This window comes from Camellia sinensis, chromosome 14 (genome assembly GCF_055761805.1).
Source record: "Camellia sinensis isolate YWXY chromosome 14, ASM5576180v1, whole genome shotgun sequence".
In the NCBI taxonomy this organism is placed as follows: domain Eukaryota; kingdom Viridiplantae; phylum Streptophyta; class Magnoliopsida; order Ericales; family Theaceae; genus Camellia; species Camellia sinensis.
The window spans coordinates 90,020,460-90,092,548 of record NC_138974.1 but is presented as its reverse complement, the minus strand read 5'-3'; positions in this window follow the sequence as shown (position 1 = coordinate 90,092,548).

The following is a 72,089-nucleotide window of genomic DNA, read 5'->3' as shown; positions in this document are numbered from 1 at the left end:
GTTGAGGGCTGTGCGACCAAGGATAATGTTGTAGGCAGAGGGGCAGTCGACCACAAGAAAGGTGAGCAACTTAGTGGTCTGCCGCGGGTGCTCGCCAATGGTGATGGGCAGATCGATGGAGCCGATGGAGGTCACACGGTCGCCGGTGAAGCCGACCAGAGGGGTTTGGAGGGGAGACAAGCTTTCTTCCCCAATCTGGAGCTGGCGGAAGCAATTGAGGAAGATAATGTCTGAAGAGCTGCCGTTGTCTACGAGGACTCGTCTGACTTTGTAGTTGGAGAGGATGGCGGAAATGACAAGGGGGTCATCATGTGGGTAACGGACCCCCGTACAGTCAATGTCGGTGAAGTTGATAGGCTCGATCCATTGTTTGGACTGTTTGGGAGGTCGATCCACCGTCGCCACTGCTTTGTCTGAGCCCTGCCTAATTTTTCTGAGTTCTGCCTTCTGAGCCGAGCGGGATGGTCCCCCGCAAGCAAAACCGCCTAAAATAACTCGGATTTCTCCAACTGGTGGAGGGGGATTACCAGGAGGCCGAGGCTGTGGTGGTGGGCGATCGTGGCCTTGGTTAGGTGGGCCTTGGTTGCGGGGTGGTGTTTGTCGGTGATTGTTCCTGGTGAGGTCGGTTCTTTGTCTCTGTGGAGGGCGGTTATCTGTGAATCAGCTGAGGCGGCCCTGGCGTATGAAGGTCTCAATCTGATCTTTGAGGTTAACACACTCGTCGGTGGTATGACCATGGTCTTGGTGGAAGCGGCAGTATTTGGACTGATCTTTTCGAGTGGAAGGGTTTCGTGAAGGTAGGGGCCACTTGAGGGGATAGTCCCGTTGGATCTGATTGAGGCCGTGCTCCATAGGGGAGTTGAGAGGTGTGTATCGCTCAAACCGACCGGGCGGTCTGGTCGGAGTCGTCCGATCGGCACGGGGGGGTCGGTCATTATAGTGGGGTGTTTGGTTATTATACTGGGCGGTTCTTGGTTCGGAGTCTTTCCTCTTGTCTCTAGGGGTCGGATTTTTAGGGGTCGGCTCTTGCCGAGCGGCCAGGGAGTCTTCAGCATTCATGTATCTCTGGGCTTTGGATAGTAGGGCTGCCATGGTGGTTGGAGGGTTTTTGGAGAGGGAAAAAAGAAAATCAGACGACCGCAGGCCGGCCATGAAAGGCGTGAGAATGACCTTGTCGTCATTCTCAGCTACTTGAAGGGCTTCGGTGTTGAAGCGGGTGATGAAGCTGCGGAGCGACTCCCCCTCAGTCTGACGAATGTTAAGAAGTTGGGTGGCTGGGCGTCTCTGACGCTGGGCTCCGATAAAATGGCTCAGGAAAGAGTCACTGAGGTGTTGAAAGATGGAGATGGAGTCCGCCGGTAACTGGCTAAACCACAACCGAGCTGATCCCTTCAGTGTCACTGGAAAAGCTCGGCACATGATCTCGTCAGGAAAAGCGTGGAGGATCATGAGGGTGCGGTAGGTTTCCAGATGGTCGACTGGGTCCGTCGTGCCATCAAAGGAGTCAATGGTGGGCATTTTGAACTTTGCAGGCAATGGTTTGTCGCGGATGGAGGCAACAAAAGGAGAGTTGGCGGTGACTGAGGGCTTGTGTTGAATGTTCTGCATGACCCCTTGTAGTTGGAGCTTCATAGCTCGGAGTTCAGCGTCCCAGAGGGGAATGTTGTCGCCATGGTCGGTCAATGGAGGCTGGACACTGCTGGCTTCCCCTTCAGGGGCGAGTGCCACGACTGACGGTCGTGGAGGTGGAGGTGGTAGGCTCATATATGGAGGGGCAGGGGGTTGTAAACCTTCTGGGTTGGGCACAGGGGGTTGTGGAGCAGTGTGGCCCGGGGTTCTTTCTTGGTTGGGTGGAATGTCTGGAGGTGGGGCGGAGAGGTTTCTTTGGAGTAAGGCGCTGATCAGGGCCTGGTTTTGCTCGGCGATGCGGTTAATGCTGTTAGTAAGTTCGATGATGTATTGTGGTGGGTTGTTTGGATGGGAAGGGTCTGTTTGGTGATCGGTGGTATTATGGTGAGAAGCCATGGACCTAGTCATGACCATACACCTGGACGGGTGAGAGGAAAAGGTAACGGTGAGAAGAGAGGGCTCTGGCGATAGTGAACACAACTAGCGCACGAATAAACCACAAAGTTTCCCACAGACGGCGCCAACTGATGATACAGTCCGTCCCGGGTGGATGGGTCAGGCTAGCCCAGGTTCTTCAGGTTCCGGTTTCGGGTGGTGATTCCGTCAAATGACCTGCAAGCAAGTCCAAAGGGGAACGGGGCAGTCCCCCAGTGAACCCTCCGGCGAGAGAATTAGTAGAGGAAAACAGGAAAATGTAGGGGAGAAGATGGAGAGATAAAAGCTTAACCTTATTCTTGTGCTTCTCTTGTTGCTTATATCCTTTGGTAATCATTTCACTGTCCTTTGTGACGTGCCCCCTTTCCGCCGAAAGCCTGTGCCATAGCTTACCTTGTTCAAGGTGAGGGGGCTCTGTTCCGACGGGGAGGTGTTGTCGTAATAAATGCTGTGATGGGCTGCATTAATGGTGATGTGTTGTGGCAATAACTCTGTAGATCTTTGTCTGCTAATGTGGCCTGTGTCTCATCTATCATGTGTCTGAATGCCCTTAGCCTTCCACGTCCAGGTGGACTCCAGCTGTCCTGGGCTTTGCCAATCAAGTTATGCTATGGGTCCAAAGCGATGGGTTCGGGGCGGTTTGCCGTGGGTTGTATGCCTCGTGGGCCTGTCCATGTCAGTTAGTGATTCGGTAATTGATGTTGCATAAATCACCTTCCCAATTGCTTCATCGCTGTAGAGTTTTCTAAATTTGTACATTAGCTCATGTTTCTCAGAGTTTCTTCGAGAGATTCGAACACTTCCAGCAAAGATACGTGAAAGTGCTAAAGTGATAGAATTTCAATATTTACAAACTTTGCCCATTATTTTTTATATTCTAATTTAGACCCCCAAAATTTTTGGGGGGCCTTTTTGTCTTGGACTGTTTGTGGACTTGAAGAATCTTGGGCTGGCCTCCATTTTGGACGACTAGTAATATATGAACAAATTAGATTTTGGGGCCCTTAAATTTTGATAAATTTTGAGGGTCCAAGGCCACTCGCCTTGAGGCAAGGCCGAGCTTATCAAAATGCCGGTAAAATGGCGGCAAAGGGTTCAAGACCATGTGTGACAATCCTATTCCATATTATACTATTAAGTCTTAATTAAACTTGTGATTATATGCTTTATGTGATCTTGGATGCTAATCATGTATGTTTTTTAATTCATATATGTTCATCATAGAAAAATTTTGTTCTGCATTCTGTAATAAACTGAAATTGAGGGCTGTAGAGGCGACAGAAACCAAAATTGATTGTACCATGGTGATTAACATAATTTTTAGAGCCTAAAGTGAAATTTTATTAAAAACTAATTTGGATCAAATTAATTAAATCAAATTAAATAATGACCCTTAATTAATTAGACTAATGCTTAGTTAATTAGCTAATCACTCACTATATATATGTGTTAAATTAGTGCTTAGGCTCATAACTTGAGCTCATCTTCAATATTTGGCTCAAAATATACACTATAGAGGGAAAGAAGTGAGAATTCAAAGGAGAAAAGAGGGAAACTTGGAGAATTGCTCAAGAAATTAAATGATAGTGAAGCTAGGAACAAGAATTTTCTACACTTAGGCTCATTGAAGTTCAAAGGTAAGAGATTAAGCCTCAATTCATGAGTTTAAGTTCATAATTAAATGGATTCAACAAGATATGAAATGAATTGCATGAATTGAGCTTAGAATGAAGAGTTGAAGATTAATTCATCCATGCATGAAAGAAATTATTGTGAAATCTCATTTTAGAGTATAATCTGTGTTGTCGAAGTCAAAGAAAAATCATTTTGATCATGCATGCATAATTCATGAGACTATGAACTTGAATTTCATGTATATAAAGCTTTACAAAAGAAATTGGACCAAATTGAGACATACATGGTGAATTCCATAAGTTTGGGCTTTGATTTTTGTAGTTTGAGCTAATATTTATGTTTATTAATGAGTATATAAAGTCAAGGGTATGTCATGTTTGAATTTGGAACTTTGGATATGAGTTTGAACTCAAAACAGAATTCTGGAAATTCCAAAAATTTGATAGACTACTCGAGCGACCAAAAGGTGGCTCAAGCGCACATTTCGAGCATCTAGTATTTTTGCAGACATTGGAGGTTGGCTCGAGCGACCAAAAGACCACTCAAGTGACCACCATTTTATTTTCAGTCTTGGTTCGAGCAACTAAGAAGTTGGCTCGAGCGTAAAATGAGAGCATCCAGTACTTTTGCAGACTGAAGGGTTCGCTCGAGCAACCAATGTTGCGCTCAAGCGAAGTGCCTCGTTTCAGGAAACTTTGAAAATTTGTTTTATGTTCCAAATTCCGTTCTTTTTCAATTCCAAGCATTCTTAGGCATACATTGAGCATTCTAAATGAACTAAAGAGTTAATAAGAAGCCTAAGAAAGATAAATGAATTGAAGAATGGATTGAATAGTATTGTGACCCAATTTCTGTATGTGTTATGAATTGTGTAGGGTCAACTCTGAGGAAGAATCAACCAACTGAACACGATGAGTAATATCTTAGTAAAGAAATTTTACCAATACTCTATTTTTCTGATTGTTCACATGTGGTAAGCTTTTCTGAAGCTATGATTTGATAAGTGTGAATGAGTTACCATCTTCTGTCTAAACGATATGATAAACTATGTAATATTAATGAGAGTATTATCTGTACAAATGAATGACATGACATAAACATGAACAGTGGACCTAAGGTCATTTTGTATATATTTGAACTATGGAAGTCACTCGATATATCTGAATTGGGCCTAAGACCATTTTATGTATCTGATAAAATGAACCTAAGGTCATTCTGGATCTCTGATAAGACTAATTGACTGATATGATATGATTGAATCTCTGACTAGTTTGAATGACTGATATGCAATTGCAATAATTGAATGACCATTATACTACTCCAAATGTTTAGACCCGAGGTCGTTCTAATAACAGATGACTAAATCTAATCAGTGACTCTGTTCACTGTTGGACCTGAAGTCATTTTGTACACTGTTGGGCCCAAGCTGTTCTATTGAGGAATGATTGAACTTGTACTGTATATTCTACTATCTCTTGGACCTAAAGTCGTTCTGTCGCATGTTGGACCTAAGGTCATTCTGATGAAAAATACTTACTGATTAGATATGCTTATTTGTTAAAAGGGGCTCATTTACTAAACCCCTTTACTTTGGTATTATTCACTGGGCGTTAGCTCACTTTTTATTTAAATGTATGTAGGTGAGCAGCCGGATGTCTAGCCTTAGCCCTAGTGAACCTGTTAAGGATATCAGATATCATGGAATCTACTTTGGACACCTCACGTATGAGACTTTGTTTATAATTTTCCTTTTGTTTATTTTTGTGGTCCCGTAGGACCAAGTTTGTATCTAAGCATATAACTTAGTTTCTATTAATATTGTTTTTGAATGATCTTGGATATGTATATCTATATTGACTGTATGGTGTGAGTTATTAATATAATATGAAAAGTTTTTGTAATGCCATATATGCACAACTCATTGGACAAAATTTCTAATTCTACTTTCACATCTGGCCTCCTATTAATATTAAATATGACTGATTTCTATCTGAGGCCATAAGTAATCTCATGATTACTGGCCGGTTATGATCCTAACCTCCAAGGACGGGTTCGGGTCATGAGACCAAGGTATGCAATATCAAATCATTAGAACTAATAGAAACAATCTATCCTACTTGACTAATCCAGTCGTCAGAGTGTTTAATAGATGACACCACCTCACCAAGCTCTGTATTCTTCTTGTTACGTAAGAAGGAGATATCAACTCTCAACTCCAAGGGAAGCAGGAGCATAATTTTTGTCCCACTACACTAGCATTTGGTTGTATTTTTGCAACAATTTGGAGACAATTATAATAAGAATATCGTGATATTGGCATTACGAAAATACCCCACCCAAAAGTTTTCCTTTATTATTGTTCTTTTTCTTTTTTTTCAATTGATAGGAGAGAAATTACAAGTATAAGAAATATTACATTATCAATGATCAAATTGACTACTAACTCACAATAGATACAAAGGTAACAAAGCCTATCTAACAAGCAATTACTAAGCCTACTAAGCCTAAACCTAACAACAACTCTACTGTTACTTACATACAACTGTCATAATGGGGGAGCAATAAATACTGATATCAAACTTTGAATTCGAGATCTTGCACCACAAAGAATGTTAAATGTCCTTTATCATTGTTCATGCAATATTGGTTCTAAAAGCTTCAATTAGTTATGTTTGAAGCCTTGAAATATTATTGAAGCTCTAATTGATGTAGTAGATTCATCAATGACAGATCTAGGAATTTTGCCATGAGAGAGTTAATATAAAATTATTTACATTTGGGAGGGCAAGATAAAATTTTTAGATTTTGAAGGGGCCAAAATGATAATATATTGCATAAATACTTTAAATAGTATAGGGCTATAGATATTAAAAAAAAAAAATCAGAGGCTAAAATGCTAATTTTTTGTGTAAATGCTTAAACAAGTTATTATGCAGAATTTTCTTGAAGTTTGGAAGAATCGCGGCCCCTTGTCAACCACCCCTTACATCTGTCATTGTTTAACTGGGATTTTTTTGTCTAAATCTTTCTTGCCTCTGCTTCAAAATCTCTATATGATTAAACTAAAAAATTTCACTTCATGAAAAAAAGAAGTTACTGGCAGAGAAACATGAGAAAATCCAAATATAAAAATTTTGTTCCAAATGCACAATTTAAAAATAAAAAATAAAAATAAGAAAATATATTGAAGCGGAAACTCCACAGGAAATCATTTAGTAGTTTTTCTTTTTCTTTTCTTTTTTTTTTTTTTTTGGGTTGAAAAGAACATATATAGAAGAAATTACAAATACACGAGTCTAGGGTACAATACCCCATTAGCATCATCATACAATTGGTTTACAATAATCGAGGGAGCAAAATGGAAACATTGTAAACCCAACATTGTAGCAAGACCCAACTTAGCTATAATATCCGCACATTGATTAGGTTCTTGATAGATATGATTATTTGCTTGAATCCCCAGAAGTTACATGCGAAATCTGCAATCAAAAATAAGATTGTTTAGGTGGTGCTGCATGTTTGGAGTTTTTTGGAGCAGTGTTTGCATCATCTTGGAATCAGTTTCAATTTCTAGTTTTGTGAAATTTTTTTCCCATGCAATTTTCAGACCATCTCTAAGTGCCCAATGCTCAGCTTCGATTGCATAAGTGGATCCAATAAATCTGTAGTAGCCCATTATCCATTTACCAACAACATCTCTGAAACACCGCCTCCACTGGCTTTACTGTCAAAACCTTGAGTTGCACCATCGGTATTAAGTTTATTGAAACTTGTGCTAGGAGCTTGCCACCCAACCTGTATGGTGTTTCTTCTTTTGGGTGGTTGCTTCTGGTCATTTAGGTGTTGCCATTCTATTGTAGTTGCAAGGACCAGGTCAGACTTGAAGGGATTAGGATTGATAGGTGAAAAACAAAGGGAATTCCTAGTTTTCCAAATGTTCCAACAAACAAGAGAGAAGAGTGTGCTCCAGCTAATGGATGAAGCATGTATAGCAGTGGAGCGACATTTTTTCCCGAGCCAAGTAGGAAGATCAAGATCGAAGGAAGCAAGGCACTCCGAAGGGATACCCATTATGGCATAGCTGTTTTTAGCTATTATGCAGTCCCTAAGAACATGACAGGTAGTTTCAGGAAGCACTTTGCAACCAAGGCTGAGGTTATCAGAGGTAATATTCTGGTGAAAAAGTATGAGTTTGGTGTTGAGTTTCTGGTGTGCAGCCAACTAGATAAAATGAACAATTTTGGAAGAGGCTGGTATGTGCCAGATCCATGACCAGTCGGTAAAAGGAGTGGATGGAGAGCAAATTGCACAAGAGTAAGAGCAGTTTTGCTTGAGAAGATTCCATTGGATGTAGCTTTCTAGATTTTGAGATCAGGGCCAAAATTGAACCAAGGAATGGGTGTGCTAAAAATAGTGTGGAGAATGTCAGTGGGAATTGGGTAGGAGAGAGTAGAGAGATCCCACTCTTTATTGGTCCAACAGTCAGAGACTTTGAGGGTATCTTCACCATTTTGAAGGGTGCCCTTCGGCCAGTTTCTTAGAGGACCCGTGCCTAACCAATCATCAAGCCGAAAGGAGGTACTTTCTCCATTCCGTAAGACAATCTTGGATCCTTTGGAGAGGATGTCGTTGCCCTTTTTTATTCCTCTCCAAGTAGTTGAGGTTCTATTGTTACAAAAAGTGGAGAATGGGTACTTGGCTTTAAGAACACGGGCCCAAAGATCCTCTGTATTATTTTGAAGTCGCCACCCCTACTTAGCCATGGCTACTTTATTTGCCAACATAGATTGACGGATCCCCAATCCCTCCATACATTTTGGTTTTGTGATTGTATCCCAACCAACCGAATGAATTTTTCTATGATTCGAAGAAGAGCCCCAAAGAAAATTGCGATTGATTTTGTCTATGGTTTTAGAGACAAAGGAAGGGAGGAAGTTACACTGCATGATGTAAAAGGGGATGGCTAGGTTTGCAGCTTTGACGAGGATACATCTATCTGTGAATGAGAGTAATTTGGATTTCCAACCCGCAAGCTTTGTTTGAAGTTTATCGATGACAAATTGAAAGTCTGCTGCCTTAGGTCTGTGATGATGGATAGGACAGCCCATGTACTTGCCTAGTGATCTGGTTTCAGGGATCTAGAGAATGGAAGTAATGGTAGCCTTATCTGAATCTGGGGTATTGGCAGAAAAAAACACTTTGGATTTGGATAGACTAACTTTTTGGCCCAACACCTCCCAAAACTCACTAAGGATAGCAGAGATGGTTTCACCATTTCTTATGGAAGCTTCCCCAAAAAGGATGATGTCATTGGAAAAACACAAATGGGATAAAGGAGGGCCATTTCTAGACAATTTCAGAGGTTTCCAGGCCTTGTTGGAGCATGCCTCAGAGATTTTTAGAGAGAGGTACTCCAAGCAGAGAATAAACAAGTAGGGCGAAAGAGGGTCACCTTGCCGGATACCCCATGAGGGTAAAAAATAATCAGTTGTCACTTCATTCACAATGACAGCAAGAGAGGATGTGGTGACACAAGAGAGAATTAAATCGATCCAGCTTGGGGTAAGTTGAAAAAGGTTAGAACTTTTTTTATAAAGCCCTACTCTAGTCTGTCATAGGCCTTCTCTAAGTCTAGTTTTACGAGCATGTTACCCATTCTGCCTTTCTTGTGGGTGAAGCTACTCACCATTTCTTGGACAATAACAATATTGTCCGCACCTCTTTGGCCCGGGATGAAACTAGTTTGAAAAGGGCTGATCAGGTTATCAAGGAAAGGTTTGAGTCGAGCAACAAGAGTTTTAGTGATTAATTTGAAGATGGTGTTGCACAAACCTATAGGACGGAATTGGCTAATTAGTTCAAGCCGGTTGATCTTAGGAATGAGGCAAATAAGAGTCTTGTTTAAAGAAGGATCAATTTTCTCTGATCTGAATGCGTCCTAGACCACACGGATGACTGAACTCCCAATAGTGTCCCAGCAACGTTGGAAGAAGATGGGGTGTAGGCCATCGGGACCAAGGGCTTTCTAGGGCTTAAAGGACCAGAGGACGGATTTAATTTCCTTATCTGAAGGAATGATGGACAGTGCACGATGGTGTGAAGCATCCAATATGGGAAAGGGAGGAGGTGGGGGAAAGAAGATAGGTTCTGAGAGTAGGGATGATGAAAACATGTCAACAAAATAGTTTAACACCAGATTTCTTACGGCAGAGTCTTCAAAGACCCAAGAGTCATTATGCTTAAGGGCCAGAATTCTATTGTTTTGGAGGTGGGAAATGGTAGTGGAATGGAAAAATTTGGTGTTTCGGTCCCCCTCAAGAGTGTAATTGACACGCCTTTTCAACGCCCAAAATTCCTCTTCAAGTTTAAGAATGTTCTTTTATTCAGATAGGAGGGATTTTTCGAGGTTGATGAGGAATAGAGATTGGTCTACATCAAGTTCTTTTTGGACTCCACCGATACGTGCTACCAGATGCTTTTTCTTGTGAAAAATATTGCCAACGCAGTGTATGTTTCAAAAACACACTTTATGAGTGAAGTCCTCAACACAATCCAAAAAGGGGATGGATGGGTCACTCCAGCTATCCCTCACTACTTGGAACAATGAGGGGTCTAAGAACCACATAGTTTCAATTTAGGTAGTCTATTGGTGTTAGATGAGTTTGTGTCTAAAAGTAGTGGGCAATGGTCAGAGAGAATGTGAGGGAGATGAAGAACTTTAGTTCACTAGTATGACTGGGGCCAATCATTATTACAAAAGCACCTATCCAACCTCTCTTTTATCAAACAAGTCCGGATCGTCTGCCATGATTTCCTGCCGCGGCTCTTGCGGTGGTCCAAAACGACGTCGTTTTGGACCTTTTTTTTTCTTTCTTTCTTTCCTTCCTCTTTTCTTTTCTCTCTCAAATGTTTGAGAACGTTGTTCAAAAAAAAACGTTTGAGAACCAAACCTAACAAAACAGAGAGGTGAGAGAGGAAAAGGTCGAATCTGTGAAGCTAACAAAACAAAGAGGAGAAAGAGAGGCTGTGTTGGCTTTGTTGCTTAATGATAGAGATGAACAAGCCAAAGGAGAAACCAAAGAGGGGATTGGGTTTGGGGCCAAACTTTCCCCCACCAAAAAAAAAAAAAAAAAAAAGACCAGATGCAACCGAGAAGAAGGATCAAAGGAGAAGAAGAAGAAGGAACAAGGAACAAATTCATTTACCTTCCATCTTGCTTTTCTCTCTCCTCTTGGATTGTTTCTACAAACCCAAAAAAAACCATCTTTTTTTATATTTTCTATGATCCTCAAGAACCAAAAAATGCTGAAACTAACCAAACCTAGGATCAATTTTTTTCTTTTCTTTTCTATAATTGAAAATTCCATTTTTGTTGTTTACTTTCCACGGAAATTGATTCAATTTTTTTCATATTTTTATATTTGGATTTCAGGTGTCTTCGCCGTCATCGCCGTTGCTGTCGCCATCTCCATCCCCTAGCTATTTGATCGTCAGCGGCGACTTCGTCTCTTTGTTCATCCGTTCGTGAGGTGCTCTACGATTTAAAAGCGATTGAAGAGAGACTCAGATCAGATGTGAAAGATGTGGAAAATGGGAAGGGACTTACATTGGGAGGGAAGCTGAGAAGTGTGGAGAATGATGGAAGAATTTCTAAAGTTTTATGAGTAAAATCCACCTTCTGGATGTGAATTCACATTCAATTTCGTGGCAATTTGTGATCCTGAAAGTGAAACTTAAGATAAATCCAAACATAACCCAACATTTCGAGGATCTTGTAACAGAAAATACTTTTGTTAGGTTTGGTTCTCAAACGTTTGAGAGAGAAGGAAAAAAAAAAAAAAAAAAAAAAAAAAAGAAAACCCAAAACGACATCGTTTTGGACCCTCGCAGGAGCCACGTCAGGAAACCACGGCACGGCAGACGATCCGGACTCTTTATCAAACCTCCTGTGGAGCGGAGATTAGTCCCAGTGAAACAAGAACTCGAAAACCCCAGGTCCATGAGACCACAGTGATCTAAGCAATGTTTGAAATTTGAAGCTCTAGTTCTGTTGATAGTGTTGCCGCCACTTTTATCATGCAGAGATAAAATTTCATTGAATTCATCACATTATACTTGTTCTCTTGTCTTAATATATATATATATATATACTAGGGATGACCCGTGCCTGAAGGCACTGCTAACAATTTTTTTGGTATCACGTGCTACAAAACTCAATGGTAATAAATCAATTCAAAATGGTAATATCACTCCGACTTAAAACTTCACAAATAAGAAACTGAAATTGCTTCTACACATTGAATTAGAGAAAGCATTTATAAATTTCAAATAGCAAATTTCAAAATGAAAGTCCAAAAAATGAATCATATATTTGAATGTAGCATATGCAAAGAATCTTGAAATATTTGCTAAACTTAAAGTCTAAATAGCAAATTTTAGATTTTTATCCACGTCAAAATGGCACATCTATACACTATAGCAAGTTAGAATGGGATAACTTTCAATAAAAGAATGTTATTAAATTAGTATCATAACTGGTAACCCTTTCGCTTTATCAGGTTTAAATTCCTTCAAATAAAGGTCAATGAACATTTTGATACAAAAGAAGCATCCTAGCTAACCCAAAAATAAATAAATAAATAATTTAACATGAGAGAGCCAACCAATGACACACTGGTAGAAGCAATGTAACCCAATGTTTTCAATATGGATCAATGACCTACAACAAAATCACTCGCTTAAATCCGCTTCAAAAAACCAATAGCTATGAAAAATCGCATCAAAATCATATGAGAAATTAGAAGAAATTGTAATGAAGAATAATTGCATCAAAAGAAACTGTAGTATGAAAAATCGCATCAAAATACATATGAGAAATAGGAAAATCAATAGCTATGAACTAAGAAGAATTGAATATAACTATTATGGTCAATTGAATTATGTCATTCAATGGCGAAGTGAGAATAGACATATGTATGCATTACTAAAGTAAACAAATGAATAGAAAAACAAATAATAATATAGATAGATCAATTGAGAATGCCGATAAATCATACAAACCTCCAAATAGAATTAAACTCAAATTTTGTAAGGGGAGCGAATAATTTTCTTTATTAAGACTAAGAGAGTCTTGTTATAGGGAAGGAGAATTTTTGAAGGCTATAAAACCAAACAAAATTAAAATTTTAAACAATTAAATCTTACCTTGTGTGAAGTATCCATTTTTTGATGATCACGGTCCTTTGAGTTTCCATTCCAGTGATAATGCATAACTCATTTTCTAGTTGAAGCATTATGTATAACAATTAGTAAGCAACAAAAAAAGAATCAAACTTGAAATCAATGTTAATGGGCAAATCTAACTAAAATTAAACCCAAGATTCATTAAATAAAATTAAGTGTACTATTTTTTTAAACAAAGATTACAACCAAATACTTATAAAAGATACTTACCACAACTGAAAAACGAAAGAGAGAGAATGAAACTGAATTAAACATAATTAAGTAGAAAAATGGAACAGTTAAAAAGAGAATGAGAAACACATAATTAATACTCCAAATGATATAAACAAAATAGTTACATAGGGGAACCAAATTAAACAAAATAAAGATAAGTTTCCGAAAATCAATACATGAAAATTGATTTTAGAAACCCATTTTAATAATTGTGCTGGTTCATTTATCATTTTAATATTTTTGGAATCAAAACCATTCATAAACACAGAACTAACCCATTTTAAAAAATCATTACATGAAGATGGGTTTCTAAAATCTAAACCATTTCAAAAAAATCATTACATGAAATTCACGGCGACATGTAAAATGAAGCCTATCTAATAAAAATTTAAGATTCTTAATTTTCACATGTAAAATGAAGCCAAGTTGAACAATAGATAAGCAACAAATTATTGACAAATCCATCAATGAAAGACAGACCAATTACCTAATCAACCATTGTGGCAAACAAAGTCACAACAACTTTTTATGAGCTAATCAAACACTCCTTCAAGCCAAGGCATATGTACCTGAAACAAAAGGAAGAATAGAAAATATAAGCAAGCAAGCTCCATTATCCAAAATCAACCCCTTAAAAATTGCCCATTGTTTGTTGTTAAAAATAAGATCCAACTCCCACTGTTTGATTCACCAATTTGAATATACATGTTTTTATAGAGGAGCCAATTTGAGAGAGAATAGACAAATGCATGCTCTTTACAACTATCAATTAGTAACCAAATAAATGTGACATTTCAATCCACAAATGTGAGTGCCAAAAGCATGAAAAATCATTTCTATGAACATATGAAGAAGCAAACCAAGCTGAAGGTAGTAAATAGCAATTAAGCACAATCACTGTTTCAACCGTCCATACTGAGTAACAATTTTTGAACATGAAAGTCCATTCATAAAAAAAGACCTATCTCATCATAGAAACTCATTTTATTGAAAAGACTTATGTCATCTCATAGTAACCTATTTCATATTCATATAAATGAAATCAAAAACATAAAGAAACACAATCAATTATGCCCAACTTCTCTACACTCCTCTTTCAGTTATCCATAAAGAAATTGAAGGAAAAAAAATTTAATCAACACTACATAAACAAACCTGCTATAAGAAATGAGTAAATTTAACAATATTAGAAATGAGTAAAATTATTTCAGTAACTTACAAATAACAATATTAAATTTAAAAAAAAAATCATAAACTAAAAACAGATTGAACAATTTAATTCCCAATGAAAGCCAAGCATCCTATTAAATAATTAGGATACCTTTAATGGAATAACATGGTGCACTAAAATGCTAAGAACAGCAGCTGCAAAATAAATAAAACAATCAAATAGCTCAAACTATTGAAATCCACCCATAAGCAAAATATGAAACCAACCTTTTGAATTCATTTAATTTGCTCAAGGAAAGCAGTCAACCCATTGCCACACACACACACACGCACACACACACACACAAAAATTAGTTTAAAAAAAAAAAAATTTGATTCCCAGTAGAAGCCATTGAAACCATCACATACTGTCAAAGACACACACACTCACACACATCACATAACATAACAGATTCCTAGGCAAAGACACACACACACACACAACATCACATAACACAACATATAATATTGTCAAATTTTAGTTCCAAAACTTAATCTAAATTCATCAGGTGGACTGCAACCTCTTCCCTGAGAAGAGCAGTTGCAAAATAAATAAATAAATAAATAAAACAATCAAATAGCTCAAACTATTCAAATCCACCCATAAGCAGAATGTGAAACCAAATTGCAATGCCTTTAATCGAAAGAAATTTAAATGAAAAAAAAAATATTACAACATGAACCACTGCAATCAAAAGCAACACTATTAAACATGATTATACTATTTAATCAAAAACAAAACTATGTTATGTACTCCCAAAAATGCAAATTCAGAAACACCAGAAGTTTGTTTTCAAACTACCTTAAAAATCCAGAGCCAAAAAATAAAAAAAAAAAATGAAAAGGTATAGTCACGGACTCTCTTCTTCTTCTTCTTCTCTTTTTTTTTTTTTTTTTTTCTTCTTCTATTTCTTTCTTTTACTATTTTTCAACCAAGGTTGATCTGTTGAAGAACAAATTTGGGTTTGATGAAGCTTTTAACTATAAAGAGGAGGACTTGGAAGTAGCTCTAAAAAGGTGAGCATTTCATGTTCTTATATAGAAATACATCACAACACTAAAAGATTTAGAGCCTGAGTATATTGCTGGATAGAATGGATGCTACTATGGATAGAAGGGAAAAAAAAAATCTACCTTCTAAATGACCCAAAGAGAGGATACAACTCTTTAAAACTGGCAAAGGTTTGTGATTGGAAAAATACATAATGTTCTTGTATAGAAATACATCACAACACTAAAGGATTTAGAGCCTGAGTATATTACTGGATAGAATGGATGCTACTATGGATAGAAAGGAAAAAAAATCTACCTTCTAAATGACCCAAAGAGAGGTTGCAACTCTTTAAAACTGGCAAAGGTATATGATTGTCTAGAGGAATCGGAGGCCCCTGTTTGAACCTGTAGCTGCAAAAAATCTCGGCTGCAGGGCAAAGATGAATGCATATAAGCAAAAGATCTTACAATAAATGTATCATTTCAATACCCATATCACATTATTCAACAAATCCACAATTACTTTTCATCTCAGAAATCCCAATTCACATTTAACTAAAACTAAGCAGATACAAAATCTTCAAAAATCAATTCCCTATTTTAAAAAAAAATGGAAGAACATATCTCAACAAAGGTAGCAAAACCCTAATCATGTCAATCAGTAATCGATGTCAAACCAATGTAAGAAACTATAAAGTGAATCAAATTGATAATCAAAACAACAAAATTAAATAAATAAATAAATTCAAGAACGCCACTTTCACCTACAAAATCATAGATTGCAGATGAATTCAAATCCAAATTTCGATCAAATAAAACCTTTACAAACAAAAGATTGAGTCTTGAAGAAAAAATTGCAAATATATAAATTAGGTAAAATTAGTAAAGGATTCAAACAAAAATTAAAATGGAAAGATCATACACAATAAACTAAATCAAAATTAAAATGAAAACAATTTATGATTAAGGAACATTAGGCAAACTGGATACATATGTTACTACTTGATAGGCTTACATATTAGATGAAATAGGATATTAAGACTCGACCTAAGTTCTTCATGGGTGAAGAAGTGATCCTTGCGTAGGAAAATTACCTTCCTCAGAAAATTGATTTACTGTGTAAGTCTAAATTGACTTCTAAATGCGTGAGGGAATATGTCCTTAGCATATAAGTTTATTTTAATTAATGCAATCGCAATATAAATCAAATATAACATATAATTAATTCAAAAGACAATTGTGATTACAAATTCAAAAAATCTGGATTCAATGACATCACCCACTTTTGATGTTGAGCAAACTTTAGATCCAATTTCATAGCTCTCATCTAATTCTGATGTTAGGAAAGGAAAATAGAAAGCTAGCAGTAAAAAAAATACATAAATTAGAAAAAGGACTTAAAATTCTAATGGGAAACAACTCCCCTTGAACAAACACCTCTACAATCAGCCAAAAATCTGCCAGTGTGAATCATACACAATAAACTAAATCAAAATTAAAATGAAAACAATTTATGATTAAGGAACATTAGGCAAACTGGATATATATGTTACTACTTGATAGCCTCACATGTTAGATGAAATAGGATATTAAGACTCGACCTAAGTTCTTCATTGGTGAAGAAGTGATCCTTACGTAGGAAAATTACCTTCCTCAGAAAATTGATTTACTGTGTAAGTCTAAATTGACTTCTAAATGCTTGAGGGAAGTCCTTAGCATTATAAGTTTATTTTAATTAATGCAATCACAATATAAATCAAATATAACATATAATTAATTCAAAAATCAAGACAGTTGTGATTACAAATTCAATAAATCTGGATTCAATGACATCACCCACTTTTGATGTTGAGCAAACTTTTGATCCAATTTCATAGCTCTCATCTATTTCTGATGTTAGGAAAGGACAATAGAAAGCTAGCAGTAAAAAAATATATAAATTAGAAAAAGAACTTAAAATTCTAATGGGTAACAACTCTCCGTGAACAAACACCTCTACAATAAGCCAAAAATCTGCCGGTGTGAATCATACACAATAAACTAAATCAAAATTAAAATGAAAACAATTTATGATTAAGGAACATTAGGCAAACTGGATATATATGTTACTACTTGATAGCCTCACATATTAGATGAAATAGGATATTAAGACTCGACCTAAGTTCTTCATGGGTGAAGAAGTGATCCTTATGTAGGAAAATTACCTTCCTCAGAAAATTGATTTACTATGTAAGTCTAAATTGACTTCTAAATGGTTGAGGGAATATGTCCTTAGCATTATAAGTTTATTTTAATTAATGCAATCACAATATAAATCAAATATAACATATAATTAATTCAAAAAAAATCAAGACAGTTGTGATTACAAATTCAATAAATCTGGATTCAATGACATCACCCACTTTTGATGTTGAGCAAACTTTAGATCCAATCTCATAGCTCTCATCTAATTCTGATGTTAGGAAAGTGACAATAGAAAGCTAGCAGTAAAAAAATACATAAATTAGAAAAAGGACTTAAAATTCTAATGGGTAACAACTCCCCCTGAACAAACACCTCTACAATCAGCCAAAAATCTACCGGTGTGAATCAACCATTGCACACAAAAGATGCAGGAAAAAATGAAGTCATGATGGATACAGGTGCTGTTTACATAGGGGACAATTATTGGAAACTTTAGTTTGATTGATAATTAAGGTTTAAAAATCCAGCAGTCACCTCTATTGAAAAGAAAAAAATTAAATCCAAAAGAGTTCAAATAAAAAATTAAAAGAATTTACCTTCTAAATGACCCAAGAAATCTACTCTTGATTTGTAATTTTTCAAGAATGTTGTAGGTCTTACAGGAGAAAAGGCCCCTGGTTTTGCCTTTTGGATTGTTGAGAGAAGTTTGTTTTTATAAAATCACTAAAATAATCTATTACTAGATGGCCCCTCAGAACACTGATTGTCGTTGAAAAGGCCCCTGGTTTTGCCTTTTGGATTGTTGAGAGAAGTTTGTTTTTATAAAATCACTAAAATAATCTATTACCAGATGGCCCCTCAGAACACTGATTGTCGTTTAATCAATTAAAAAAAAATTAAAACTAATAATACAATTCAATATGAGAAACCAAAAATCTATAGGCATAAGAAACATACAGATGCTGTAGTTTCAAATTATGAAACTGAAATCAAAATACAGAAGAGAAAAAATGATGAGGTATGGAAAGAAACAATATATTTTGACCGATGTCAATTAAAAAAAAAATTAAAACTAATAATACAATTCAATATGAGAAACCAGAAATCTATAGGCATAAGAAACATAAGTATTGAAAATTTTAAAATCAAAATAACAAATTGTAATTGAGAGAGATAGTTGAGATGAGATGAAATGAACATAGAGATGAGACTTAAATAGATGCTGTAGTTTTAAATTGTGAAACTGAAATCAAAATACAAAAGGAAAAAAATGATGAGGTCTGGACAGAAACAATATATTATGTCCACAAAATCACATATTTTTTCACTTCACAAAATCACATATTTTTTCAATACGCCTTCTTCAAAAAGCACCACTGTTACAGATGAACTTTGTCCCTTGTTGTGTATTCAAATATTACACCACCACTGCAATTTATGAGCTGAACTATCAACGTTGAAAATTAAATAATGGAGATTGTAGCAACTCATACAGTTCACTTTTTAGTAATTAGTAACCATAAAGCCACACTTACTAACTAATAGAGAGCATCACTTTAAAGAAGACAAACCTCCATACATGTAGCTTTGATAGAAAAATATTCCCACACATCTGATGCTTGTACATTGAGCACTACCAGTTCTAGTTATACCCTACTACAAAAAGCACACATCTTCATAAATACAATGAAATCTTTGAAGATCATCAATTGTATCATTAAATGTTCTAACAAATTGGACTTCCAATAAAGTAAAAAATTTGGACTGTCCTATAAGGTACTAAATCTAAAAGGTTAGGATTAAAAAGACGTGAATAAAAAGGGTTAGGATTAAAAAGAGTCTAATTCAGATTCAAAGTCACTCTAGATGAAATTTGGATAAAAAGGGTGGTGACTTGAAAAGGAATTACTGCTACATCTGAAATTATGATTTGCAAAGTCAGATTCAGTTTATGCCCGTGGAAAGTCAGATTCAAAATCGAAACAGCAAATAAAAAATTCAGATTCAAAGCCAGATTCAAAATCAGATTAAAAAATTCAAGCAAAAATCAGATTTAAGCAAAAATTCAGATTCAAAATCAGAACAGCAAATCGGAACAGCAAGTTGGAAGTTCTAGTTTACCTTGCAAGGGGAGAGAGACGAAAGAGGAGGGTGAGAGGAGAGGAGGTGGTCGGTGGTGTCATCGAGAGAGAATGACACATAGAGGAGAGGTGGTCGGTGGTCGTCGCACGGGCTGGGCTCCGATGCAAGCAGAGAGAGAGAGAGAGATTTCAAAAATTGAAATGAGAGAGAGAGAGAGAGAGAGAGAGAGAGATTTTCCGACCATTAGATCTTGATGCCGTTGATGCTCAAAGAGGGAAATAAAGCCTCTTCCTCATCAACCATTGATGGAGAGAGAGGGAAATAAAGGCATCTCAACCATTGAAGTTGAGATGAGACAATTTAAACCATTGGATCAAAATGTATGTCACATACATTTTAAGACATTTTCAAAAAGCCTCTTGCCTTATTATATAGATATATAAACAAAAGTACTTGCTCCACTATTTAACAAATAAAAATCAAGGTAGACACCCCTTGGACTTACCCAAACCACTATGCTTTCGTTTGGGGAGTAGGTTGACTTTTTAATTTTTTTTAATTTTTTAAACTATTTTAGCCTACATTAAGAAGTTTTGTTTAGGATAGATTTCTTAATTTTTTTTGACTTTTGTGAGAGAAATATGAAATGATTATGATTTAGATATGACATTTTATCTTATTAACTTTTTAACGTATTTTATCTTTTTGTGACTATTTTAACCACATCCTTACATGCTAAGTGAGGCCTATATAAATTTTCAATAGAAAATGCAATGGCGAAGCCACCATGCTGGGGTTCACATCCCCTTCCCCCCCCCCTTTATTTTTTTTCTTTTTTTATACAAAAATAATATTTAGAATAAAATGTCAAGGCATTTTTAAATTTATGAAAACAATAATGATTGTTTTATTAAAAATGAAATGACTACAACAAATTATATTTTTATGTATAAAAATTTTGTGAAAAATCTCAATATAAAAGTAATATCCATCATTATTGATATGCAAAAATAATTAATCTCACTATATATATATATATATATATAAATTACTAGAGTATTAGTTATATTTATATGTAAAGTTCACCCTTCATATATTGTTTTACTATTGGTTGGTAATATCATATGTTAATAATGACGTGATATCACTATTATATGAAATTTTTACTCAAATTTTATAAAAATTTGATTTATCTTATCATTATAAAATTTATATTAAGATTTAAATATATGGCTTTTTTACATTGTTCGTGATACATTAGTTACATGCAATACTTTCTTTTCGATTTTAATCGAAATTAATTATAAAATTTTATGTGAAATACTTTTGTAATAATTTATTCAAGTTTTTGTACTTAATATTAATTCAAAAATTATTATTATCTTCTTATTGTTAGTTATGAAAAAAAAAAATTTAAATTATAATCAATAAATATCCCTTCTGATTTAGTTTTCTAGTCCGGTCACTGAGAAAATGTATACGCCTAGAAAAAATAATCCAGGAACTTACAGAGGATATTGTTGAATGGTATAGATTAAATGTTAAAATGTTTTTCTTTATTTTTTTTTTTTTTGGTTGATATATTTCTTAATAAATATTTCGAATTCCTAGGATTGTTGAATTTTCAAACTTCACACCTAGGAATGTTTTGCAAAGAAGGGTTATAATCATTTGAATATATATATAGTCACAATCACAGTTGTAAAACACTCGTGCTGTTACGTTCATAAAATATATAAAAAAAAAGAAAAGAAAAAGGACTGGTACTGTTGAGTACTAGAGAAAATATTCTTTTTAATGGCCACCTTCATATAAGAATTATTAAAAGGGTTAGATTTGTCTCCAAATTTATTTTGTGAATTGAACAATATTGTTGAGTTTGTAAGGTTTATCGTGAGTCATATTTTGATAATTTGAATTGTTTAATGTGTAGATCTCATCGCGTACTTTGTCTTTTTAAAAATACAATACTGTTTGAGAGCTTTAATTTGAGAGCTCTAATACAACTCGAATGATGTGAAGAGTACTCATGTGAAGGTGGGGCTCACACTTCTCTCTCTATCTCTCTCTACGCTCTCTCTCTCTTTCATCTCACTAAAACTCCATTTAGAGCTCTCAAATTAGAGTTATGTATCATTACTTTTAAAAATATTATGTTGATCGAATATTGATATTTACTTGATCAGATCAAATTTTTATCAATAATTTATTTTGAAAATTATATTTATCGTTGATAGAAATATGATCCGATCAAATAATTATTGATATCCGATCATTGTGATCTTTTACAAAAATAAATTACTCAATAAACTTTACATATTAAATAATTTAAATTATCAAAATATTCCCTATGATAGACCTTTACAGGTCTAACAATACATTCTAATCTAATCTCAAACTAGAAAAAGAAAAGAACGGGCTTTATCCGAGTCAAAAATGCTTTGGAGCTCTAATATAGGAGCTCTAATAGCTCTAATGGGAAGATGGTCCCACCCTGATGTGATGTTTGTGCCTTGTTTTGTTTTGTTTTGTTTTATTTTTTTTACTTTAACACATCATTAGAGCTCAAATTAAAACTCTATATTTAGAGCTCTCTATCATTTCCCTTATCCGAGTACTTGCTAGGCTGCAAATTGAGCAGGCTTTATCCGAGTACTTTCAAGCAAATCAAAACTTTTCATGTTTTTTTATGAACAATTTTGGAGTAATTACCACATATCCATTAAAATATAGGGTAAACAATTAACAGCTGCTAATAATTAGATTTACTTTTTATTAAATTTAATTGAAAAAAAGTTTTAATCAAATCGTGTTAAAAATAATTTTTGTGACGGTTTTTTTACATATATCAATAAAAATTGACAAATTTTTTATCACGATTTTTATAAATTGTCACTAAAATTTATAATTAGAGATATTTTTCTGTGATAAATTTTTGTAATAATTTAGTGATTTTTTTGTAATAATTTTTTTAAGTTGTCGCTAAAACTTATAATTACTGAAATTTTTTATGACAAAATTTTCAAACTGTCACTGAAAACTAACAATTAATAACGTTTGTTTAATAGTATTTGATGAAAAATATCATTATTTAGTATAGGATCTATTAGATAATAAATTCACCTATTACGACCTACACGTAAGTCCTCCCAAAATATATGTCATTGTAAGGCATTTTCTTCATTCTAATTAGTTTAGATAGTGAAATCTATTACTCTTTTGTAATGTGAAACATCTTTTTCATAGGTTAATTATTTGAAAGTCCTATTTGTAAGGTTGATATTCCATGAGAGGGAGATTTATGATCTGGAATTGGGCCGAGGTAACGGCCGAGCAGGTTGAGAGCCTAATGGTACATGGGGCCGAGACGACCGACGATCCACTTGGAGATGGGCTGTCAGAACTTGGGCCGGGCAGGAGTTGGGCCAAGTATGTGCCGCCCCGGACCGTAAGAAGCTGCCCGGCAAGGAAGTGCTCGGTTGAACCGAGCTGCTTGGTCAAGGGATGGAGGAAACCAGTCAAGCTGAGTGACCGGCACCCGGAAAGGCGTGGTCAGCCGAGGTAATCGTTTGATCGGCAGGAAGGCCGACCACAGGAAGTGCCCCAGGCTCGGCTTTGCCGAGATGCCGCCTAGCCCGGTCTTCCTTGGACTTAGCCAGTAAAGTGCTTGGGTATGAAGCACAGCACGGCCGAGGATGAAGTAGCTCGGCTGCCGAGCTTCAGCTGAGAAGGCAGGCAGTTGAGATTAGGTGATGTTCAGCAAGGTTTACGCTAACAGATGGGATAGCGGAGCCACGTGTTAAGAAATGACTGGGAGTGGATATGGGGCGCAGGGGTATATAAGCATGTCTGCGCCCCCCATACGCAGGGAATGAACACTTTGTAAGAAAATTCCTACACTCTTAACACTCCTCTCTCTCTCTCTCTCTCTCTCTCTCTCTCTCTCTATCCTAAGGTGTGTGCTAACTTGATTGTCGGAGGGTTTTTCCGGCCACACACCGCTGGGCAGCTCACCATTATTTGCTCGTAGGTGATCGGATGTAAACGGAGCTTGGAAGAAAGGAGTACGGGCTTGCCGGAATATTTCCACCCCGCACAATTGGCGCCGTCTGTGGGAACCTTGACAGACAAAACCTTGTCTTCCAGGTTCATCTGATCGCCGTCCATGGCGAACAACGACGAGTTTCCGTTGTCTGCCATAGACGGAGCCACCCCGGAGTTCACCCGAAGGAGAGAAGGTCCTCCTGCCATCCATCCAATGGCGGACTTGGGGACGCCCACCAGAGGACAGTCAGTAGACGCGCGGGATAAGCACGGGTCATTCACGAAGTCCAGACAGTCACCGGCGGAGGAGAGACTCACACGCCAGGCGACTGGAAAGTAAGTTGAGAGACCAAGATGCTGTCATCCGGCGAATAGCGGCGGAGATGGAGGATCTGAAGCGGCATGTCAAAAGGAAAGGTGTAGCTGGAGTGGGAGACCACAGTGAGCGCACCCCATCCCGCCGTTTAGGCGGACAGAGTCAGCGACGTACTCAGTCCATATCTATTACCAGAAGGTACCAGGTTGGTGATTCTGACGCGTGTGCAGAGAAGTCTAGCGCGCAATACAGCACCTACAAACCCTCACATCCGGAGACAACGTCGAGGTACTCTCACTCCGCTCATTCAGAGGATTTGCGGGCAATCTTAAAGGAGCGGGCTCACCGGCGCGAAGCTCAGAGAATACTGGCGTTCCAGCAGTTATCCTATGGGGTTCACGCCAGCGAGGAGGTTGGAATGCCTCCACCCCGCCAAGCAGTGCCACTCTTTGAAGATACGGACTTGGCCAGGCTGAGCGCCACCCCTTTCTCCCTGGAAATAGAAACAACACCGCTTCCGGCAGGCTTCCACCAGCCTAAGTTCACACTCTACGACAGAAAAACCGATCCTTACATGCACGTAAGCCACTTTCGACAGGTTATGGCCGGACATAGGCGAAATGACGGACTTATGTGCCTAATCTTCCCGTCAAGTTTAGGCGAGCTGGGCTTAAAGTGGTTCGAGAGGTTGCTGGAAGGGAGCATACAGAGGTGGTATCAGTTGGCCGAGGCGTTTGTTACACGCTTCAAAACCAACACAAAAACACCAAAGGAAGTCGATCACTTGCTAAGTGTCAAGATGGAACCATGCGACACACTGAAGGCATACAACTCAAGGTACTGGGAAACCTTCAACGAGATCTTGGACTGCCCGGTCAACCTCGCAATCACGCAATATAAGCGTGGTCTCCCGGTCGGCCATAGATTGCGGGACTCGCTGACCATGCACCAACCGACCTCCATGGGCCAGCTCATGCAGCGCATCAATGAGCACATCCGAGTAGAGGATGGCGCGTCAGCTTCTACCGAGAAGGTAATTCCGGTACCAACAGACAAGAAGACAGCGGGCAAAGTGCACGCAGTTGGGCAAGAGTCCAGCTGCACAAATGACCGAGCAGAGGAATCAGACCGTGGCTCGAATCGCAAAAACCGGGGTAGAGGACGTCGGAACGACCGGGATGACTACGCCCGAGATAATGTTGCGAATGCTAACAGAAGATTGAAGGCAAGGACTGGCATCACCACGGCCTTTAAGATTCCAATTTATCGTATACTTAGTGAAATCCGAGACGAGGAGTATGTCCGGTTTCCTGCTAAGTTGGGCGATGGACAGAAGGGTTACAATCCGCGGTATCGTTGCACATTCCACCGGGAGAGGGGCCACCGGACTGAGGATTGTTTGCCTTTGCGGCAACACTTAGAAGAGTTGATCGCGGCCAGGCATCTAGATCTTTACATTGATGGCGGCGTAAAGCCGAATCAGGCTCCGGTCGATCCCAGGGGACAAGATGACCGAGACGCACCACCACAGGAAGTCATTAATGTCATCCACGGCATCGTAGAACTGGAGCGTGTTTGCGAACTCCGGGGCATGATAAAAAAGGCAGAACATATGCGGGAAGTTTTGTCGGTACAGCCTGCCATCAAAAGGGGGAAGACAGAAGAAAAAGACGTGATTAGTTTCGCCTTAAAGGATCTAGAGCGTATCCAGACGCCACACAACGATGCCCTGGTAGTAACACTGCGCGTCAAGGAATTTGATGTTAAACGGATCTTGATCGATCAGGGAAGCTCGGTCGAGATCATGTATTATGATGCGTTCAAGCAACTCAAACTCCGGGAGACAGACTTGGCTCCGGCGACTTCGCTACTGGTTGGATTTAACTCACAACCGGAGTGGCCCTTGGGAAAGATTATCCTGCCGGTTAAAGCAGGATCCGTGGTCAAGCAAGTGGAGTTTTGGGTGCTACAAGTGCCTTCGACGTACAACCTTATCCTTGGAAGGGACTGGCTTCACGCTATGCAAGCTGTAGCGTCGACCTACCACCAGGTGATGAGATTTCCCTCGGCTATGGGGGCAATTGAGGAGATTTGGGGTGATCAAGTCATGTCCAAGCAGTGCTTCGTGGCCGTCAACGGAAGCCGGGCTGCCAAAGGATTCGTTCAAATGATTGAGGGACCAGAGGACCAGGGTGTCTTGGATGATGTGGGCACCAAGGCCGAAGACAAGGCTGTTGAGGAATTGGTTGAGGTGCGAATTGATACAGAACAGCCGGACAAGTTCTTCTTGCTCGGCTCAAGTCTCACGGCCATAGAAAGGACCGAGATGGTTGAGTTTTTGATGGCCAACATCGAAGTCTTTGCGTGGTCGCCTTACGACATGCCTGGTCTCGATCCAAGTTTCATTTGCCATCACCTCAATGTCTTCCCTGGAGCAAAACCAGTCATCTAGCGAACGAGGAGATCGGCACTGCATCACGCCGAGGTAGTTGCAGAGGAGGTAAAGAACCTGCTTGAGGCACGAGCAATTCAGGAAGTGCACTACTCTCGGTGGATTTCCAACACTGTAATGGTGCCCAAGAAGAATGGAAAGTGGCGAGTTTGTGTCGACTATAAGACAGTCAACCGAGCTTGTCCCAAAGATAGCTTCCCTTTGCCGCGAATTGACCAGCTTGTGGACTTGACGGCTGGACATAATAGGCTCAGTTTCTTGGATGCCTACCGCGGCTACCATCAGATCGCCATGCATGGGCCTGACCAAGAGATCACCTCTTTCACGACACCAAAGGGACTCTTCTGCTACCGAGTCATGCCTTTTGGTTTGAAGAACGCCGGGGCAACCTTTCAAAGGATAGTGACCAAAATGTTTGCTCCTTTACTCGGCCGTACAATGGAGGCTTACATCGATGATATGGTGGTAAAGAGCCGACATGAGGCAAACCATTTGTCCGACTTAGCCGAGATGTTTGCCATTTTAAAGAAGCACCAGCTGCGCTTGAATGCATCAAAGTGTGCCTTTGGCGTGGGATCCGGAAAATTTTTGGGGTTCTTAGTCACGAACCGAGGCATCGAAGCAGACCCTACTCAGATCAGAGCCGTGCAAGAATTGAAGCAGCCCAGCTCGGCTAAGGACATGCAGCATCTGGCCGGGATGGCCGCCACGCTTAATCGATTTATAAGCCGGTCATCAGATCGCTGCCGCCCTTTCTTTCAAGCGTTGAAGTCAAAGTTCTCGTGGGACGAAGAGTGTGACCGAGCTTTGGCCGAGCTCAAGAAATATCTGTCCTCTCCGCCACTGTTGCTTACACCAAAGCCGGGTGAGGAGCTCTACCTTTACCTCGCCGTCTCCCAGCACGCAGCCAGTACGGTGCTAGTCTGCGCTGAAGGAATCAAGCACCTCCCAATTTTTTATGTCAGTAAGACCTTGCTGCCGGCTGAGACGAGGTACTTGCCGCTGGAAAAGCTTGCATTGGCATTGATGATGGTTTCAAGGAAGTTGGCGCATTATTTTCACGCCCATACCATCGTCGTACTGACCGAGTTTCCCCTCAAGGCCTTGTTTGAACGGGCGGACTTTTCAGGCCGAATTCTTAAGTGGGCGGTCAAGTTGGGATAGTTTGATATGAAGTTCCAGCCACGCACTGCAATCAAAGCCCAGACTTTAGCAGACTTCGTCGCCGAGTTCTCACCTGGCACTCATCCGGTATGCCCGGTCGATATTACCGTGGCGGATGATGAGATGCGCGCAAGCCCATCCGAGATACAACCAGTTGGTGGAGGTAGCGACGCGGAGTTTGCACGCACCGTCGAAGCGCCCTCAGTTTGCACGGTTTTACCACCCGGTGATGCGACGATGGAGTTGAGTACCACCGACCCATCTGCTCTGTCTGTTCCCGCATCACCAAGGGAGGAAGAAATAGAGGAAGAAATGGAACCCCACAGCTCAGAACCTGCTGCCGGCATAGCACCGCAACCTGATGATTCGCCTACGGACTTGAGCATTACAGACCGACTTGCTGAGTCCGGTGCCGAATCACCAAGGGGGGCTGGAGTGGAACCAATCAACATGGAACTTGAACCCAGACAGCCAAGAAACCGTGATCCCATTGCCCTTCGCAACTCTCAAGACCCATCAGACTGCTGGAAGCTTTTTGTGAGGGAAATGTGGAAGCTTTTTGTTGATAGAGCGTCCAACCGTCATGGTGCCGGCCTAGGTATCGTTCTTATCTCCCCGGATGGCCTAACCATTGAACATTCTATCACGCTTGGCTTCCCCGCATCTAATAACGAGGCTGAGTACGAGGCCCTTCTCGCCGGGCTCAAGAGCACTATTCAAATGAAGGCCTCCGAGCTACTTGTGTACAGTGATTCCCATCTTGTGGTTAACCAAGTCTCTGGGATTTACGAAGCAAAGGACGACAGGATGGCGAAGTACCAAGCTCTGGTGAGGGAACACATCAGGCAGTTTCAGGCAATCAGAGTCCAACAGATTGGCCGTGAAGAAAACAGCCGAGCTGATGAGCTGGCCGGCCTCACTTCCATGGTAGATTGTACGTCTCCAAACCCCCTTTTAATTGACTTTCTTCCACGGCCAAGCATTGAAGACGCCGGGCAGTCGGATGTTCTCTGCGCCGCGCTAGGTCCTTCTTGGATGGACCCCTTAATCTTGTTCCTCAGAGACCGGACTCTACCAACTGACAAGAAAGAAGCACACAAAGTCTGGGTGAAGTCAGAGCGGTTTTGGCTCTCTCCATCTGGTGCGTTGTATAAAAATTCCTTCACCGGCCCTTATCTAAAGTGCGTGCACCCGAGTAGTGTGGAGGCCTTCTTGTACGAAATTCACGAAGGCATTTGTGGCAGCCACATAGGGGGCAGGTCCTTGGCCTACCGAGCTATTTCACAGGGGTACTGGTGGCCGTGCATGCAGGCCGACGCACAACAGTACGTCCGCAAGTGCGAAAAATGCCAGAAATTCGCCCATCAGATCCATCAGCCTGCTAGGGAACTTCTCCCCCTCACCAGTCCTTGGCCCTTCGCCATGTGGGGGCTAGATATAGTGGGGCCACTACCAACAGCACCGGGCAACTGAAAATTCTTCATTGCGGCCACAGATTACTTCACGAAATGGGTTGAAGCTAAGCCCTTGGCAACAATCAAAGAGAAAGACGTGAAACGGTTTGTCTGGCAGAACGTGGTCACGCGGTTTGGCGTCCCAAAGATCTTGATCTCTGACAATGGCACCCAGTTTGACGGTCGCCTGTTTCGAGGATTTTGTGAAGATTTGAAGATTGAATTCTACAACTCCACTCCGGCTTACCTGCAGTCCAATGGTCAAGCCGAGGCATCGAACAAGACTATTCTGGATGGGTTGAAAAAACGGCTAGAGAAGGCAAAGGGAAAATGGGCTGAGGAGTTACCCAGCGTCCTTTGGGCATACCGAACAACCCCGCGGCGATCTACCGTGGAAACTCCATTTGCTTTGGCTTATGGCATGGAGGCGGTCATACCTTTGGAAGTTGGCATGCCCACCCTAAAAAGCGAGAGTTTTGAGCCCGAACTAAACGCCGAGGCTATAGCCTTGGAGCTGGACCTAGTGGAAGAGCATTGGGAGAGGGCCCTCATCCATGTGGCCGCCTACCAACAAGAGCTCTCAAAGAAATACAGCAAGACGGTGCACCCCAGACCGTTCAAAGTTGGTGATTGGGTTTTGAGGAAAGTTATGGGCAACACCCTAGTGCCAGGTGAAGGCAAACTAGGGGCAAATTAGGAAGGACCCTACAAGATCACCGGTCTGGCGGGCAAGGGGGCTTACCACTTGGAGGATCTAGAGGGAAGAGCAATACCCCGGCCATGGAATGCGGCCAACCTGAAACTGTATTACTTTTAAGTTTTTGCTTTCTTTTCTTGTGCAGAGGAATTTTTTGGCTTGCACTTCACAATGTAATTCTTTTTGTCAATCTATAGAAGTAATTTTGCTTTAGCACTTGGACTGTTGTTTTAATGTAAAAAACCGAGATGATTTACTCCGGTTGGAAGAGTTGGTGTTTTGTCCAACTTAGGATTCCCAACCGAGATGATTTACTCCGGTTGGAAGAGTTGGTGTTTTGTCCAACTTAGGATTCCCAACCGAGATGGTTTACTCCGGTTGGAAGAGTTGGTGTTTTGTCCAACTTAGGACTCCCAACCGAGATGGTTTACTCCGGTTGGAAGAGTTGATGTTTTGTCCAACTTAGGACTCCCAACCGTAATGGTTTACTCCGGTTGGGTGAGTTGGCGTTTTGCCCAACTTGGTATTTCCAATTGAGATGGTTTATTCCGGTTGGAAGACTTGGTGATTACCAACCGAGATGATTATTTCGGTTTAGGAATTTGCAGTTTTGTTCTGCTTAAGTACTTCAACCGAGTTATGAATTCCGATTGGCAAGGTGTTTTGCTGAAGATGGAATTGATGACAACCGTGCAAACACTTGGTGGCAAAATTGAGTTTTTTATTAATAAGAAAGTCAATACAAAAGGTGGGGACAGAGCCTGGTTACATCAAAAGCGCTGAAAGCAAAAATACAAAAAGAGAAGAAAACTAAACTAGGGGGGAGAGATTGGTAAACTCATCATCGGCGGCATCAAGGTTTATGGTTGGACTTGTGTCTTGGGCACTGGGCTCTTCATGACCGGGCTGCTCCTGCACCTCGGCATCTTCTGCCTCTGAATTTGTCTCGGCATCTCCTTCTTCAAGCCCTTTCTCGGCCTCAGCTTGCAAAGCGCTGAAGACGTCGTTCGCGTAAGGCACGAGGTAGACCGGTAGCGAAGCAGGAGGAGGATTGGCAAATACATCGGTGTTAGAGCCCTGGCCGAGATGCTCGCAGGCGGACTTCCAGCCAGCCTTGAAGTAGATGTCTTGTGTTGCAAAGACTTGCTTCTTATAGCTCTGCTCGGCTTCGTTGAAGCCGGCGTTGTTAGCAGCCCGACAGTCTTTCTTCTTCGACTTTTTGAGCGCGTTTACCTCGGTCTGGAGCTCATCCCATTTTTTCTCGGTCACATCCAGCTGACCGAGCAGTCTGTTGTTGTCTGCATTAGCCATCTCAAGTGACAACTTTGCCCGGCCGAGCTCGGCTTGGAGGCTTTCGACTTGGCTGGCGGTATCACTCGCCTTCTGCCGAAGTCTGTGGATGCGCTCCATGACCAAGTGCTGTTTTTGGATGGCCTGCAAAATGAGAATTTGATCAGAGAAGAGACCGTGCAAACACTTGCGAAAATTGAAGTAGAAGATTGAACTTCTTACCCTGGTCATTGACTTCACGGCGGATTTGACCAGCCGGGTGTCAGGAACGTGGTTGCTTCCAACCACGTCGCTGGGCAGCAGCAGAGCCTTTGAGAGGTCGAAGGCAAGCAAGTGCTCCTTGTCGCCTTTGACCGAAGCATTTGCCGGGATCTCTTTGCCCCAGTGCTTCAGCTGCGGCCGCCATGCTGGGATGGAGCTGACCCTGTCAGCAGGTTGCTCGGTTGTCAGTTCGGCGATTAGCTCGGCGGAGGGATCTGCCCGTGGTCTTTTGCCAGCCCGGCGTATTTCTTGGCTAGACTGCCCGGCGGCTGGAGAAGCTAAGGCGACCACGGCAGCGCTTGATTGACCGGAAGCCGGGGAGTGGGCGACGACGCTCGGTATCTCGGCCGAGGTTGCAGTAAGAAGGTTTTTGATTCGGCTTCTTTTGGCCATTTCTTGTTCGTCTGTCAACCAGATTAAGGGGACGTCAGGAAGGGTAGGGTCTGGAAGTGGCGAAGGAGCACGGAGGAAGTCTGTTACTCTACTCCGGCGCGGAGCAGAGTACCTGTAGGTCGGGGTGTAACCGAGCAAATCGTTGCAATCTCGGTGGGAATATCGAAGCACGGTCCGAATTGCCTCTACGTTGGAAAACTGATAATTGGCTTACAAGGCTTGGATTGCTGCAAAAGAAACAGGAAAACCGGTTAATTACAGAATAAAGTGGTAAGCTGACCGAGCAAATTTGAGCGGCTTACATGAGGAACCGAAGTTCTTGTTTATAAACCAGCCCGACACCTCGGCTGTTTCGTAATTGCCCGACACCTAGAAAAAATCGTCGTCGTGTAGATCTTTATCCAGGGTGCCGGTTACAATTTTTTCCTTGCCCGGTCTGATTTTCAAGTAATAAGCTAGGCCGTCACCGGTGTGACCCATTGTGTATTGCCTCAATATCTCGGCTAGACCTAAGTTGGTGCCTAGCCGATTGTTCAGTTCATGAACGCCGTTAATAATTCGATAAGTGTTGGTGGACACTTGTGTGGGTGCCAGCCCGGTGCGGCGGAGGAACTCGGTGATAAGTGGGTTTAGTGGGAAACGGAGGCCTCCTTCGACAATTGACAGCACGGTGAAGGGGCATTGGTCTAGTCTGCACCAGGGTGTTGTCCTCCTTCGAGATGGACGTCGGCCGGGATGCCGTACTCCTCTCTGAATGCAGCTAGCGCGGCCGGAGTATCCACTAGGAAGCGGAATTTCCCCATTAGTGGCCGGACTGAGGTAGCTCGGCTGAGGTGTTTGGCACAGTGGCAATTGGTAATTGCTCAGTCTTGAGAGCCTGAGGAATGGATAGTGGTCCCCTTGGACTCTGCAGGAAAAGGATGGCAAGTGTAAGTGTGAGCGCGGTCGCGCAGAAGGAGCTGGACTTTAGCTCGGTCATTAAGGGTGCCAAACCACCTCGGTCTTCTAAGCTAACTAAAGAGCTCGGTCGCCCAGGCAGGCCAGTTGTTAGCCCGGTTGAGCGACCATTTCCTTGTGTTATCTCGGTTTTTGTTGGGGTCGAGACAAACATGTTATTTGCTCGGTTAGATTGGTTTTTTGGATCAAATGAAGACCAGGAGCCCGGTCCGCCCCAGTTCTTCAGTATTCTTCATGAAAAATGAAGAACACCATGAACAGTGGCAAGTTTTGGACGATTGCTGTGGCTACGACCTAAAAACTATGTTTTAATGCCCTAATGTGAGAAATATTTAAGAAGATAGCAACGAAAGAGGGGACGAAGGACTTACCAGTGAAAGGCAGGAACTGTTCCTTCGAACACGAAGAATAGCAGACGAGGCTGGGGAAAAGTTGCTTGAGCTCTGAAGCGTCGAATTGAAGAGAAGCAGTAGGAGCGAGTTGAGGAAGAGGGGGCCTGTATGTATAGACGAGGAAACCGCCCAAATTCAAATTCTGGCAAAAACGGCAGGTTGGCTGCTCGAGAACCAATGGCAGCCCGCCACGTGTCCCCATTTATGGCGACGTCAGAACTGAAGAGACAGGTTGAAGAGTCAAGGAGCCAACCGGGCTACTTTGAAAGAAGAGGACGTCAGCCGAGGAAGATAATCGGGCAAGTTTGTAGACAGTAATGCTAACTAGCCCGGTCGCCCTTTGGCATTTTGAAGACCGAAGAAATGTTATCCCGGTTGAAGTGAATAATCCCAGTCACGCTTTCGCGGACGGAATTAAGGGGCAATTGAGAGGGAGATTTATGATCTGGAATTGGGCCGAGGTAACGGCCGAGCAGGTTGAGAGCCTAATGGTGCATGGGGCCGAGACGACCGGCGATCCACCCGGAGATGGGCTGTCAGAACTTGGGCCGGGCAGGAGTTGGGCCAAGTATGTGCCGCCCCGGACCGTAAGAAGCTGCCCGGCAAGGAAGTGCTCGGTTGAACCGAGCTGCTTGATCAGGGGATGAAAGAAACCAGTCAAGCTGAGTGACCGGCGCCCGGAAAGGCGTGGTCAGCCGAGGTAATCGTTTGATCGGCAGGAAGGCCGACCATAGGAAGTGCCCCAGGCTCGGCTTTGCCGAGATGCCGCCTAGCCCGGTCTTCCTTGGACTTAGCCAGTAAAGTGCTTGGGTATGAAGCACAGCACGGCCGAGGATGGAGCAGCTCGGCTGCCGAGCTTCAGTTGAGAAGGCAGGCAGTTGAGATTAGGTGATGTTCAGCAAGGTTTACGCTGACAGATGGGATAGCGGAGCCACGTGTTAGGAAATGACTGGGAGTGGATATGGGGCGCAGAGGGTATATAAGCATGTCTGCACCCCCCATACGCAGGGAATGAACACTTTGTAAGAAAATTCCTACACTCTTAACACTCCTCTCTCTCTCTCTCTCTCTCTCTCTCTCTCCTAAGGTATGTGCTAACTTGATCATCAGAGGGTTTTTCTGGCCACACACCGCCGGGCAGCTTACCATTATTTGCTCGCATGTGATCGGATGTAAACGGAGCTTGGAAGAAAGGAGTATGGGCTTGCCGGAATATTTCCACCCCGCACATTCCATTAAGTCATACTTTCATTGTTTCTAACTTATAAAGATTTATTTAAAAAATATTTATGTATATATGACTATTTTATCCTTATTAAAATGCAGAAATAATTGAGAATTGAAAACCGTCAATTCATTGAATGCTAATGAAAAATTATTAGGTGTTACGGGTATACCATGACAATGTTATACACCAATCATCAAGCATTATACCCCATGCCCCAATAAAAAATTATGGATCTTACTCTTTCTACCAATCATAAATCTTTTAGTAACAACCAGACCATACATCAAAAGCACTAGATAATTTTCTCTTATTCAAGTGGACATTGCTTGTGTGGTATTTCCTTTTGTTTTGTTATTTCAAAACTTAAAGATGTCATAACTTTAGTACACGCATTTATTTTTAATAAAAATTATATTTTTAGAATTTACACAATGAGATCTATTAAATAAGACAAATATTAAATATAAATTTTATAAAATAAAATATTTTTTTTCTAGCTATACGAAACTAACAGTATATTTGATTTGAGTTTTTTGAATTAAGTTTTTTGAAAACTAAGTTTTTTAGTTTTCGTGTTTTTTTGTTTGTAATGAATATTTTTTAAATTTTAAACTTTTTTTTCTTTCTAGATGCACCTTACTTAGATGTATCTAAAAAATAAAAAATTTGTGAAAAAATATTTTAAAAATTAATAAATACATAAAAATACAAAAAATGTACTGAATTCTCGTATTTTTTTTTGTATTTTGGGTATTTAGTGAATTTTTAAAAGGTTTTCTTCACAAATTTTTTACTTTTTAGATACATTTAAGTTAGGTATGCCTAAAAATTTAAAAAAAAATTACTTAAAATATTAAAAAAAATCAGTAATAACAAAAAAATACGAAAAATAAGAAAGTAGAATTTTCAGCATGCTTGGTTATCATTTTTCAAAAACACTTTTCAGAAAATTCTATATTCTTATTTTTCGTGTTTTTTTGTTTTTACTGAATTTTTTTAATATTTTGAGCAATTTTTTTAATTTTTAGACATACCTAACATAAATACACCTAAAAAGTTAAAAAAAAATTGAAAAAAACATTTTAAAAATTCACTAAATACCAAAAATATAAAAAAAAATAATACGAGAATTCAGTACATTTTTTGTATTTTTATGTATTTATTAATTTTTAAAAATATTTTTTCACAAATTTTTTACTTTTTAGATACATCTAAGTAAGGTGTATCTAAAAAAGTAAAAAAAAAAAAATGTTCAAAAGTTTAAAAATATTAAAAGTTTAAAAATATTCACTAAAAACAAAAAAACACGAAAATCAAAAAACTCAAACCAAACACACTAATTAGTTTTTGAGAAATTTGTTTTTTTCTAATTTTAAAGCTATGAGCTTTTTTAGCTTAAAAAAATGATAATATTTTTAGTTTTGAAACTTTAAAAATTGAGAAATTTCCCAATTTTGCATATAAATATCCCCTATAATTGTTTCATCAACTGAGAAATTTCTTTAAAGTGAATTTTTTTTTCTCTCTAGATATTAGGAGTCATATATTTTAGATAAATTTCGTAGTTGCAATCTAATTGTTTAATATGTATGATATTTTTTAGTGTAACTTTCTCATTTTAAGTATGATATTTTTTCAATTTTTCTCTTAATTAACTCAACCAATTCCATATATTTTATAAATAAAAATTAGACCAAGTAAATATTGTTAGTCAAGTAAGTTAAGAAAACTAAAAATAATTTAAATTGTAAGTTTATAATAAAATTATATATATTTAGTTTTATATAATTTTGTATTTAATATTAGTCTTGTATGTTAGATTTCGTTGCATTGATTTCAAAAATATAAATTTTATTAAAAATAAATATATATTGTAAAAATTATGATGTTTCATAAACATTTCGTTGGAGGGGCCAAAATGATAATATATTACATAAATATTTTAAATAGTATAGGGCTATAGACATTTAAAATTATATATATCAAAGGCTAAAATGCTAATTTCACTACAAGAAAAGTGGGCTTAAAAGACAGAACTTTTTGAGACTGCACATTTGCTGTCGCAAAAAATAGAGTATTTGCGACGGCATGAAATGCTGTCGCAAAAAAAGAGAGCATTTACGATGGCAGAAATTGCTTCGCAAAAAAAAATAGAGTATTTGCGACAGCAGAGATTGTTGTTGCAAAAAAATAGAGTTTTTGCAACGGAACCAGTTACAGTCGCAAAAAAAAAAAAAAAAAAAAAAAAAAAAGTTTTTTGCAACTGTAATAGGTACCATTGCAAAAATAAATAAATAATATATATATATATATATATATATATATATATTGTGGCTTTGAGACGGTTTCATATATATATAGTCACAAAATGGTTTAAATAAATGCAACGGTATTTTTCTGTCACAAAAAAAAATAAATAAATAACGTCGTCTTACTCTTTTGGACATTTCTCTTTTCACCCATTTTTTCATCTTCCTATCTCTCTGTCTCTCTTCTCTTTCTCTCTCTCACTCATCACATTTTTTCATCTTCCTATCTCTCTGTCTCTCTTCTCTTTCTCTCTCTCACTCATCACTTTTCTCTTTCTGTTTGTCTGTCTCTCTCTTTCTCTATGTGTCTCTGTCTCTATCACTCTTCTCTCTCTTTCTCTTTCACTCATTACTCTTCTCTGTCTGTCTGTCTCTCTCTTTCTCTTTGTGTCTCTGTCTTTGTCTCTCTTCTCTTTCTCTCTCTCTCTCTCACTCATCACTCATCACTCTTCTCCATCTGTTTTTCTGTCTGTCTGTCTGTCTCTCTCTCTCTCTGTGTCTCTCGTCCATCTCTCTATCTCTCTCATCTCTTTTTTCTCTCTTTCTATCTTCTCTCTCTCTTCTCTTTATCTCTCTCACTCTCTCACTCATCTCTCTCTATTTCTCCCTCGTTTATCTCTTTTCGCTCTTTTTCCTTTCTCTCTCTCTCTCTTTGTCTATATTTTTTCACCCATTTTTTCATCTTCCCCTCTCTCTTCTCTTTCTCTCTCTCACTTATCACTCTTCTCTGTCTGTCTGTCTCTCTCTCTCTCTCTCTCTGTGTCTCTCACTCATTTATCTCTTTTCTCATCTCTTTTCTCTCTCTGTCTCTTTCGCTCATCTCTCTTCTCTCTATCTCTCTCATCTCTCATCTCTCTCTGTCTCTCTCGCCCATCTCTCTTCTTTCTATCTCTCTCTCTGTCTCTCTTCTCTCTATGTCTCTCCCGACCATCTTTCTTCTCTCTGTCTCTCTCGTTCATCTCTCATCTCTCTTTGTCTTTTACTCTCACTCTCTCTCTCTCTCTCTCTCTCTTCCACTGTGTTTGTGTTGCTTACTCTCTTCCTACCACCTTCTCTATTTACTGAGCTCCCTCTCGATTTATCAATCCACTACAAGAAAATGCACTTTTAGCGACCACTTTGTCTCTCTCTCGCTCATCACTCTGTCTCTATCTCTCTGTCTTTGTCTCTCTCTCACTCTATTTGTCTCTCACTCATCTCTCTCTCTTACCACCTTCACCACTACTGCAAATGCTATTCCACTACCACCACTACTACCACTGTCACCACTTCACCTCTACGACTACCATTACTACTAACATCGCCACCACTCCACTACTACCACTACCACTACTTCCACTACTACTACCATTACCTCTGATTGACCCCTACCACTCCATTTACTCTACCACTACCAACTTCACCACTAATCTCCTTCGCCATCACCACCACCACCACCACCACCATCATCTCTTATCCACCACCTTCACCACTACTGTCGCTTCCTCTCCTCTACCATAAAAAATTAGTTCACGATTTTTAGTAACCAAAAAAAATGGGCCGCAGAAAAATATTTTTCATTGACCACAGAAAATTAACTTTTATTTTAGTGGAAAATATTTTTCATTAAAATATTACCCCCACTTCTACCAAATAAAAAATAATAATAAATTTATTTTCATTAAAATAAAAATGAAACAAATAAATTTTCAATTTTAGTAACTAAAAAAATGAATTTTTTTAAAAAAAAATCATTAACTACAAAAAAAATTATTTTAACAAAAAATAAAAAATTTTGACGACAGCAACCCCCGTCGCAAAAAAAAGAAAGGAAGAAGAATTAATTATTTTGTTATTTAAATTTCATTTGTGACCCACGCTCTGTTTCCCCTCCTTTTTTTTCCCCATTCCCGCTCTGTTGTCCCCCATTCCCAAACAAAAAATCCCCAATCTCAAACCCCTCGCCCCTCCCCCAGCCAAAACCAAAAGTCCTTAATCTCTTCTCACCCCTCTCTCTCTCTCTCTCTCTCTCTCTCTCTCTCGACGGCGAGCGACGTTAGACAACGGAGAGCGGCAGACGAGGGCGAGCGGCGGTAGATGACTGCGAGCAGCAAACGAGGCTACTGTGTGAATAGAAAGGGCTCCGGAGTGCAAGAGCAGCAGCAACGTCAGAGGAAGAGGAGGAGGAGGAAAGGCGGTGATAGAGTTCAAACATACTCACCCTCCTCTCTGACGTCTTTTTTGTCCTCTCTCCTCCCTCGCCATTCTCGGTCTCCTCTTCCGCCACCTCAACATCTCGTATGTCTTTCTTTCTTTACTCTTTACTCATCTCTCTCTCTATCTCTCTCTCTCTCTCTCTCTCTCACACACACACACACGCGCGCGCGCGCGCACAAACATGTTTGTACATATATACATATATGCATTAGTTCATGTTTGACTCTCAATTCAGTTTATCAAATTTTTGAAATACCCCCATTATCTATGCTGATGCCCTAGGTTTTGCAACTTTTCTTAATTCCCCCAAACCTAATAGACACACGCACATTAATCTGTGTATAAATTATTATTTATACACAGATTAATGAAATTATAGAATGAAGAGGTGTGTATGTTTCTAGAGGACCAAAATATAGATACATCCCACTACAAATGATGAGACATTACTACAACAAGGTCAGTGGGTTTGTGAAAATTGCAACTAGGTCAGTGGGTTTCTTTAGGCTCCCAATAACAAATATTCCTTTGTTTATATTTAGTGCTAATGTATTTGGAATGTCACTGAAGAGAATATCTTGAAAAGAATTTCTAAAGTGGCAATTGCTTTTGCATTCATTCATCCAAACAATTGTTTCTTGTAATAGTGTTACGAAGCATAGACACAAAGAAATAAATTAAGGTTTATAATTTTAACAATATTATCCGAAAGACAAATATAAACTATATGTGATAAAGCTTTAAATGGTTGTACTTTTGGTAATCCAATCTTGCACTTCGAAATGGTGCTTTATAATATATCCTATGTTGAATGCACAACAGTCTTTTACACAAACAAATACAATTAAAGATATGATGAATGTGACTTCTCAACAAACCTCTTAGTAGTGCAAAATCTAATCCAAACCTTTTGTCCTCTTTATAAATTGCAAAATTGAAAAAATGGTTGAATGATCATAATTACTACAACTTTGCAATGATCCATTTGGTTCCCCCCTTTGTGTTGATATCATCAGCACTTTCACTAGCCATGATAGGCCTGTCCTCCAGAGATAGATCAGGGGCCCATGGGACGTCGGGCTTCTTCGAAGCCGAGGTCGTCGCAGACGATGACCTTGGCCTCTTTGTTTGTGTAGATCCTGAGGGTTGGCCCTCAGCAGACCTTTTTGTTGAAGTAGAGGCTGATTTTTTGCTTTCAGCTAGCTTCGAAATCGGCAAAGCATCCTCAGCCTCGGCATCTGTAACCTTGGCCTTAGGCTGAGCCTTTTTTACCCTTTTCGGTTTGGGTGGAAGCATTGTTTGCGTTGTTGCGGCTTCAGCGTCACTTGGAATGTCGGCGAGAAGATCTTGGACGACAGGCCTCGGACGAACCATCTCGGCAGTCTTTACTAGCCTACGTCGACGTTTACGTTCAGGAATTGGTATCAAGAAGGGGGCCGAAGTTGATGGAAGATCGGCTGGGTCAGATGTGGACTCTTGATCTGTCCGAGATGTAGAAGCAGTTAAGGTTGTGGCTGTTGGTGGAGAGAGACTCTTCTTCCTTTTTCGAGGGACGTCGGGTAAAATGGATTTGTGTGTGGGGACAAAGTTTAATAACACTGGGGCTTTTCGTTTAAGGATTGGAAGGCCAAGAAGTGTTCTTAGATCTGGTCCTGGGAAGAAGGATTGACGAAAATTTTTCGGTGGTTGATGAAGATCTGCAAAGAAACAGACGTCAGAAACAAAAAGTATTTAAAGTCCTAAGTAAAAATAATTAAGTGTTGACTCAGGGCTCTTACTCTTGCCCTCTGTAAATGTTCGAGGAAGAGGGTAGAGGTGGACATCTTCATCCGGGCCAAATTCCCAATTTCCAGAAGCAATGAGAAAATCATCTCCAGCCCCCTTGTTGGAATCTGGGAGGTCGGCTATAATTTTGTACTGAGTGGATCTCGGCTTAAGGTAATAGACAAAACCCCTATCCTTCAGATCAAGAGGGCACATGGTATAACAATATTGAAGGTCAGCTAGGGTGATTCTAAGGTTTTCTTGCCTAGCTAAGGCTATAATACCATTAATCACCCTATAGGAATTGATGGTAAGTTGCATGGGGTTTAGCTTATAGAAATAGAGAACTTGACGAAAAAGGGGATCGAGTGGAAGCCGAAGTCCACATTCGATAAAAGCAACTACTAGAAAAGGCATTGTATGGTCTGTAGGCACGATAGTGTCATTATCCCCAGCCAGCTTAAGATGAACGTCGGCTGGGATAGAGAATTCTTGCCTAAAGTATTCAAGACTTGTTGGGGTATTTACCCTATGCCTCCACATACCCATTATGTCGGCCTAAACTAAGAGGAATATGTTTCAGAACACGGGCGTTTTTCAGGTTACCCTAAAGAATTAAGGGTTCTACAGACAAATCCCAAATCTACGAACTATTAAGATAAAGATCGAGGGCACAGATCTGGGGCAGGAAAAGAAAAAAAAAAAGAAGAAAACAAAAACGAAGTTTCAGATTCAAGAACAGAGGTGTAATTTTCAGAAACAATAGAGGTACAGGAAAAAATCAAGAACAGCGGCAGAGAGAATGATGGAAAAGCATAGAGGTTCAAAATATAGCCACAAAATTCAAGATACAAGTAGATCCCAGACCTCGAGTAAAATCAGCAATGGCAACAGACTGGCAATAGCGCATAAAGAAAATGAAGGAAATTAAAGGAAGGAGTCTTACCAGGAGAAGTGAAGCCAAGGCAATACTCGTCGAACCCAGAAACCAGTTGCGACAGCAAAAAAGGCTTTGCAAAGAAATACGGGATTAAGAACAGTTCCAGAGAAGAAATTGAAGCAATGACAGATTTGAAGAGGAAGAACGAGCTTTCAGAAGAGAAAGAGTAAAGAAGATGAAAAGAAAAAGTGAAGGAAAGATAGAGGCAAAAGGAGTTTTGTCAAAAATTTGAAACGGCGGCAAAAATAGGGCAATTATTGCGCCTAGGGTAACGCACGCGTCAGACGGCGCAGACGAACGAACAGACAGCTTCCAGGCGCGTCATTGACACGCTCCACTAAAGACGAAACACGTGGAAGAAACAGTTAGATATGAATAGGGGAGTACGACCGAAGCCTCGTTCTTCGAAGAGAACACGTCGGCTGAAAGAGGATAATCTTGGCAAAGCAGTCTTCTTGAGCCATTTTTCAGAAAGGAAGTGACAAAAAATTCGGAATAGGTTCCATCACCTCAGAATGCCGAGGTAATAGAACCTAGGGGGCAGTTGTGGGGACATATTTTTTGAATATTAACACGTGGCATGGTGACACCGACGTATAAGCCGAGGTGCCACGTGCCCTGGTAGTTAAGCCGAGGTAATCTCGGAGAAGCCGAGGTCATCTCCGAAGATGTCGGAGTCCGAAGATAAGGGACAAGAGTCCTAAAGCAAAGAGGGGACTTAGTTAAGATAAGGATAAAGCTCTTAGGGAGTGTATCTCTATCTCTTAAAGAGTCCAGAGTAAGCACTAAGATTGGAGTTCATAGAAGTCATACTTCTAGTTGGACTTGGATTGAGTATATTATAAAAGAGAGGCACCCCCGTGGGTCTAAGGTATGTAATTCATTACTTTGAAGTATTCAGTTTAATACTTGATTATCCTTGAGAAACATACTGACTTGATCGTCGGAGTACCCCCGGGTGGAAGAACCACCGCCGGAGCTTTTCTTTTCTGTTACAGGTTGCTGGAGCCATCTATTCTGCCGGTGCTTTGCTGCTGATCACTAAACGGGCAGTGTGGTCAGATTTTTACCCACACAATTTGGCGCCGTCTGTGGGAACGAAGGAAGAATAGATGGCCAGTAACGGACAACAAGGAAACGCTGGGGACGATGCTCCTTCTGGAAGCAGCAGACCGATTAACCTTGACACCGAAGGAAACAATCACAATACAGAAGCCCGTGACCAGGGTCACAGGGAGAACGACGATATCCAGGAAGGTGACACAACAAAAAGATCAAACCAAGGAAAATACTACAATGAAGACAACCTCCAGGTATGGAGGGACAGGTGCCTACGCAGAGACGAAGAGGTAAAAGAATTAGCAAACAAGTTGGCGGACCTCCAGTCGGTCGTCAACTTCATGATGCAGAACAATGTTATGCAACCACCATACCCGCTGCAAGATACGCCGATGCCAGCAACCAACACCCAGAAAGGTGGAGGAAAAACAATCCCCGAGGTCCCTCAACATACCAGGAGCGGAAGGCATTCTCACCGGTCTTCCAGGGAAGTCGGACGAGAAAGGCCAAGGCAAGAGGAGTCCCGAAGGACGCAACACATGAAGAATCCAGACCCCAAAGAACATCGACATGTTCAGGGGCAAGTACTCCACTTTGACACAACCCATGAAGAAAGACCCAAACGGACCCACCTCGAGGCCGAGAGCAGTATACCAAAAAGACTAAAATCAAAAGACAGCCGAGCTCCAGGGAGGAGCAAAGAAGACTTAAGGGACTACCTCAAGAGGAGACAGCAAAATGCAGAGGCCGAGGTGAACTCCCCAGTAAAACCGAAGACAGCCTTCTCAGTAGAACTGGACAAATTCGAACCACCCAAGAGGTTCAGTATGCCGAGGTTCCAAATCTATGATGGTAAGTCAGATCCAAACTTTCATGTTGGGCTATACCTAAATTCAATGGCACTATATAGCGGGAACGAACCACTGCTCTGCAAGGTATTCCCCTCATCCTTTGGGGAAATTGCATCTGATTGGTTCCACAAGTTACCGAAAGGAAGTATAAAGACATGGGAAGGCTTGGCCGAGATGTTTGTGGCCAGGTTCGTGACCAACAAACTGCAACCCCTGAGGGTTGATGCTTTGATGGCTCTAAGAATAACCAAGGAAGAAGGCCTTAGGGCCTATGCGAAGAGATACTACGAGGTGTTCAACCGAATACCTGAATGCAACCAGGAAGTAGCAGTCGTGTCTTTCAAGAACGGCCTGAAAGATGACTGCCCACTACGGAAGTCTTTGGCAAAAACATTGCCAAAGAGCATGGAAGAACTCATGGCAAGAATTGAGAAATATGCCAGGGCCGAGGAAGATACGTCGGGAAACAAAGAGGTGAAGCAAGAAAAGGGAAACGGCTCGCCAAAGCGAGGCCGAGTCAACAATGGACCCACCAGACAAGAAATAGAATTAAGAAATAAACAGGCGGTAACCACGGTATTCCGGATCCCAATCCATAAAATCTTGGATCAGATTCGGAATCAACCATACTTCAGGGCTCCGGAAAGAGCACCAGGGGAATTCATGGGAAAAAACGTCGGCAGACGTTGCGCCTACCACAATGAAGGAGGGCATCCAACTCAAGGTTGCAGAGCCTTAAAAGCACACTTGGAGGACCTAGTAAGACAAGGCCTTCTGAGGGACCTGGTCGATGAGGCCAGAACAAGGGAAGAACAGGCAAGGTTGCCTCAAGCACCAGCAGCACCCCCTCCCCCAGCACAGCTACCACAGGCAAGAGAACCAAGGGTGGTCAATGTGATCCACTTGAGGGTCAACGAACACGAGGTCAGAGGAGAAACCCAGAGGGTAAGACATTTACAGCATATCCACCAAGTTGGGGACAAAAGACATCGGCCAGAAGAATGCCAAGGGCCAATGATAGCCTTTACCGAAGCCGACCTAGAACTGGTCCAACATCCGCATAATGATGCTTTGGTAGTATCCCTCCAGGTTGGGGAATGCCAAGTAAAACGTATCCTAATAGACCAAGGCAGCTCCTGTGATATCATGTACGTCAGATGTAACAGAGAGCTAGGCCTTCACCCCGATGACCTAGAGCAATCCAGCGGCCCGATGGTCGGCTTTAATGGGACGCCGACATGGCCACTGGGTGCAACAAGCTTGGAGGTACAAGCCGGCACTAAAAAGATCAGGACAGAATTCCTGGTTATTGACACACCCTCACCATACAACATCATCCTTGGAAGACCGTGGTTGCATGCAATGGGGGCAGTTCCCTCGACGTTGCACCAACTACTCCGATTCCCAACAGAGAATGGGATTGAAGAAGTCAGAGGGGATCAACTACAAGCCAAAAATTGCTCAATGGCAGCGATAAAGTCCACCTGTAGTATACAGGAGCCAAAGAAAGCAGAAGTTGAAGAGGGAGACATGGAAGTCCTGGAAGACGTCGGGAAAGAACCGACCGAAAAAAGCGAAGAAGCGCTAAAGAAAATCCTCGTCCAAGAGGGCGACGAAGAACGATTTTTTCTTCTCGGCTCTGGCTTAGCTAAAGATGAAGAAAAGGAACTAGAAGATTTTTTAAGGGCAAACATAGAGGCATTCGCCTGGACACCCTATGAAATGCCTGGCATTGACCCCGAGGTCACTTGCCACAGTCTGAATGTCGACAGATCGGCAAAACCAGTGATTCAACGAGCCAGAAGGCCGACGTTATTACACGTCGAAGCAGTGGAGGAAGAGGTAGACAGACTCCTTGAAGCCAGGGCAATCCGAGAAGTTCAGTACCCAACGTGGCTGTCCAACACAGTAGTAGTAAAAAAGAAAAATGACAAGTGGAGGGTTTGTGTAGATTTTACCAGCCTCAACAAAGCCTGCCCCAAGGACAGCTTCCCTCTGCCCAAAATCGACCAACTAGTAGACGCCACTTCGGGACACGAAAGAATGAGTTTTTTAGACGCATACAGAGGGTACCACCAGATTGCTATGTACCCTCCAGATGAGGAGAAGACCGCGTTCATCACCCCGAAAGGCCTGTACTGTTATAAGGTAATGCCTTTTGGGCTGAAAAACGCAGGAGCAACTTATCAGAGGTTAGTAACAAAGATGTTTAAACATCTGATCGGCAAAACAGTAGAAGTTTACATTGATGACATGGTCGTAAAGACCAAGGAGTCAAAAGGTCATCTTGCCGACCTAAAAGAGGTCTTTGACATACTCAAAAGATATCGGCTCCGACTCAACGCCGCAAAGTGTGCCTTCGGAGTTGGGTCAGGTAAATTCCTAGGCTATCTGGTAACAAGAAAGGGCATAGAGGCCAGCCCAGACCAAATCAAAGCCATCCTGGAGCTACAGAGCCCAACATCGGCAAAGCAAGTCCAAATGCTCACTGGAAGGGCCGCAGCCCTGAACCGATTCATCAGCAGAAGCTCGGACAAGTGCAGACCCTTCTTTAACCTGGTAAAAAAAGCCACAGACTTCCTGTGGACCGAAGAATGTGAAGCAGCCTTAGCCGACCTGAAAAAGTACCTGACCACAACCCCGGTCCTTTCTAACCCAATCCCAGGGGAAGAATTATTTTTGTACTTAGCAGTCTCTGAACACGCAGTCAGTGCAGTGCTAATCCGAGAGGAAAAAGGGGAGCAGAAAGCTGTCTATTATGTAAGCAAGACATTGGCTAACGCGGAAACAAGGTACCTTCCACTGGAAAAATTAATGCTAGCCTTGGTAATGGCCTCAAAGAAACTAAGCCATTACTTCCAGGCACACAAGATTGTGGTTCTAACAGAGCACCCATTGAAGTCCTTATTACATCAAGGAGACTTAACAGGAAGGATAGCAAAATGGGCAGTAACACTGGGACAGTTTGACCTAGAATTCAGGCCGAGAACAGCAATAAAGGGCCAAGTTTTGGCCGACTTCGTCGCAGAACTCACACCTGAAGCCATCACACCTCAGGCTCCGTCGAGCCGAGATAAGCACCACCCCGACAAACAAAAAGAAACCCAGTCAAAGACAAAACAGCAAGAGAAAGAAAGGCTCAGACCATGCAGCATCTACATCGGCGATTCGTTCAGACTATTTGTCGATGGAAGTTCAAACCGCCAGGGAGCAGGAGCAGGAGTACTGCTGATATCTCCAGATGGAGAGATTGTAGAACAGTCCATCCGACTGGGGTTCAAAGCCTCCAATAATGAAGCAGAATATGAGGCATTAATTGCAGGACTAAAGCTAGCAGCAGCAGCAGAGGCAGACGAGGTAATTGTTTTTTGTGATTCGCAATTAATTGTTAACCAGTCAACAGGAGAATTTGCAGCCAGAGACGAAAGAATGTCGGCATATGCAAAGGAAGTCATCCGACTGGCGGCCCTATTCCAGAACTGCAGATTACTCCAAGTCAGCCGAGATGACAACACCCACGCCGACGCGTTAGCCAACCTGGCCAGCTCAATTCAAACTGGAAAAACAAGGACAATTATGATCGACTACATGTCGGCCCCGAGTATAGATAAACAGAGCACCGAGCATGAAGCGATGTGCGTGGGCCTTGGACCAAGCTGGATGGATGCAATCATTGCGTTCCTAAAAGAGGGGAAGCTGCCAGAAGACCACAAAGAAGCACATAAAATTAGGCTGAAATCAGCCAGATTCAGCCTAACAGCGGGAGGCCATCTCTACAGGAGGTCCTTCACTGGACCACTTTTAAGGTGCGTACACCCTTTGCAGGTTAAAGATTTTCTCTATGAGATTCATGAAGGAATTTGTGGAAGCCATGCTGGGGGCAGATCGTTAGCCCATAGGGCCATTACCCAAGGGTATTGGTGGCCCTACATGCAAAAGGATGCCGAAGCCTATGTAAAGAGGTGTGAGCAATGTCAAAGGTTTGCACCTTTGATACATCAGCCAGCTGCTGACCTAAACCCAGTATCCAGCCCTTGGCCGTTTGCCCAATGGGGCATGGATCTGGTTGGACAACTTCCCCAGGCAACTGGGCAAAGAAAATATTTACTGGTAGCAACAGACTACTTCACAAAATGGATAGAGGCAGAACCTCTTGCCAAAATCCGAGATGTGGATGTCAAGAATTTTATTTGGAGAAACATAATCACCAGATTTGGGATTCCAAGAGCAATAGTTGCCGACAACGGAACACAGTTCGACAGCAAACTTATCAAAAACTTTTGTGCGAAATTCAAGATCAAGAACTATTTCTCAACTCCAAGTTTTCCTCAAAGTAATGGGCAAGCAGAGGCGTCCAACAAAGTAATCCTGGATGGAATAAAGAAAAGGCTCCAAGCAGCAAAAGGAAAGTGGGTGGACGAACTGCCCAACGTACTTTGGGCATATCGGACTACGCCGAGAAGATCAACGGGAGAATCCCCCTTTGCCATGGCCTATGGCACAGAAGCAGTCATCCCATTGGAGATCGGCATCCCAGGGATCAGAACCCAGGGAGTAGAGAATGGCACCAATGACATACTCTTAGCCCGAGACCTGGATTTACTAGAAGAACGAAGAGAGAAGGCTGCAATTCAGCTTGCAGTATACCAGCAACAGCTTGCCAGAGCTTACAACAAGAAGGTTAATCCAAGGGATTTTCAAGTCGGCGACTTAGTCCTAAGAAAAGTCGTCGGGAACAAGAAGGATCCCAGGGAGGGCAAGCTTGGCCCAAACTGGGAAGGACCCTACAGAGTTACTTCAGTACTAGGCAATGGAGCATATCGGCTTGAAGACAATGAGGGCAAAGCATTGCCCAGACCTTGGAATACTTGTAACTTGAAATTCTTCTATCATTAGATAAACATCATTGTTTGGCCGATATTATCAATAAAGTCTTTTCAGAATTCTCTCAAACATGTATGATTAATGGTTATTGAAGACATATCAAACTCAGGCAAACTAAGCCGACGTTATTCCTTGATCCACTTGTTGAAATTTGTAGCAATTTACAAGTTGGAATCAAGCTGATTCCTTATCTTCACTTGTTGAAATTTGTAGCAATTTACAAGTTGAAGTTAAGCCGATGTTATTCCTTGATCCACTTGTTGAAATTTGTAGCAATTTACAAGTTGGAATCAAGCTGATTCCTTATCTTCACTTGTTGAAATTTGTAGCAATTTACAAGTTGAAGTTAAGCCGATGTTATTCCTTGATCCACTTGTTGAAATTTGTAGCAATTTACAAGTTGGAATCAAGCTGATTCCTTATCTTCACTTGTTGAAATTTGTAGCAATTTACAAGTTGAAGTTAAGCCGATGTTATTCCTTGATCCACTTGTTGAAATTTGTAGCAATTTACAAGTTGGAATCAAGCTGATTCCCTGTCTTCACTTGTTGAAATTTGTAGCAATTTACAAGTCGAAGATAGGCCGAGGTTATTGCTTAAGTTCTCTTAACAATATGTGGGTTGTCTAAACCCTAGAGAAGATGCTTAACACTTGTTGAAAATTGTAGCAATTTACAAGGTTATGTTAAGCCGACGTATGATCACCCGCTGAGGTAACAGAAAATTAACGGGTCGAAGCAAAGGGTCAGTACCCTACCGAAGTAAAAGCTTTGCAGTTATACCCGAGGTATGTAACCCTGAAGAAGATTGCACAAAGAAAGCATGCAAAAATTTCTAAGTATAGAACTATGCAGAAGCAAACAACAGAACATCATAAGATCGAAAATATCCATTGCAAGAACAGTACAATCACATAGTGAAGAAAGAACATCGGCCACAAAAAGGAGTATACATTATCCAAGAATTAAGAGAAGAAACAAAGACCAGAATCCAGAAAAGGAAAAAGAGAAATCAAGACTCTTGAACATCAGCAGCAGCAAGAACGGGGACCTCGGATGATTCAGGTGGAATCTCCTCGGCCACCTTCTCCTCTTGTATTTCGGCATCTATCTCTGCCAAAGTTGTGTCAAGACTTCTGTCAGTGAGAAGGAGGTCAGATGATGGACATCCTTGAACAGATTCCTTGGACACTTCCACAGCTTCATCACCCACTTCATCTTGAGTTAAGTCTAAAATTTGCTCAGCTGGAAGAGAGGACTTGGCCTCGGCAGCATTCTTGGACTTTCTCACCAAGGCCTCGCCATCATCATTTTCTTCATCTTCCTCCTCGGCCTCGGACTCTGACTCACCAGCAGGAGGAGGTGGAGGAAATGGTAACGGAATAGCATCGGCCTGACGCAATGGCGAGTCAGCAGGAAGGTCAAGCTTTTTTATCAAGGACATCCAACCAAGGGAAAACCCCCTGTTGCATGCCTGCCTGACTTGGAGCTTGTAGTCTTCTGCAACGTCGGCCATACCTTGAGCATAGGCCTTTTCATCGGCCTCTTTGATTTCGGCCTCCTTGGTGGCCAGCGCTTGTTGAAGTTCTTTTTGCGCTTGGACCTTCTGAGCCTCGGCCTCCCTTTTCTCGGCCTCAGCTACTTTTTTAACGGCTTCAGCAGCTTCGGCCTTTTCAAGAGCTAAGGTTTGGTTCTTTGTCGCAGCCTCGGCTTGATCCTCTAGCTTTTTCATTTTTACTTCAAGGGCCCTTAATTCTCTCTTCATTGAAGTTGCTTCCCTCTTCATATCAACCAATCTTTGACGATTCTCAAAGGATTGCATTGAAAATGAATGGGCATGTTGGATAGCCTGAATAAAAACAGAAGTATCAGAAAATGTTCTCCGAAAGAAACAGAAGGAAAAAACACAAATACAAACAGAAATACTTACTTGGGCAGAGTGTTGGAGCATCAGAGCATAATTTTCATACTCACTGAACTTGGCATTTCGCTCCAAGTCATTCGGTAGAAGAAGAGCGGTGCTAAGGGCGACAGCAACGTTGATATCATCAGCACTTTCACTAGCCATGATAGGCCTGTCCTCCAGAGATAGATCAGGGGCCCATGGGACGTCGGGCTTCTTCGAAGCCGAGGTCGTCGCAGACGATGACCTTGGCCTCTTTGTTTGTGTAGATCCTGAGGGTTGGCCCTCAGCAGACCTTTTTGTTGAAGTAGAGGCTGATTTTTTGCTTTCAGCTAGCTTCGAAATCGGCAAAGCATCCTCAGCCTCGGCATCTGTAACCTTGGCCTTAGGCTGAGCCTTTTTTACCCTCTTCGGTTTGGGTGGAAGCATTGTTTGCGTTGTTGCGGCTTCAGCGTCACTTGGAATGTCGGCGAGAAGATCTTGGACGACAGGCCTCGGACGAACCATCTCGGCAGTCTTTACTAGCCTACGTCGACGTTTACGTTCAGGAATTGGTATCAAGAAGGGGGCCGAAGTTGATGGAAGATCGGCTGGGTCAGATGTGGACTCTTGATCTGTCCGAGATGTAGAAGCAGTTAAGGTTGTGGCTGTTGGTGGAGAGAGACTCTTCTTCCTTTTTCGAGGGACGTCGGGTAAAATGGATTTGTGTGTGGGGACAAAGTTTAATAACACTGGGGCTTTTCGTTTAAGGATTGGAAGGCCAAGAAGTGTTCTTAGATCTGGTCCTGGGAAGAAGGATTGACGAAAATTTTTCGGTGGTTGATGAAGATCTGCAAAGAAACAGACGTCAGAAACAAAAAGTATTTAAAGTCCTAAGTAAAAATAATTAAGTGTTGACTCAGGGCTCTTACTCTTGCCCTCTGTAAATGTTCGAGGAAGAGGGTAGAGGTGGACATCTTCATCCGGGCCAAATTCCCAATTTCCAGAAGCAATGAGAAAATCATCTCCAGCCCCCTTGTTGGAATCTGGGAGGTCGGCTATAATTTTGTACTGAGTGGATCTCGGCTTAAGGTAATAGACAAAACCCCTATCCTTCAGATCAAGAGGGCACATGGTATAACAATATTGAAGGTCAGCTAGGGTGATTCTAAGGTTTTCTTGCCTAGCTAAGGCTATAATACCATTAATCACCCTATAGGAATTGATGGTAAGTTGCATGGGGTTTAGCTTATAGAAATAGAGAACTTGACGAAAAAGGGGATCGAGTGGAAGCCGAAGTCCACATTCGATAAAAGCAACTACTGGAAAAGGCATTGTATGGTCTGTAGGCACGATAGTGTCATTATCCCCAGCCAGCTTAAGATGAACGTCGGCTGGGATAGAGAATTCTTGCCTAAAGTATTCAAGACTTGTTGGGGTATTTACCCTATGCCTCCACATACCCATTATGTCGGCCTAAACTAAGAGGAATATGTTTCAGAACACGGGCGTTTTTCAGGTTACCCTAAAGAATTAAGGGTTCTACAGACAAATCCCAAATCTACGAACTATTAAGATAAAGATCGAGGGCACAGATCTGGGGCAGGAAAAGAAAAAAAAAAAAAGAAGAAAACAAAAACGAAGTTTCAGATTCAAGAACAGAGGTGTAATTTTCAGAAACAATAGAGGTACAGGAAAAAATCAAGAACAGCGGCAGAGAGAATGATGGAAAAGCATAGAGGTTCAAAATATAGCCACAAAATTCAAGATACAAGTAGATCCCAGACCTCGAGTAAAATCAGCAATGGCAACAGACTGGCAATAGCGCATAAAGAAAATGAAGGAAATTAAAGGAAGGAGTCTTACCAGGAGAAGTGAAGCCAAGGCAATACTCGTCGAACCCAGAAACCAGTTGCGACAGCAAAAAAGGCTTTGCAAAGAAATACGGGATTAAGAACAGTTCCAGAGAAGAAATTGAAGCAATGGCAGATTTGAAGAGGAAGAACGAGCTTTCGGAAGAGAAAGAGTAAAGAAGATGAAAAGAAAAAGTGAAGAAAAGATAGAGGCAAAAGGAGTTTTGTCAAAAATTTGAAACGGCGGCAAAAATAGGGCAATTATTGCGCCTAGGGTAACGCACGCGTCAGACGGCGCAGACGAACGAACAGACAGCTTCCAGGCGCGTCATTGACACGCTCCACTAAAGACGAAACACGTGGAAGAAACAGTTAGATATGAATGACAGCTCATGTGCATAGGGGAGTACGACCGAAGCCTCGTTCTTCGAAGAGAACACGTCGGCTGAAAGAGGATAATCTTGGCAAAGCAGTCTTCTTGAGCCATTTTTCAGAAAGGAAGTGACAAAAAATTCGGAATAGGTTCCATCACCTCAGAATGCGGAGGTAATGGAACCTAGGGGGCAGTTGTGGGGACATATTTTTTGAATATTAACACGTGGCATGGTGACACCGACGTATAAGCCGAGGTGCCACGTGCCCTGGTAGTTAAGCCGAGGTAATCTCGGAGAAGCCGAGGTCATCTCCGAAGATGTCGGAGTCCGAAGATAAGGGACAAGAGTCCTAAAGCAAAGAGGGGACTTAGTTAAGATAAGGATAAAGCTCTTAGGGAGTTTATCTCTATCTCTTAAAGAGTCCAGAGTAAGCACTAAGATTGGAGTTCATAGAAGTCATACTTCTAGTTGGACTTGGATTGAGTATATTATAAAAGAGAGGCACCCCCGTGGGTCTAAGGTATGTAATTCATTACTTTGAAGTATTCAGTTTAATACTTGATTATCCTTGAGAAACATACTGACTTGATCGTCGGAGTACCCCCGGGTGGAAGAACCACCGCCGGAGCTTTTCTTTTCTGTTACAGGTTGCTGGAGCCATCTATTCTGCCGGTGCTTTGCTGCTGATCACTAAACGGGCAGTGTGGTCAGATTTTTACCCACACAGTTGTACTTTTGGTAATCCAATCTTGCACTTCGAAATGGTGCTTTATAATATATCCTATGTTGAATGCACAACAGTCTTTTACACAAACAAATACAATTAAAGATATGATGAATGTGACTTCTCAACAAACCTCTTAGTAGTGCAAAATCTAATCCAAACCTTTTGTCCTCTTTATAAATTGCAAAATTGAAAAAATGGTTGAATGATCATAATTACTACAACTTTGCAATGATCCATTTGGTTCCCCCCTTTGTGAGTTGATCAAGATTTGTTATGGGCTTTTCTAGCTGTAATGTTAATTTAATTTAATGTTTTTTTTTTTTGCATAGAGACACACCTCCCTCAATCATGAAGAAGGATCAAACAAATAGTCATGATCATGTATAAGAGACAAATCCTCTTTTTCTCAGTTAATAGGGCATTTCCTTGTGACTTCACAGGGTTAAAAATAATGTGGCATGTATAATGTTTCATTATTTACCATTTGATGTTAAAATTTGCACGGATAGTCCAATGGATAATGGGACAAACTTTGAGACAAGAAATGCAAATTTGGATGTTTTGAATTTAATATTTTTAATTATTTTTCAAATTTAACCAATATATGTGATTTGTAAATGATTATAGATATTTAAAATTTATTTGGCGAGAGTATGCCCAAAAAACCATATCTTGGGAAGGTTGCTAGTCAAAAAAAAAAAAAAAACAGAATGATGCTGCTATGGTTTTTTTCTTAATAGTATATATAAGATTATCAATCCAAATAATAGATTGTTTGAGCTTGATTTAAAAACTTAACGAGTTTAAAATGGTGTTTAAATTTGACTTATTTACAAATTGAATCAATCTCAAATAAAATGAGTTGAGTTTGAATAGCTTGATTTGTTTAACATCTTTACATTGTTTTGTGGTGGTGATAATTTCTAAGGGATTTGTGATCGGATGAATTCTGGCCATGAAATCTTGAGGATGATGTTAAAGAAAGGAGTGAAGTGAGTTGAGTTAACTTAGATTAAATCCGAGTGAGTCAACTCAGTGATTTAAGATGCATGCTATATCTAAAATTTTCAGAAAAGTTTAATATACACACCTCTTCAAATTTTCAAAAAATTATAGAAGAGAAAAAAAAAAGAAAAAAAAAAGAAAGAAAGAATGAATGAAAAATATGAATGAAATATAAATTATTATTATTATTTTTTTTATATTTCTCAATTCATTTTCTCTTCATTCCGTAAATACCTCTCTAAATTTGGGGGTTGAGTACTAACTTAACATACTAACTTGTTAACATTCTACCAGAAGACACAAAAAATGAAGAAAACTTAAGATTATTGCAGTGTTTTCATACAATCAAGACATTTATTAGAGTAAGTATGAGGTTTGCCATATGAAGAATATTCTTGTCAAGGTTACATGCGCATGTACATATATATATATATATATATATATATATAAATAATATTAAATAGGATTTGGTTAAGAAATGCTATGGTGGTATGGATAAAATTGTGTATTGAAGTGTTTGTTAATTGACAAAAAAATCATAAAAGTATGATTTAATTTCATTTTTAAAAATATTTGTTAATTTGGGAAGTTATTAGATGTTCAAATGATGTAGTTAAAATGTGTGTTAAGTATGAAAATAAGATCCAATTTTATCTATCCATTTCCTTCTCTCTCTTATTAAGGGCTTTGCTGCAATTGCCTATTTAGGAGTGTTTCAAACTGCACAATTCCACTGTGACACCTAACACTAGTGCACTCTTAGCTTTTCTATTGAAAGTGCTCTTAAGATGTAAGAAGAAAGAAAAAAAAATTAAAAATGGATTTTGCTAGGTGTTGACGTCCCAAAATCACCAAACAACGTCGGTTTAGCACGAAACTTGGCACACACGACTGCCTAGGCACGAGAGACTTCTGGGAGAAGACGGGACTCTAATTGGGTTCCCGATTTGGGAGTTAGAGTCGGATATCACTCTAGGCAAACTAGTTCCTTAAGAAACTTGAATTCGAGGTGTTGACACCCCAAAATCACCAAATGGCGTCGGTTTAGCACGAAACTTGGCACACACGGCTGTCTAGGCACGAGAGACTTGTGGGAGAAGATGGGACTCCAATCGGGTTCCCGGTTTGGGAGTTAGAGCCGGATTTCACTATAGGCATACTAGTTTCTTAAGAAACTTGAATTGGAGGTGTTGACGCCTCAAAATCACCAAGCGGCGTCCGTTTAGCATGAAACTTGGCACACACGACCACCTAGGCACGAGAGACTTGTGGGAGAAGACAGGACTCCAATCGGGTTCCCAGTTTGGGAGTTAGAGTCGGATTTCACTCTGGGCAAACTAGTTCTTTAAGAAACTTGAATTTGAGGTGTTGACTCCCCAAAATCACCAAATGGCGTCGGTTTAGCACGAAACTTGGCACACACGACCGCCTAGGCACGAGAGACTTGTGGGAGAAGACGGGACTCCAATCGGGTTCCCGGTTTGGGAGTTAGAGCCAGATTTCACTCTAAGCAAAACTAGTTCCTTAAGAAATTTGAATTGGAGGTGTTGACGCCCCAAAATGTCAGTTTAGCACGAAACTTGGCACACACGACCGTCTAGGCACGAGAGACTTGTGGGAGAAGACGGGACTCCAATTGGGTTCCCGGTTTGGCAGTTAGAGTCGGATTTCATTCTAGGCAAACTAGTTCCTTAAGAAACTTAAATTAGAGATGTTGACGCCCCAAAATCACCAAACGGCATCGGTTTAGCACGAAACTTGGCACACACGACCGTCTAAGCACGAGAGACTTGTGGGAAAAGACGGGACTCCAATCGGGTTCCCGGTTTGGGAGTTAGAGTCAGATTTCAGTCTAGGCAAACTAGTTTATTAAGAATTTTGAATTAGAGGTGTTGACGCCCCAAAATCTCCAAACGGCGTTGGATTAGCATGAAACTTGGCACACACAACCATCTAGGCATGAGAGACTTGTAGCAGAAGACGGGACTCTAATCGGGTTCCCGGTTTGGGAGTTAGAGTCAGATTTCGACCTAGGCAAACTAGTTTATTAAGAAATTTGAATTGGAGGTGTTGACGCCCCAAAATCTCCAAACGGCGTTGGTTTAGTACGAAACTTGGCCCACACGACTGCCTAGGCACAAGAGACTTGTGGGAGAAGACGAGACTCCAATCGAGTTCACGATTTGGGAGTTAGAACCGGATTTCCGTCTAGCCAAAATTATTTACTTAATTATCTTTGTAATTATATAGTAGTTAATTTTTTATTTTTTATTGGCAGATATTTCCCAAGTAGCAGTTTTCTTTTTGTGGAATACAGGCGTATGAAGATTGCGATTTACTTTTATTTTTGTTACCCACGGAAGAATCATGAGGGAAACTTTTGTTTTTGATTTACGTTATTTTGAATTGTGAACAACATTATGTATTTAAATATTGTATATGTATTATGCAATATTATGTAGTGGGATAATTTTGCTAATGTGTTGTAATGAATGAATGCAAGAATATTTTTATTATGGATGAATGGAATTTTTATATTATTATGTAATTATTGGTTTCTTTTTCAATTATTTTTTATTTAACACAGGTAATTTTCATATTTTTAATAATTTTATTGCATTTTTTTTTTAGACGGCACCACATTGCCGTCGCAAATGATATCCGCACGAGCTGAGACAAAAGCCTTTTGCGACAGTATTCTTTGCCGTTGCAAATAATCTTTTAGCGACGGCATATCGTGCTGTATGAAATATTTTTTTAGCGACGGCTGGTATCCTGTCGCAATAAAAATTCTTTAGCAACAACATTTTTGCCGTCGCAAATAACACCTTTAGCGACGGCAACATAGTGCCGTCTCAAAAAATCTCAGATTTTTTCATATTAATGGCGGCGGCAAAATTCCGTCGCAAAAAGGCAACTTTGCTGTCGCAAAAAAAAAAGGCGATGGCAACGTGCCGTCGATAAAACCTTTTTTCAACTCCCTTTGTTGTGACCCCCCACTTGCCGTCGCTAAAAGTCCTCTGCCGTCGCAAAAAACCTTTTGAGACGGCATTTTGAGTATTTGCGACGGCATTTTGCCGTCATAAAAAGTCAATTTTTGTAGAGTTTATTGTATAAATGCTTAAAATAGTTATTATGTAGAATTTTCTAAAGTTTGGGAGAGTCGTGGCCCATGTCAGCCACCCTTACATATGTCATTGTTTGACGGAGATTTTATATCTAAGGGTGTTTTAGAAAGATGATTAAAAATTATTTTTTGATTTTTTTAAATTTTTTGTAAGAGAGAGAAGTGGGTTAAAAGTTGAAAAGTGACTTTTAACCCACTTCCCAAAATAGGTGTAAATCTTTTTTGCCTCTACTTCAAAAGGGTATTTTGGGAACTTGGCTTTTAGCCACTTTTTTAGATTTGTAGCAAATGCCAAAAGTTGGCTTTTTTATATTTTTTTTCATTTGGGAAGTTGGTTTGCAACCACTGGTGAAATTATAATTCTATCCTTTATGGGTCAAAATGTGCTACATGAGTGAAGTTGTAAATATTTTAAATTGAATGGGGGTAGTTTGTTCATTTTATTGTGATTTGACATTATAAACAAATATTAATAAAAAAAGACAAAAGTAACTTTTTATCAACTTCTCAAATCATTTATCTAAAAAAAACCAAAATCTTGATTAAAAGCCAAAAAATTACTTTTTAACACCATCTCAAAATAAGCCAAAATCTCTATACGATCAAACTAAAAACTTTCACTTTATGAAAAAGAAGTCACTAATAGAGAAATATGAGAAAATCCAAATATAAAAATTTTGTTCCAAATGCACAATTTTCAAAGAAAAAGAAGTGGTAAACTTCACAAGAGGTTTATTTAGTAGTTTTGGAGTAATACTCTTTACCATTCATCACATGATATTTGTTCTCTTGTCTAAAAAATAAAAAATATAAGTACTTATGTGTAAATCTTAATAAGTAAACTTATTGTCTAATAGGTCTTAAGAAAAAAATATGTCATAAAAAAGTTACTTATTGTAAGTTTTACTTATAATTTATAAAAATCATGACAAAAAAAGTCACTAATTGTCGATTTTTACCGACATATATAAAAAATTGTCACAAAAAAATTATTTTTAGCGACAATTTTACCAAGACTTATTTTCAGTAAGACTTGATGGAAATTAAGTTCAACTATTAAGACTTATTGATAATTTATCCTAAAAAATAAAATCTAAACAAAAGTACTTGCTTCACTGTTTAACAAATAAAAATCAACATAGACACCGCTTGCCACTTGCACTTGCCCTTGCCCAAACCACTATATAAGGGGTCTTTTGGGAAGAGGGTAAATAATTAATTTTTAATTTTTTATTCATTTTGGGTCATATTATTTTTCATAATTTTTACCTAAAAAGATAAAATAGACTAAAAAAGTTAAAAAAATTAATTTTTTACTAACTTCCCAAAACACTCCAAATTTTCAATAGAAAATGTATGAGCCCAGAAAAAATAATCCAGGAACTTATTGAGGATATTGTTAGATGGTATAGATTCAATTTTATATAGGCTTCGTTTGGAAAGAGAGGTTGGGTTGGTTTTGGGGCTTTTTTTTTTTTTTAATAAAAAAAAAAAACAAAACAAAACAAAATAATTTTTTTAGTTTAATAAGACAAAACATCATATCCAACTCATAATTATTATATCATTTTTCTTACAAAAAATTAAAAAAGTCAAAAAAATATTTTCTAAATAAGACTTTTTAACTCCAAACTAAAATAGTTAAAAAGACAAAAAATCAACTCACTTTCCCAACGAACCCATAATGCTCTTGAAATGTATTATTTTTTGTTGATATTTTTCTTAATAGATATTTCGAATTTCTAGCATTGTTGAATTTTCAAACTTCACACCTAGGAATGTTTTACAACTAGGAGTTATGTTATATAAAAAAAAGAAAACTAGGAGTTATGTTAATAGATATTTCGAATGTTTTACAACTAGGAGTTATGTTATATATGTTGGGTTATATCTCTTTATTGGAGTTTGAGACTCAATTGATTTGTTAAAGAATTTTAATTTAGTTTGGTTTAGATATAATATATTTTAATATAGTATATCTAATTTGTGGAGACTTAATTTAATTTGGATACAACTAAGGTTTTAATAAAAATCTAGATTCACAATATATATATATATATATATATTGATATTGTTTATTTCTTCCGTAGAGGAGTAGCGGCTGATAAGAGAGCAATTTGTCATCACGCAAAACAAGGGTAGATTTTCTTTGTGGAGCAGTAGCTAATTGATTTGTGGTGCAGAGTGAGGCTACTAGAGAATTGTTGATGATCAATTAGGTGGTATTTTGGTAAAACTAATTTGGTTCGTTATTTTGGGTCATCTTCAATTCTGTTTCGGAAGATTTTTGTTCATCTATTTGGTGAGGTCTTTCCTCTTGTTTATTTGTGATTATTTGGAATTCACCCAAGGGTGATTTGTGAGACCATTCGTATTTCGTTTGTAATCGTTTGGAAACTTTTTGGTTGATAGTGGAATCGGATTTCGATCCCGTGGACGTACCTCACATTGAGGGAACCACGTAAAATTCTTGTGTTGTTTTTTATTTAATTTTTCCGCATTAGTTTTTATTCCCATTGATTGATTTACTTGTGGGGAATCACATATTTTCCCTAACAACTGGTATCAGAGCTTACGATTTATTTGAGTTTATTTATTTGTGTAAATCAATGGAGGGGAATGTGGGTCATATGTCTAGCTTCAATGGAAGCAATTGGGTAACTTGGGAAATTAAAATGAAGGACTTATTAGTTTGTAAAGATTTGTATGGACTCATTGAGGGTGATAGTGGCAAACTCGAGGGTATGAAAAATGATGAATGGAATAGGCTTAATCGAAAAGTCGTTGGTGTTATCCGTCAATGGATTGATGACAGTGTGTTTCATCATGTTGCTACTAAAACTACGGCACATGATTTATGAAAAAAATTAGAAAGTCTTTATGATAGAAAATCAGTCACAAATAAAGCCTTTATATTTCGTAAGTTGGTTAATTTAAAATATAAAGATGACAGTCCCATTCCAGAACATTTGAATGAAATAAAAAGTATTGTTAACCAACTTGCTTCTATGAAAATTATTTTTGATGATGAGTTGCAGGCTTTGATGCTACTTAGTTCTTTACCCGAAAGTTGGGAGACTTTGATTGTGACAGTTAGTAATTCAGCACCTGATGGAGTTGTCACAATGGGCCAAGTCACTAGTAGCTTGTTGAATGAAGAAACTAGAAGAAAATCAGCGGGTTCCTCTCATTCGGAAGCATTTGTTATGAGAGGCCGAAGGAAAACAAGGGGGAGTAGTAAGACTCCTCATGGTCGTGATCAAAGCCGTGAAAAATTAAAAGATGGTTCTTTATTAAAGAAAGACATTGAGTGCTATTATTGCCATGAGAAATGGAACATGAAGCGAGAATGCCGAAAGCTCAAGAATAAGGAGAAAATGTGTGACAAAATTGCGGATAAGAAGCAAGAAGACACAACGGTAGTTACTACCGATGATCTCATGGTCATTTGTGAAAATGATTGTATCAATTTTGTGGGCCAAGAGAGCAATTGGGTGATTGATTCCGGTGCTTCTTTTCATGTGACTTCTCGAGTTGATTTCTTCACTACCTATACTAAAGGAGATTATGGTTCTGTTCGAATGGGTAATGAAGATTTGTCCAAGATATTGGCATGGGTGATGTTTTCTTGGAAACAAATTTGGACTGCAAGTTGTTGCTTAAAGATGTGAAGCATGTTCCTGACATTCACCTCAATTTGATCTCTATTGGGAAGCTAGATGATGAAGGCTACAACAACAAATTTGGTGATGGAATATAGAAGCTCACAAAGGGTTCTTTGGTGGTGGCTAAGTATAAGAAGACTCATACACTTTATTCGACGCAAGAAAAAATTTGTAAAGGTGTTGTTAATGCACTTGAAGATGATACTTCTACCAAATTGTGGCACAAGCGGCTTGGCCATATGAGTGAAAAGGGGCTACAAGTTTTGGTCAAGAAAAAGCTTCTACCCGGTTTGAAAGGTACACATCTTAAAACTTGTGTTCATTGTTTGGCGGGTAAATAACATAGAGTTTCTTTTCATAAAAATGTTGCTTCTAGAAAAGAAAATGTTTTAGAGTTGATTCATTCGAATGTTTGTGGTCCTTTAAAAGTTAGAACACATAGTGGTGCACTTTATTTTGTTACTTTCATTGATGATTATTCAAGGAAAGTTTGGGTTTTTCTACTAAAAACTAAAGATTAAGTTCTAGAAGTATTTAAGCATTTTCAGGCCATGGTTGAAAGAGAAACAGAGCAGAAATTGAAGTGCATCTGATCAGACAATGGTGGTGAATACATTGGGCCATTTGATGAGTATTGTCACAGCCAAGGCATTCGGCACCAAAAGACAGTTAAGAAGACTCCTCAACAAAATGGCGTTGCCGAGAGGATGAACCGCACCATTGTGGAAAGAACAAGGTGTTTGCTTTCATAAGCTAAATTGCCAAGATCCTTTTGGGGTGAGGCAATGAGGACAGCAGTTGACGTAATCAATTTGTCTCCTTCCTATCATTTGAATGGTGATGTTCCAGAAAGAGTTTGGACCGGCAAAGATGTGTCTTATGAGCACTTGAGAGTGTTTAGTTGTCGAGCTTTTGTTCACATTCCAAAGGATGAGAGGTCCAAGCTTGATAGCAAGTCCAGACCATGTATTTTTCTTGGCTATGGGCGTAATGAATTCGGGTATAGATTGTGGGATCTGGTCGACAAGAAAGTCATTCGAAGCCATGATGTTGTGTTTCTTGAAGACCAAACAATTGAAGACTTTGACAAAGGTGATCAACCGAAGCCAAAAACTAGTGATCTCATTGACATGGATCCATCTCCTTCATCTTTGGTGGATGATGAAAATGGGAAAAATGTGCAGCCACCTATTGAAGATGTAGAGGATCATGCTAATCCTAACGAAGTTGAGCTAGAAATTAAGGAAGAGCATCCAACTCAAGAACTGCCACTACAACTTGAGTTGAGGAAACCTACAAGGGACCGACAACCTTCAAGAAAGTATCCTCCTAATGAATTTGTGTTGATTTCCTATTAAGGGGAGCCTGAGAGCAACCAAGAAGCAATTGAGCATGCAAAGAAAGGTGATTGGAAAAAGGCCATGGAAGAGGAGATGAATTCCTTAGTAGAAAATCACACTTATAATTTAGTGAAGTTGCCTAAGGGGAGGAAAATTCTGAAAAATAAGTGGGTTTTCAAATTGAAGAATGATGGTAAGAATTTGAGGTACAAAGCACGTCTTGTTGTGAAAGGCTTTGGGCAAAAGAAAGGCATTGACTTTGATGAGATTTTCTCGCCGGTTGTGAAGATGTCTTCTATTCGGGTTGTACTTGGCATGGCTGCAAGTATGAACCTTGAAGTTGAACAACTTGATGTGAAGACCGCATTTCTTCGTGGTGATCTTGAAGAAGAAATTTACATGGAGTAACCGGAAGGTTTTGTGGAAAAATGAAAAGAGAAATTTGTTTGCAAATTGAAAAAAAGTTTGTATGGCCTCAAGCAAGCCCGCGACAATGGTACAAAAAATTTTACTGTCTCATGATGAATAATAATTTTTCTAAAACCACTTCGGACCATTGAGTGGGTGTGAAAATTTTTTCAGATAGTAAATTTATTATTTTTTTGCTTTATGTTGATGACATGTTAATTGTGGGTCAAGATTCTACCATGATAAACAGGTTAAAATTGTAGTTGAGCAAGTCTTTTGCTATGAAAGATTTGGGACCGGCAAAACAAATACTTGGTATGAAAATTGTTTATGATCGCAAAGAGGGGCAGATTTGGTTGTCTCAAGAAAGCTACATTGAGAAAATTCTTGAGAGGTTCAACATGAATAAAGCAAAGCTGGTTGGTTGTCCACTTGCGGGTCACTTCAAGCTTAATTCGAATCAATGTCCTACAAGTGAGAAAGACAAGGAAGAGATGCAAAATATTCCTTATGTTTCAGCAGTTGGTTCTTTGATGTACGCTATGGTTTGTGCAAGGCCGGATATTGCTCACGCCGTTGGTGTGGTGAGTCAGTTTCTCTCTAATCCGGGTAAAGAACATTGGGCAGCAGTAAAATGGATTCTGAGGTATCTTTGAGGGACTTTGAACGTGTGTTTGTGTTTTGGGGATGGGTAAGCCGATACTTGATGGGTTCACAGATTCTGACATGGCCGATAATATTGATTCTAGGAAATCTACTTCGGAGTATTTGATGACTTTTGCTGAGGGAGTGTGGCATGTCAATCTAAATAACAAAAATACGTTGCTCTCTCAACTACTGAAGCTGAATTTATTGCCATTACAGAAGCTTGCAAAGAAGAGTTATGGTTGAAGAAATTTTTGCAAGAGTTGGGTATGAAACAAGAAAAGTATGTGCTTTATTGTGATAGTCAAAGTGCTATTCATTTAAGTAAAAATTTTATTTTTCATTCGAGATCGAAACACATTGATGTGAGATACCATTAGATTCGTGATGTGTTAGATTTGAAATTGTTGCAACTCGAAAATGTTTACACAATGATAATATTTCGGATATGTTGACTAAGACTTTGTCAAGGGACAAACATTTAAAGTGTCGAACTTTGGCGGGTATGATTGATGTCTCCACATAAGTCGATAGGGGGAGAATTGTTGAGTTATATCTCCTTGTTGGAGTTTGAGACCCAATTGGTTTGTTAAAGAATTTTAATTTAGTTTGGTTTAAGTATAATATATTTAATATATTATATCTAATTTGTGAAGACCTAATTCAATTTGGATACAACCAGAGTTTTGATAAAAACCTAGATTCACAATATATATATATATATTGATATTGTTTAGTTCTTCCGTAGAGGAATAGCGGCTGATAAGAGAGCAATTTGTCATCACGCAAAACAAGGGTGGATTTGCTTTGTGGAGCAGTAGCTAATTGATTTGTGGTACACAGTGAGGCTGCTAGAGAATTGTTGATGATCAATTCGGTGGTATTTTGGTGAAACTGATTTGGTTCGTTATTTTGGGTCATCTACAATTCTGTTTTGGAAGATTTTGGTTCATCTATTTGGTGAGGTTTTTCCTCTTGTTTATTTGTGATTATTTGGAATTCACCTAAGGGTGGTTTGTGAGACCATTCGTGTTTTGTTTGTAATCGTTTGGAAACTTTTTGATTGATAGTGGAATCGGATTTCGATCCCGTAGACGTATCTCACATTGAGGGAACCACGTAAAATTCTTGCGTTGTTTTCTATTTAATTTTTTCGCATTAGTTTTTATTCCCATTGATTAATTTATTTGTGAAAAATCACATATTTTTCCTACCAATATAAAATCATTAGAATAAAAAAAAGAAAAAAGGACTGGTACTGTTGAGTACTAAAGAAAATATTCTTTGAATAAAAAATATATATATATATATATATAATCACAGTCGTAAAGGACTGGTACTGTTCCGTTCAAAAAAAAATAAACAAAAGGACTGGTACTGTTGAGTACTAAAGAAAATATTCTTAATTGCCACCTTCATATAAGAATTATTAAAATTTCTTCGACTGAAATGTTGCAACTAGACCCAAAAATAAAAGAGCACTCTTCATTGCTGGGCTGCAAATTGAGCAGGATTTATCCGAATACTTGCATGCAAGTCAAAACTTTTCATGTTTTTAGTTCTATGAACGATTTTGGAGTAATTATCACATATCCAATAACGTATATGTCATTGTGGGGGCATTTTTTTTCATTCTAATTAGTTTAGGCAGCAAAAATTAGAACTCTTTTGAGTTGTTTTGAGAAGATAGTTAAAAGTTGATTTTTAATTTTTTTTTTAATTTTTTTTTGAAAACATATATAAAAAATGTGAGAAATAATGTGACTAAAAATAGGTTAAAAGTTGAAAGATGGCTTTTAGCTATCTTCCCAAAATAATCCTTTGTAATGTGGAGCATCTTTTTATAGGTTAATTATTTGACACTCCTTTTGTAATGTTGGTATTTAATTAAGTCCCATTTTCATTGTTTCTAATTCATAAAGACTTATTTTCAAGATATTTAGGTATATATGACTGTTTTACTTTTATTAAAAAATGAAAGGAATTGAGAATTAATTCATTGAGTGCTAATAAAAAATTATTAGGTATTACAAGTGCACCAAGTGATAATATTATCCACCGATCATCAAGTATTATGTCTCATGCCTCCACACAAAATTATGGGACCCACCCTAGTGGCAGAATCAAAAAATTAAATCAGAGGGAAAACTTATTAATTACAACATTGAAAATTTTGCAAAAATATTTCATATAAATTTTTACATTGACTTCAAGAAATATATATATAAAAAAATATTATTTGTAACTAGTGTATCATAGACAATATAAAAACAGTCATGGATATAAGTTTTAAAATGAATTAAATAATGATAAAGTAATTTTTTATACAAAATATGAGTAAAAATTTAATAAAATAGTAATACTCCGTCATCATTGACATGTGATATCACTAATCAATAGTAAAGAAAAATATGGAGGATGACAAGTCAAAATGTAACTAACAATCTAATAAATTTCATATCTTTATTGAGATTAATTATGTTTGTATTTCAATAATAGTAGATATCACTGTTATATTGAAATTTTTATAAATAAGAATATGACTTATCGTAGTTTCTTTATTTTCAATCAAAATAACTATTATTGTTATCATAATTTAAAAAATATCATTAATATTTCACTCTAAATAATATTTTTATTTAAAATATATTCTTTATGTTGACCCAAAAAAAAATCCTAAAACTCAGGGGGCACATTATCCCTTTTTACCTCCGCCCCTGACGCACTCTCTCCACCAATTATAAATCATTTGGTAACCATCTCACCATGCTTCAAAAACAATAGATAATTTCTCCAATTCAAGTGGGTATTGCTTGTTTTGTTTTGTTGTTTCAAAACTTTAAAATGTCATAAGTATTATTATACATATTTATTTTTAATAAAAATTAAATTTTTAGAGTTTACACAATTGAAATCTATCAAACAAGACATATATTAAGGGGTTGTTTAGGGTGTCCTAAATAAATATATTTTTTTGTCTTTTTGGGCTAAAAAATTGAGGAAAAAAATATGATTGTTTGGGTTAAATTTTTAATTTTTTATGAAAAAATGTGTATTAAAAAATTATATAAATTAGTGTGTAGGGGAAAATTAGGATTGGGAGTTGTGCAACCGTAATTTTTGACTTTTGGTGAATAGTGATAAATTTTTAACTTTTTGAGTAACTTTTTGACTTTTTGGTAACTTCCCAAACTTGACCTAAATATAAAATTTTATAAAATAAAATATTATTTTTTTAGCTATACGAAACAAATGATTTCTCAATTTGCAAAATTATTCATTTTACTTTCTCATTTTTTTCAGCATTAACTGATAATATTATCAATTTTTTAAAAATTTCTCAGCTTTTTCCAATTTTAAAATTGTGAGTTTTTTTTTTCTTTTTTTTAAAGTTTAAAAATTGGTAATATTCTTAGTTTTAAAACTTAAAAAAAAACTGAGAAATTTCTCAATTTTGCACAGAAATATTCCATCACTACAACAAAAAGCACTTTTGGCGACTAAAATTACATTTTTCGTCGCTGAAAGTTGTACAATTGGCAACTAAAATGGATTAGTCACCAAAATTGATAACTTTTGCCGACTAAAAGAGTTTAGTCGCCAAATATGAGGGTATTAGCGACTGAAAGACAGTTTAGTCGCCGAATGTGGGGGTTTTAGCAACTAAAAATGATTTAGTAGCCAAAAGTCATGATTTTTGGCGACTAAAAATGATTTAGTAGCCAAAAGTGATAGTTTTGGCGACAAAATACAGTTTAGTCGCTGAAAGTGAAGCTTTTTGGCTACAAAAAAAAAATTAGTAGCTAAAAACAGTCCATTGCCGACTAAAATTCAGTTTAGTAGCCAAAAGAGGACGTTTTTGGCGACTAAAAACAGGTTTAGTCGCCAAAACCTCTTATTTCTAGGCGGAACTTAATTTGTTAGCGACTAAATAATAATTAGTAGCCAAAATGATAGAATTGGCGACTAAAAATTTAATTTAGTCACCAAAAGTGGCCTAAATTTTTTTTAAGTAAATAATTTATTTTTTACATAAATTATATTGAATTAAAAAAATTATATTTATATATATTATTTTGTATTAATACCGGTTAATATACTATATAAATAATATATATTGCATATACATTCATGTGATGTTGTAGTGGTATAGTGGAGGGAGTGTGTTGCAAAAAGGTTCGGAATGCGGGACGGTTGGGGTTCGAAACTCAGGAAAAGCAAAAAAAAGTGGGTTTTTTTTTTCGACGACACCTTTGGCGACTAAAATTATTAGTCGCCAAAAGTCTTTATTTTGGCGACTAAACAGTGTAGCCGGCGATTGAGTGAGTATTGGTGACTAAATTATTAGTCGGTAAATGTATGATTTTCAAAAGTGTAAAACACTATTGGCGACTAAAATTTTGGTCGCTAAAGACTTTTAATTTGGTGACTAAAAAATTTTGTCGGGGAAAGTAAAATTTCGACTTCCGGCGACTAAAAACGGACTTTTGGCGACTAAAAATTTAGTCGCCAAAAGTGTTTTTTTTTTTGTAGTGCATATAATTGTTTTGTCAACTGAGAAATTTCTTCAAACTTAATTTTTTTTTCTCCAAATATTATGGATCATATATTTTAGATAAATTTCATAGTTGCAATCTAATTTGTTTATTTTTGGATGGAATTTATAATTTTTTTTGGTGTAACTTCTTCATTTTAAGTATGATTATTTTTTTTTCAATTTTGTATGAATTTTTCTCTTAATTAACTCAACCAACTCCATATATTTTATAAGAAAAAATTAGAACAAGTAAGTTAAGAAAACTGACTATTAAAAATAATTTAAATTATAAGTTTATATTAAAAAAATATTTTTATTTTTATATAATTTTATGTTTAATATTAGTCTTATTTGATAAATTTCATTGTTTTGATTGTAGAAATATAAATTTTATCAAAAATAAATGTATGTTGTAAATATTATGATGCTTTGAAGTTTTTAAAAATCAAAATAAATGTTACATCACCATACTCTTTCATAAACAATTACAAATGATGAACAACCATTGTTTGATCGGTAATTTGTTTATTAAAAATTAATGGGACTTAAAGGAGTAACAAATCTTATTTAAGACTCAATGTAGTATAAATTCACAAAATGAAACTTGTGTGTAAATATACTATAAAATTTTATCTGTTCATATATATGGTGTGTTTAATAATTTTTATATGAGAAAATTGTTGAAAAATCCAAAGTGAGGAGGACATAAGGCATTAGGTCCAGTAAATATTTTTTGTTGGTGAGAGTTCTACCATTTATGAAATAGTTTGTTGAAAAGTCCTTTATTGATTTTAGAAGATATTTTGTTTCTAATTTTACCTCTTAATTTATCTGTTGACTTTTTTTATGTGTTGATTTTTCGTTGACTATCTGTTCAAATTTTAAGTCTATCTAGTGAATTTTTTTTATGATTTATTTTTTCAATTTGTTCAAATTCATACAATTTTCAAATTTTCTCTCTTCATCTGTTTCTCTCTTCATTTCTCTTTCCTCTCTCTATCTGTTTCTCTCTCTATCTCTCTATGTATTTCTCTTTCCACTTCTATTTTCTCTCTCTATCTGTTTAAAAAATCTCTATTCTATTTTGTTTCTATTTGTTGAAATACCAAGCCAAACCAAATTATACCTGTTCAAATCTTCTATCTCTCTCTTTCTCTCTCTCTCTCTCGCAATTTGTTTCATTACCATCATCAAGAGAAAAAAAAAATTGAGATCTCCATGATCATCATCATCATCATTATCATTATCATCATCAACAACAATAACAACAAGAACTACCACACACACACACAAAAAAAAAAAAAAAAAGGATCATAGATTTGATAAATACACCATTGAACAAGAACTAAAAATAAAAAAATAAAAAAATTGAACATCTATCTTCCTTATCCTAATAGTGCAACTCCTCAAAGAAATCAAACACATATTTGTTCAATCTTTATCTTCAACCACATCAAATAGATTTGAATAGATGAAATGTGACAATCCCGTTCTATATTATGCTTTTAATTCCTTAATTGTGTATGTGCGTATGTGCTAAGTGTGAATTTTACGTGCTTATGTGCTAAGTGTGAATTTTACTGATAATTATGTTATTAATGTGGTTTTGATTACATATCTATTAATTGTAGAAAAATTTGTTATGATTTCTACTTGATCTAAAAATTGAAGGCCTTAATGGTGTCAGAAATCGAAATTGGTTGATTTATTGAGATCGGCATAATTTTTAGAGTCTAATGAGATATTTGATTAAATTTTGATTCAGTTCAAAAATATTAAGTTTTAATTAATTAATTTTAAACGTAATTCATCCCTTAATCCTTGATTAGTGATAATTAAGCTAATTAATATATATATAAGTTATAATTAAGAGTTGAGCTCAAAAATTTCATTTTGGTTGAATTTTACAAGTTAGACAGAGAGTGAGAGCAACTTAGAGAGAGAAGGAGCTTGTGAACTTGGAATTTGGCAACGAAATTGGAGAATTAGGTAGAACAACTCAAGTTGTTGCTAGAATTGGTGTTCTTGAATATTATAAGTAAGTGTTTATACCTTAATTCATGAGTTTAAACCATCAAATATGTGAATTCAAGAGGATTATGTGTTCAAATGTAAGAATTGAGCTTAGAATGAAGAATTAGAGGTTAATTCATACAAGCATGCATAATTTGATAGAGTTTCATATGTTTGAACACAATTCATGCCATCCATATTGAGTTTTGAAGCTATCTTCTGCATGCATTCATGAATTATGAAGTTTTAGAGCTTAATTCCATGATTTACAAAGTTTTGAAAATGAATTGCATGTTTTTGAAGCTTTGGAAAAGAGTTTGGAAATAATTGATACTTGCATGGGAGTTTTGGTTTCAATTATGGAGTTTTAAGATTCAATTTTACAAAATCATGAAGTTTGATTTAGTAATTGGCCATGTACTTATGTTTTTGAAGAATTTTCATGGTTTTGGGTTGCATCATGCATGAATCTTATACTTTGAATATGTGTTTCAAGCTTAACTCTACTTTGGAATTTCTAGAATTTTGCCTCACCGCTCAAGCGAATAATCTATCGCCCGAGCATACATTTCATGCATCCAGTATTTTTGCGGGAAATTGCAGTTGGGTCGAGTGACCGAGTCACTGCTCAAGCGACTATCTTTTATTTGGCACCTTGGCTCCAGCGAACATTGAGTTTAGATTCAAACCATCTAGTACTTTTGTAGACCAAGTGGTCCGCTCGAGCGACTAATGTTGTGCTTGAGCGAAGTGCTCTGTTTTAGCAAATTTTAAAAAGACATATTCTGATCACGTGTGCATTCTCATTCCCTTCTGGGCATTCTTAGGCATGACTTGAACATCCTAAATGAATTTAAGAGTTAAAAAGAAACCTAATATAATTGAATAAGTTAAAGAACAATCCAATTAAGCAATGTGATTCAATGTGTGTATGTTTATCTATTGAGTAGGATCATCCACAAGGACAAGTCAACAACCAAATCATTGTGAGTAATATCTTAGTATAAATATTTTCTTACTTACTTCATTTTTTGAATGTCCTAATGTGGTAAGCTTTTCCGAGACTGTGATTTTGCAAGTGTGAATGAATTTCTATCTGACTGATCAATATGATATCTGTAAATGTGATTGATATGACACCAATATATAGAATGGACCCAAGGTCATTTTATATATTTGAATTGGACTCAAGATCATTTTGTGTAATTGGATTGGACCCAAGGTCATTCTGTACATTTGATAAGATGGACCCAAAGTTGTTCTGAACATTTGACAAGTCTGATTATCCGTTGCGAGTTGACCGAATGGTCATTATACAGCTGTAAATGATTGGACCGAAGGTCGTTATGTTATTTTATGATCAATTCCATTTCGTACATCTAATATAAGTTGGATCCAAGGTTATTCTGTTATTTGTTAGGCCCGAGATTGTTCCGTTATGTATTGCTTATGATATAGAAATGCTTATTTTATTTACTAGATTTCATTCACATAATCCCTTTACTCTGATGTTGTTCACTGGGTTTTCCCTCACTCCGTATATATATATATATATATATATATATATATATATATGTAGATGAGTAGCGGGATGTCTTGCCCCAACCTTAGTGAACCTGTGAAGGATACCAAATTTTTGTGAAGTCTGTCATGAGTGTCTCACGAGCAAGGCTTTTGTCTCTTTTGTCTTTTGAATTTATGTTTTCTTTTATTGGTCTTGTTTGACCTTGTATGTGTACATACATTCTGGTTTTGTATAACAATGATGCTGGAATGATCTTGGACATATGTTATCTTTTCATGTATGTATGAGTGTAAGTTATGAATATATGAGAAGTTTTTGTCTATGTCATTTATGCACAACTCATTAGGTAAAATTTCATAATTTAGCTTCCGCTTTTGGCCCCATATGACAAATTATGATTTGATTTCTGTCTGAGACCATAGGTAATCTCATGATTACTGACCGGTTATGATCCAAACCTCTAGAGTGGATTTGGGTTATGACATGGGAGATGGTAGATCTAGATAGATCTAAATCAGATTTGAAAGAGATAAGAGATAACTACTCTAACTCAATGATTCAAGTTAGGGTTTAGATCTATGAACGGATGCATCACCGTTGAGCATCCCACTACCATCGCCGCCACCTAACCGCTCGTAATAGACAATGCAAAACAACAACTACTTTAGGTCCAGCTCGTGTCGAGTTCATACATTCCTCACCATCTCCCAGTTAC